We start from the raw sequence: 72,089 nt of genomic DNA, 5'->3' as shown, positions 1-72,089 counted from the left end.
AATACTAATAAAACCGATTTTAAAACTGATTATAGAGAAAATTGCAATTTCTTTAAATAATGTTAACTTTTTTTTCAAACAATCATATTCTGGCCAAATCTTTCACAGATTCACAGTTCACATAGTCCATACAACTAGTTCTAAACCAAAAATGCCGGAAAATAGCACTATATCACAATACGAATAAAGCCTATTTTAAAACTGATTATAGAGAAAATTGCAATTTCTTTAAATAATGTTAACTTTTTTTTTCAAACAATCATATTCTGGCCAAATCTTTCACAGATTCACAGTTCACATAGTCCATACAACTAGTTCTAAACCAAAAAAGCCGGAAAAAAGCACTATATCACAATACTAATAAAACCTTTTTTAAAAATGATTATAGAGAAAATTGCAATTTCTTTAAATAATGTTAACTTTTTTTTCAAACAATCATATTCTGGCCAAATCTTTCACAGATTCACAGTTCACATAGTCCATACAACTAGTTCTAAACCAAAAATGCCGGAAAATAGCACTATATCACAATACTAATGAAACCTTTTTTAAAACTGATTATAGAGAAAATTGCAACTTCTTTAAAAAATGTTAACTTTTATTCAAATAATCACATTTTGACCAAATCTTTTGCAGATATACAGTCCACATAGCCCATACAACTGGCTTAAAATCAAAAACGCCGGAAAAGTTCAATATTTCACGGTACCAATAAAACCTTTTTTTAAAATGATTATAGACAAAATGCAACTTCTTTAAATAATGACAACTTTTTTTCAAATAAACGTATTCTGGGCATTTCTTTTGCAGATTCACAGTTCACATAGTCCATAAAACTAGTTCGAAACCAAAACTGCCGGAAAAAAGCAATATTTCACAATACCACAGACTTTTTTTAAAACTGATTATAGAGAAAACTGCAACTTCTTTAAATAAAGACAACTTTTTTTTCTAATAAACGTATTCTGGCCTCTTCTTTTATAGATTCACAGTTCACATAGCCCACACAACAGGTTCTAAGCCATAAAACGCGAAAGTAAGCAATATTTCCCAATTTCAATAAAACCTAATTTTAAAAATGATTGGACTAAGGAGAAAATTGCAACTTCTTTAAATAATGACAATTTTTTTCAAACAATCATATTCTGGCCAAATCTTTCACAGATACACAGTTCACATAGTCCATACAACTAGTTCTAAACCAAAAATGCCGGAAAATAGCACTATATCACAATACTAATAAAACCGATTTTAAAACTGATTATAGAGAAAATTGCAATTTCTTTAAATAATGTTAACTTTTTTTTCAAACAATCATATTCTGGCCAAATCTTTCACAGATTCACAGTTCACATAGTCCATACAACTAGTTCTAAACCAAAAATGCCGGAAAATAGCACTATATCACAATACGAATAAAGCCTATTTTAAAACTGATTATAGAGAAAATTGCAATTTCTTTAAATAATGTTAACTTTTTTTTTCAAACAATCATATTCTGGCCAAATCTTTCACAGATTCACAGTTCACATAGTCCATACAACTAGTTCTAAACCAAAAATACCGGAAAATAGCACTATATCACAATAAGAATAAAGCCTATTTTAAAACTGATTATAGAGAAAATTGCAATTTCTTGAAGTAATGTTAACTTTTTTTCAAACAATCATATTCTGGCCAAATCTTTCACAGATTCACAGTTCACATAGTCCATACAACTAGTTCTAAACCAAAAAGGCCGGAAAATAGCACTATATCACAATACGAATAAAGCCTATTTTAAAACTGATTATAGAGAAAATTGTAACTTCTTTAAGTAATGACAACTTTTTTCAAATAATCATATTTTGTCCAAATCTTTTGCAGATTCACAGTTCACTTAGCCCATACAACTAATTCTTAACCAAAAATGCTGGAAAAAAGCAATATTTTACAATACCACTAAAACCTTATTTTAAAACTGATTATAGAAAAAATTGCAATTTCTTTAAATAATGTTAACTTTTTTTTCAAACAATCATATTCTGGCCAAATCTTTCACAGATTCACAGTCCACATAGCCCATACAATTGGCTTAAAATCAAAAACGCCGGAAAACTGCTATATTTCACGGTACCAATAAAACCTTTTTTTTAAATGATTATAGACAAAATGCAACTTCTTTAAATAATGACAACTTTTTTTCAAATAAACGTATTCTGGGCATTTCTTTTGCAGATTCACAGTTCACATAGTCCATACAATTAGTTCTCAACCAAAACTGCTGGAAAAAAGCAATATTTCAGAATACCACAGACTTATTTTAAAACTGATTATAGAGAAAATTGCAACTTCTTAAAATAAAGAAAACTTTTTTTTCAAATAAACGTATTCTGGCCATTTCTTATGCAGCTTCACAGTTCACACACCATGTGCGTTGGGCTTGGTCTGATCAGAAGTCACTTATAAAATACTAGTTTTACATGGGTTAATAAAAGTCCATTAATGCTACAGAGAAAATGCAGGGGTCTCCCGCGCTGTAACCCGGCAGCATTAGTGCATACATGCAAGTACATAAAAAGACACAAAAACTGACCTTTTCCAGAAGATCGTAGTCGAAGATCTCAATAGAATCTGACCGATAATAAGAGGGTCTTTCAATAATACGGGGAATTTTGAAGCCCTTTAACGAATCAGCCATAACTAAATGCCTATCTGTAAAGGATATCAATTATCAGTTTTTGAAGTCATGCCATTAATCCCAAAACGTCCGCACAGCAACTACATCCCCAACATGAGATGCACAAAAGCCCAGCGGGGGGGACCGACTAACCGGCGTCTCAACGGGACAGGGGGGGTGCACCTCATGGGGCGAAACGCCCTCACCTTAGAATAATAGTAATATATAATTATAACTATAACAATACAATAAGAATAACAAAAATAACGACGTCATGGACTAAAACAACCAGTTTAAAGAGCCCAAGTTATTGTCAAGGTGTCAACGGTGTCAACGGTGTCAAAACCGCTGGTGTCAACGGTGTCAAAACCGCTGGTGTCAACCGCCTCTGAGGCTAAAATCGAGGGAAGTTTAATGGCCAATTTCTAAAAAATGGCCGAACAAAAATAAACCCCCTCACTACACTTTGTAGCACTGCTTGAGATACGCATCATATTAAAAAATGAACCCAATCGGTGCACTCTTCGAGGAGTTATAGCACAAAATAGGTACCGTACCAAATGACCTTAGCAGACAGGTACACCATTTTCAGAGCTAAAATTGACCTTCTGAAATACGGAAAATGCCATATATAACATATATGAGGAGAGTCCTCATTATCAGGGGAGTCTAAAGAACCAATTCGCGGGGCTAGATTCGTCTTTTTTGTTGGTCTCACATGTACATACCCGAAAAGTACCGGACACGAATTGGTGAAAATGGGGGTATGTGTCCTGGCCAATTTCTCAAAAACGGCTGAAAGAAACAAAACGCCATTTACAGGGATTCATGTACGGCTCAAGCTGAGTTCAAATCAACAAACAAATCAAAAATCGGTTCACTCTTCGAGGAGATATTCCAACATAAATGTACCGTACCAAATGACCAATGAAGTAGAGTACTCGGGCTGCAGAGCCAAAATTGAACATCTAAACCTGAAAAAACGCTATATAAAGTATACATATTCAGAATCTACGTTAGACGGGCTATTCAAAACAATATAATTTATACCAGAAGTGACGAAATTCAAAGTGACCCGACCCGGACCCAGTCCTGTCAAACGCTTCTAGAGGTAAAATCAAGGGCAATTTTACTGGCCAATTTCTCTGAAACGGCCAAACAAAAATAAACCCCCTTAGTACAGTTGGTAGCACTGCTTGCAATACGCATCATATCAAAAAATGAGCACAATCGGTACATTCTTCGAGGAGTTATAGCAATTATAAGGTACCGTACCAAATGACCAAAAAGCGAGGTGACCTGACTGCAGAGCTAAAATTGACTGTCTCAATTCCGTAAAATGCTATGGAAAATTTATATGGGGATACTCCCCACTAACTGAGGATTCTAAAACACTAACATTTGTTGGGTGAATCCCGTTTTTTGTTGTACCGAAATTTGAGTCACCCAGAGTAGCCCGAAAATTCGACTTTTTTCAAATTTAATCATTAATAACTTTTTGATCAGGACGAGTTGAGAAACCAACTACACAGTGCAATCAAGAGGGGTTCAATGCCAACAAAATGCGACCACTCCCGTTTAATTTGGTTCAGTACTTAAGAAGACATTAACAAAATACTATTCTATACCCCATTATTTGGGCTAAAATCGAAGCCCAAGATCTCCGGAACCGACGTAAAACAACGTGAAACAGCGTTCCAGGCGTATTTGTGTGTGTAATTTTGGTCCATTTCGAAGTTCTAGGTCACGGCAAACCTTCATGGTGAGGTGGGAAAAAATTTCCCACCTCTCCATGAAGGCTATGATGTTACGTGTGTTTTGACATGAAACAACATCCACAGAAATTTGATGAAATCGAGAAAAAAGAAAAATTGTTGAGTTAACCCAATTATTTGATACAATTAGCTTCAAAAACTTAAATAATGTCTAGAAAACACAAAATGCACGCTGAAAAACTTGTTCAATTGCACAAAACACCACTCAGCCATAAAATTTGAGAAAAGATTTGTTTTTCTGCATTTATCATTGAAAAACAGTACTAAAGAACATTTTCAGGACTGTAAACTTTATAGAAAATATACATGCGGATAACCACCATTATCTGAGGAATCTAACGAACTTATATATGTAGGGTTACTGGGTATTTTGGGGTAACGAATTTAGATTGGGCCAACATGACCCAAAAACATCGAATTTTTGAAGATTTGAAAAAACAAAACATTTTTAACGCTCTGGCAACAAAGACCATGATCAGGAAAACCAAGAACAGTTTTTTGTCAACAAATTGCGACCATGTTCCTTCAATTTGGTCAAGTACTTAAAAAAATAAAAGAAAAAGACTGATTTAAACTCGAGAGTAGCCCGAAAAATCGACTTTTTTCAAATTTAATCATTAATAACTTTTTGATCAGGCCGATTTGAGAAACCGACTACACCGTGCAAGCAAGCGGAGTTTAATGCCAACAAAATGCGACCACTCCCGTTTAATTTGGTTGAGTATTGTAGAAGATATTAACAAAATACTATTCTATACCCCATTTTTTGTGCCATCAGCGAAGCACAAAATCTCGGGAACCGACGTAAGACAACGTGAAACAGCGTTCCCAGCGTACTTGTGGGTGTGATTCTAGTCGACTTCGACCTTCTGGGTAACGGAAAAACTTCATGGTGATGTGGGAAAAAATTTCCCACCTCTCCATGAAGGCTATGATGTTACGTGTGTTTTGACATGAAACAACATCCACAGAAATTTGATGAAATCGAGAAAAAAGAAAAATTGTTGAGTTAACCCAATTATTTGATACAATTAGCTTCAAAAACTTAAATAATGTCTAGAAAACACAAAATGCACGCTGAAAAACTTGTTCAATTGCACAAAACACCACTCAGCCATAAAATTTGAGAAAAGATTTGTTTTTCTGCATTTATCATTGAAAAACAGTACTAAAGAACATTTTCAGGACTGTAAACTTTATAGAAAATATACATGCGGATAACCACCATTATCTGAGGAATCTAACGAACTTATATATGTAGGGTTACTGGGTATTTTGGGGTAACGAATTTAGATTGGGCCAACATGACCCAAAAACATCGAATTTTTGAAGATTTGAAAAAACAAAACATTTTTAACGCTCTGGCAAAAAAGACCATGATCAGGAAAACCAAGAACAGTTTTTTGTCAACAAATTGCGACCATGTTCCTTCAATTTGGTCTAGTATTTAAAAAAATAAAAGAAAAAGACTGATTTAAACTCGAGAGTAGCCCCGAAAAAACGACTTTTTTCAAATTTAATCATTAATAACTTTTTGATCAGGCCGATTTGAGAAACCGACTACACAGTGCAAGCAAGCGGGGTTTAATGCCAACAAAATGCGACCATTCCCGTTTAATTTGGTTGAGTATTGTAGAAGATATTAACAAAATACTATTCTATACCCCATTTTTTGTGCCATCAGCGAAGCACAAAATCTCGGGAACCGACGTAAGACAACGTGAAACAGCGTTCCCAGCGTACTTGTGGGTGTGATTCTAGTCGACTTCGACCTTCTGGGTAACGGAAAAACTTCATGGTGAGGTGGGAAAAAATTTCCCACCTCGCCATGAAGGCTATGATGTTTTGTGTGTTTTGACATGAAACAACATCCACAGAAATCTGATGAAATCGTGAAAAAAGAAAAATTGATGAGTTAACCCAATTAATTGATACAATTAGCTTCAGAAACTTAAATCATGTCTAGAAAACACAAAATACACGCCGAAAAACTTGTTCAATTGCACAAAACTCCACTCAGCCATAAAATTTGAGAAAAGATTTGTTTTTCTGCATTTATCATTGAAAAACAGTACTAAAGAACATTTTCAGGACTGTAAACTTTATAGAAAATATACATGCGGATAACCACCATTATCTGAGGAATCTAACGAACTTATATATGTAGGGTTACTGGGTATTTTGGGGTAACGAATTTAGATTGGGCCAACATGACCCAAAAACATCGAATTTTTGAAGATTTGAAAAAACAAAACATTTTTAACGCTCTGGCAAAAAAGACCATGATCAGGAAAACCAAGAACAGTTTTTTGTCAACAAATTGCGACCATGTTCCTTCAATTTGGTCTAGTATTTAAAAAAATAAAAGAAAAAGACTGATTTAAACTCGAGAGTAGCCCGAAAAATCGACTTTTTTTCAAATTTAATCATTAATAACTTTTTGATCAGGCCGATTTGAGAAACCGACTACACCGTGCAAGCAAGCGGGGTTTAATGCCAACAAAATGCGACCATTCCCGTTTAATTTGGTTGAGTATTGTAGAAGATATTAACAAAATACTATTCTATACCCCATTTTTTGTGCCATCAGCGAAGCACAAAATCTCGGGAACCGACGTAAGACAACGTGAAACAGCGTTCCCAGCGTACTTGTGGGTGTGATTCTAGTCGACTTCGACCTTCTGGGTAACGGAAAAACTTCATGGTGAGGTGGGAAAAAATTTCCCACCTCGCCATGAAGGCTATGATGTTTTGTGTGTTTTGACATGAAACAACATCCACAGAAATCTGATGAAATCGTGAAAAAAGAAAAATTGATGAGTTAACCCAATTAATTGATACAATTAGCTTCAGAAACTTAAATCATGTCTAGAAAACACAAAATACACGCCGAAAAACTTGTTCAATTGCACAAAACTCCACTCAGCCATAAAATTTGAGAAAAGATTTGTTTTTCTGCATTCATCATTGAAAAACAGTTCTAAAGAACATTTTCAGGACTGTAAACTATATAGAAAATATATATGCGGATAACCACAATTATCTGAGGAACCTAACGAACCTATATATGTAGGGTTACTGGGTATTTTGGGGGAACCGAATTTAGATTGGGCCAACCTGACCCAAAAATTTCGAATTTTAGAAGATTTGAAAAAAAAACATTTTAAACCTTCTGGCTACAAAACCAAGAACAGTTTATTGTCAACAAATTGCGACCATGTTCCTTTAATTTGGTCTAGTACTTAAAAAAATAAAAGAAAAAGACTGATTTAAACTCCAATTTTTATGCTACAAGCGAAGCCCCAAAACAACAAAGCTGACGTGAAACAACGGGAAACAACGTTGTTAGTAAGTTTTTGGATGTAAATCGGGTGTCAATTTAGCTTTCTGGATAACATCCAACCTTATTGAAGAGGTGGGGAAAAATTCCCACCTTACCATGAAGGCTAAGCTGTTTTGTACAGTTTGGCAAAAAATGACACTCTTCAAACTTTGATGAAATCGTCAAATAGAAAAAATTGGCGACCAATTTTTAAACACGGGCGCGGTTAGCTAACGGGAACGAGCTATTTAGAGAGCGGAAACCACTAATTGCACAACAAAATCTAGGTCGAATGCGCCAAACGCTAATTTTTGTACCAAGGTTATTAAAAAACGATTTTTTTGCAGTTAACCGTTAAAAATATTATGTATAAGAATAAATTAAGCTAACAAATGGCTAGCACAAACTATAAGAGTTGTTTATCAACAAAACAAAACCAATATTGTAATATTGAAAACTTCTCTATTGCAACTGCAACTTCTTTAAATAATGACAAAATTGATAAACTTTTTCAAATAAATGTTTTCTGACATTTAATTTTGCAGATTCACAGTTCACAAAGCCCACACAACAGGTTCTAAGCCATAAAACGCGAAAGAAAGCAATATTTCCCAATTTCAATAAAACCTAATTTTAAAAATGATTGGATTAAGGAGAAAATTGCAACTTCTTTAAATAATGACAACTCTTTTTCAAATAAACGTATTCTGGCCTCTTCTTTTATAGATTCACAGTTCACATAGCCCACACAACAGGTTCTAAGCCATAAAACGCGAAAGAAAGCAATATTTCCTAATTTCAATAAAACCTAATTTTAAAAATGATTGGATTAAGGAGAAAATTGCAACTTCTTTAAATAATGACAATTTTTTTCAAATAAACGTATTCTGGCCCCTTCTTTTACAGATTCACAGTTCACATAGCCCATATAACTGGGTTTAAAACCTAAAACACCTAAAAAGTGAAAATTTCACAAAACCAATAAAACATTTTTGTTTAAAAATTACGAGTAAAACCTATTATTAAAAATGTTTATAGACAAAATGCATTTTTTAAATAATGACAACTTTTTTCGAATAAACTTAATCTGGGCCTTTCTTTTGCAAATTCACAGCTCACATAGCGCATACAACTGTCTTTAAACCTTAAATGGCTGAAAACTGCAATATTTCACAGTACCAATAACACCTATTTTAAAACCGATTATAGAGAAAATTGCAACTTCTTTAAATAATGTCAGCTTTTTTTCAAATAAACGTATTCTGTCCATTTCTTTTGCAGATTCACAGTTCACATAGCTCATACAACGAGTTCTAAACCAAAAATGCCCGAAAACTGCATTATTCCGCAATCCAATAAAACCTATTTTAAAAACGATTATAATTATAGAGAAAATTGCAACTTCTTTAAATAATGACAACTTTTTTCTCAAATAAACGTATTCTGACCATTTCTTTTGCAAATTCACAGTTCATATAGCCGATACAACTAATTCTAAACCAAAAATGCCGAAAAGTTCTTTATCTCACAATACTACTAAAGCCTTGTTTTAAAACGGATTATAGAGGAATTTGCAACTTCTTCAAATAATGAAAACTTTTTCTCAAATAAACACATTCTGATCAAATCTTTTGCAGATTCACAGTTCAAATAGCTCAAAGAACTTGTTGTAAACCAAAAATGCCTGAAAATTTTAATTTTTTACAGCACCAAAAAACCTATTTTAAAAATGATTATAGAATAAGTTGCAAATTCTTTAAATAAAGACAACTTCTTTTCAAAATTTAAATAAAGACTTTTCTGATCAAATGTTTTCTGAGCAAATTTTTGCAGACTCACAACTCAAAGCATCCGTACAGCTGCATTGAAATCGCTTGAAAGTACCCAAAGTTTTCTGAGTTTTAATATGTTTCCAAAAAAAAAAATCAAAAAGCCTTTGAATAACGGTTAAATAACCGACAATAAGTTTTTTTGTACTTTCCTGCAGTGTTGTCAATAGTTTCTGACTTTCATTTTGATCCAGAGCTAATTCAAAAATGCATTCTGAATTTTCTTCTGATTCAGAACTAATTCAGAATTGCACTCTGAATTTTCTTCTGATTCAGAGAAATTCAGAGGACATAGATTCTGAATTTTGCTCTGATTCAGAGAAGTTTCAGAATCAATACAGAAACTATTCTGAAAACGTTCTGAATCAGTACTGAAAGTTAATTTTATTCTGAAAACGTTCTGAATCAGTACTGAAAGTTAATTTTATTCTGAAAATGTTCTGATTCAGTTCTGATGCTGACTGAATGGAAGGTACCGGCACACCCATATGACAACTCGAATATTTGCGCCCACAAAACATAAAAGTTAGGCTTGCAACGGAAATTGGCACCTTTCCCAATTATAGGCATTCAGTTTAGACATAGTCTTTTGTAGACGCATTCAAATTGTAGGTATGTTCAGTTTTAGATAGACTAAAATAGATTTTTTATTTCTTAATTTAGATATGTTTGGTTTTAAACGTAAGATTAGGTTCAGATTTTTAGATTCGATTCGGTAAGTTTCCTTCTTTACGTTACGTTCGGTTTTAAACGAAAGAAACGGGATCGTCGAATTAAAGACAAACAAAATCATTATAGAGTTACTTAATTACTTGAATTCTGGTGATCATATCAAGACGCAGTCAGTTTGATTTAATGAAATGAATCCCCTGCCAACATTCAGGAAGCCTCTTAAACTTTCCACTTGAAAAACAAACGTAAATATCATATTTCTTCATTAGTTTTTCGTAAAATAGCTGCAGAAGACAGACATTCTATTTTCATTTTTTTAATCAAAAATTGTCGATAAAAGGTTGATTTGCAATTCCAGTGATTAGAAAGTTACCAAAAAAAATTGACTGGATTTTAAGCAAAAACCCTAACCTTTTTCAGACACACCACCAATCGCTTACGTTTGAAGCCAACGCAACCAATTCTAAAAGACAGAAAAAACCGACGGTTCTCTTACATTTGAAACCGAATATAACAAACAAACAAAACATGCCAAGAATTTCTTGCATGGAAAACCAATCATACCAAACATTTCTTGCGTCGTTTTATTTCTTTTTTTTCGGTCTTCTAGAAGAGAACATCCATGAAATTATAGCCCCGGTTAGGATACGTTAACTTTAATTGAGGATTTTATGCTATTAGACCAATAATCTGGGGGGTACAACGTGCATGAAAAAGAAAATTTGTATCAAAATCCTTCCATTCAATGTGTCGTAATACCAAGTTGAGGTAAGAGTGGTGGCAGAAACATGATGTAAACACTCAAACTTAAGTCCACGAAATTCAACAATTAATAATATCATCAAAAAGAAAAAACCTAATTGTGAAAAACAATTGCGTATTTTTGTGTAAATGAATGAGCTTTCTGCTACTCATTTTTCCATCTAAACAAAATTCCGGCTAAAACACTATAGTATGGAACCCTTTTTGTGATCCTTGTTGTTGCTACTGATCTTCACTCTAGAAACACTTTATTTGCTTGAAAAGTTACGGTCATTTTCTTTCTTTTCTTCTAACTTTTTTTTGTATAGAACGCCACGTGCTGTTGCAGTAAACATCAGCTGTCTGCTAAAAAAATTTTTAGTTTACATCGATCTTTCAGTGAAAACAGTTTTGTCACCGAAATACCATAAAAATTAGGATACAAGCCGATAAACACTTGAACACTACTTTTGTTTAACTTAGACATAGAATAATAAAAAACTAATTGGGCATAATCATTAAAATTTGTAATGCACCAACAAAGTACTATACAATCTATACAAGAGTAGCAGATTACTTTGATTAAGGACAGCTGTGTACTCTAATTGTGGTGCATTGTTCAATAGAACTTGGCAATGGCATTTTTGATTTTTTAAAAATAATTTTGTGATAGACACATTGTTTTTTACTTGTTTAATGTTTTGTTTGCTGGCTTTCACTTTTGACATGCCTTTTGGACGGCTAATTTATTTTTTCCTGCTGTTTAGAACTCCTTGCAAAGTTGGAGAACTCATGAATTTCGTGGCAACCAAGAGCAACACCCTATACATTTATGGATTTGGATATGGTTGCCAAGAAATCAAAAACGACCTGAATTTGCTTTTTCGAAGGCTTAATATTGTCAGAAGATGTTAGTTTAACTGTTCCCCGTAATTTTTTATACTTGTTGACTTAGACTTTTATGGTCTTATAAGGCCATATAAATGTTAATGGATATGGTTCCCAAGACACCATGAACTTCAATTTTTTTCAAGTTTTTTGTTGAATTTTTCTCCACTCAGAATGCAATGCATTGGTGTTTCAAGAGCTTTAAAAGGAAAGTAGCAAAACGTGTCTGTTCATCTATATAATAAATATTTGTTAGACATATCATTCACCCGCTATTCACAAAACAGAACCCTCAAATGTTAAATTTGCTATCCTTGATAGTCCTAAACTCTTATGTCAATTTTTTCCCTCTGTACAAATAATTACCATCTCAGTTTTACGTCACGTATGTGTGAGGTTATGGTTAAGTGACTCTGCTTGAAGTCACTGAGAACTTATGGCGTTTATCGAGAGCCGCGAAGAAGTTTGAGATATTAAGTCAGAATTTCTGACGAGTCACTTAACCTGCCTAAAACACGAAACCCGCACTTTTTAAAATGACAAAAGTCAACGAAATTCAACTTCTGACTAAGTAGCAACTTCTGGCATTTTAACTTCTGGCACTGCAGACTTTCGGCATTTTAATGTGCACGTGAATGTTTTAACAAGAGATAACACCCCAATCATACTCTCATTGCAGCTCACTCACTATTTAGACCATAATTTTGGTCACAGGGTAATTCCTCATAATTTCTCCAGAGCCAGCTCCACGCAACATTTACCCCCTTTCAATTCCCTCCTGCCCCTTTGCACAAAACACCCCCTACACATGCACACACACACACACACACACATACACACACACACACACACATACACACACACACACATACACACACATACATGCATAACAACACGCATGCACCCACACGCACCACTCTTACAATAAACTTAGCAAAATAAATGGAGAGTCGAGTCGAAAATGCAAAAGTTGGTTTATTGAAAACTTGCTTCATAGGGAAACTTTTTCATGCAGTCTCTGAAATAAAAAAGGGTTCTCCTGAAACAGTGTGCATTTTTTTTAGCTTTTATTTATTTTCAAATGAAATGTAATCGGATTTTTTTTCCGTTTGTGCTTCCCACTAGCGCATTGATTGGGTTCTAATTTACACCTCAAGTGTATTGCCAAATTTAAAATTTAACATTATGATTTACTATGTAATGACAGAGTGCTGCGTATTGGGATTTGCCTAACCTACTGGGTGGAGGGGTGGGGGCTGAAAAGGAAACATAGTTCTTTTTCAGGATAAAATTATCTTAAGCCACAAACGACACCTTCGTAATTGTGACGCACAAAACTATAAAAATATTTAGCTTAAAAGCCCTAATTGCGTCAAAAAGTGTTATAGAAAAATATCTTAATCAAAAAAGAGAGAATCGTTAACTAAACTTGACATGAAAGCAGAAAAAGTTGATCGAGTTTCCAATTGCCATTTTTTTGTTCTTTTTCTGGCTTCTCAAGTAAATTTAGTAGAGTCGATAAAGAAAAACACCAAAATACTTTAAAGTTGGAAACTGAAATATATTTTCGAAATTGGAAAGATAGAGTTTTCAAGTTTAGCTTCAAAATGCATGGCATCAAAATTGTACAAAAATTTCCTACACACGATAAACTAATGAAAAAAAGTAATTGAGTAGAAATTGGGTGATTTCAACAAATTGCAATTTTGCTTATCAAAAAAACTCGTAAGTGCAAAAAATAAATTAATAAACTTTTTAAACAGAAAATTGACTATATTGATTATAATTGAAAACTCTTCAACATGGCTTGCAGATTAAAGTTAGATTTGTTAGCTAAAATTTTCAAAGAACTCAATTGCTACAGACCCGCACCTTAAAACATGCAAAAATCAGTACCGGGCACGTCTTTACAAGTTCTATATCACAGCTGTTTCAGAGTTATGATCATGTCACTTATTACACTTAGCAATCTGGCTGCAAGTCTTAGTCACCACGTGCAGGTCTGAACAGAAAATTTGGCCTAGATGTGAAACCCGACATGCAATTCTTGGCTAAGACTTGGAAATCGAAATGCAAGCTTTGGCTGAGACCTGAATTTAAACTTTAATGTCCTGGCGAAGACTTCCACTTTGATCTACAAGCCTAGGACAAAACTTGACATTTCTAAAAAGAACTCAGATGTCTGGAAAACGTAAAAAAGCGCCCAAAATTTGTCAAACATGTTCGTTAAGAGCGAAAATTATCCAAACATCTTTTTCGGACTGAGGTCTGAAAACGCCAAAATAGCCAAAAAATAGGTCAAGAGAACGAGAAAATTAAATTGAAAATCATCAAAAGTAGGTTTCGAAACAGGCCCCAAGGGTCCATAATGAGGTTTCCGACTGGATCAGTCATTGTACTACGAATAATCTGTTCAGGGATTGTAACAGCAGCAGCTCGTTTCACAATTTTTTTTCGGTTGCAACTTGGCATTTCAACGATCCGAAAATCGCACCAAAATGATAGAGTTAAGTAAAATTGCGGCCAAAAAGGAGCATAAACGCAAAAAAGTTGCTTAACAAGTTCTAGGAACACCTGACCCATTTTGACCACTCGGGGTCCTCGAGTTTTCATTGATAAAAATTTTTGAGAAGTTGGTTTTTACTTGGAACTCAACTTACAACTGCTATCCAAATCTTGGCCCATAATTTGGATGACTTGCATTTGAACCCTCAATCTCGGTTGTTTGAAGTCTTTTTGTATTTATTTATGTGATTTAAAAACCCGATTTTGTGCATTACTCTTTAAATTAGTTGGCGACTTAAAAATTGACGAATGGCTAGTGCGTCCGAATTGGTGACTCCAGCGAAAAAGGAGAATTATTTTGGTTTATTGGACGTGAAGATTCCGCTGCCATTTTTATTGGTATTTCTGTCTCTTGTTTTACTTTTGTGTCTTTATTACGAAGGATTCCGCTATCCCAACGCCAGAACCTCTCCTTTCTACCTCAACCGGCAGGTTAGCAGTTTAATTCAAAATTGAGATTTTTGTTTTGTAGCACTCCCTCCCCCCAGCCACCCGCTTAATGGCCATATAACGTTTCGCCCCCTTCCACAATTACCTTAAAAATACATTAACACCGTAAGGAGGCTATAAGTTCGTTCGGGTGGGGCTATTATAACGCGAAAGAAGCCTGCTATGTTCCAAAAGTTGACCAAAAATTCTTACCAGAGCAGATTTTTCGACAATATGCACAAAGGACGTCCTGGATATCTGTCGCCCAAAAAGGTGACAGCTCTTCAAGATTAGTTTGTTTTAAACTCAATGAGAGAAGAAATCGAAAGGACAAAAATGAAGAAGATACAGAATTACTAGATACATGCAATGAACGAAAGAACCAATGACGATATGACTTCTGAACTCAATTTAAATGAAAAATTGGACTAATTGATTCAAATTGAACCACAGATTGTATAAGCCACGCGCATGATTACTAATATACAGTTATTGGTCTCCAAAGTTACAATGCCACTGAATTTATCACAAACTTTTATCATCAAACAATTTCCGACTTGATCAAATGCAATTTCGTTGTGCGTGCGTCTATAAACGATATTCTAACGTCTTTTTTAACTTTTCAAAAACACCTTATAGTGAAATTTTTAAAATAATGGATCTATTCTAGAAGTGAAAGCCCTCATTAGTTTTATGAGCGGAACCTAAAACTATAGATTGCTAAAATGGAACGTGCGCCTTGAGCTATGTTAACTTCGATCAAAATAGAGTTATTTTAATCAAAAAATTTTACTCCAAGTTTACTGTACTCTAAATTGTACTCTAAAAATCCGTTATAAGGTGAGCCAATTGAAAACGGATTTGTTTAAATATTCATTCTGTGTCTTTTTCATGCAAAGTTTCAGCCTTCACTTCTCTTCGCTGATGAGTTGTCCATAGAAAACAAAAGAGCGTCATCAGAAGCAGAGGATCAGAAGTGTGAACAAATATTCCCTCCCTTAAAAGACACCCAGTTGAAAGAGGAAAACTTTAGAAACTTGTCTCGTTTGGAGTTGTTTGATGAGAGAGAACGTAGAAATTGGAACATATCAATTGATCAAATTTACGAACAGAGAAGACGCTATCTACAACAGCAGTGCGCGCTCAACAGGTATTTATTTGATAGCTCCGCCATCGTCTTTTGCACCCCCCTCCCCACTATTGCAGCCGCCTAAATCTTAGGGGTCAAATAACACATAATTCCTTTCAACTTCAAACATGCCATAATTGCCCAAGCTGAGGTCCAAACCCAAATTTTCCTTCGGTCAGACTTTTCCAGAGCGAATTTACTTCTGATCCGGCTTTCCAGAGCAACCCACCTTGGAGTAATTCAATAAAAATTGATTTAATAGAGGTCTTCATTTAAAAATGTTCTTAACAAAATCCCTTCCGCGACATCAATCTGGCACAATTTTAACGATTTATATCCTCTTAAATCTACTTAATTCCGTTGAAAAAATGGATTATAATTGTTTAAAAAATCTCTGAAACGGATATAAAATAAAGCTACGAATATTCCATTAGAAAGATTATCTTTATTACTATCATTCCTCCGCTCAGTGAAATCAGTTAGATAGTTTTAAGTTTAAACTGACATTTCATGTAATTTGGAAGTTTAAATTAACCATTTCAAGTCCATCAGTTTTCCATCATTTTCAGTCCATCCGCTCTATGCAGCACCTTCGCAACAGCAATTATTTCGGCTCAACAGGTGCCAATGAAAAAAAAAAGAAAGAAAGAAGATCTTCATATAAAATAGAGAACAAAACGCTTCAAAACGCTTCAACGTAAAACATGCCATAATTGCCCATGCTGAGGTCCAGACCCAAATTTTCCTTCAGTCAGACTTTCCAGAGCGAATGTACCTCTGATCCGGGTTTCCAGAGCAACCCACATTGGAGTAATTGAATAAAAATTGATTTAATAGCGGTTTTCATTTAAAAATTGTTATTAACAAAATTCTTCTACGACATCAATCTGGGACCATTTTAACGATTTGTATCCTCTTAAACCTATTTAATTCCGTTGAAAAAATGGATTTTAATTGTTTAGAAAACGTTTGAAATGGATTTAAAAATAAGCTATGAAAACTCCATAAGAAAGAATAATACCTATTTGTACAATCGTTTCTCCGCTCAGTGAAAACCGTTAAATAGTTTTAAGTTTAAACTAACATTTCGTGTAATTTGAAAGTTTTAATTCAACATTTCAAGTCCATCAGGTTTCCATCAGTTTCAGTCCATCCGCTCTATGCAGTACCTTCGCAACAGCAAGTCTATCGGCTCAACTGGTGTCCTTGAAGAAAACGAAGATCTGCATCTAAAATAGAGAACAAAACGCTTCAAAACCTTAAAAAATTTCCAATAGGGTAAAATTAGCAAAATTTTTGAATAAAAGAATCGACTATTCCTGCATAGAAGATGTCAAAAGTAGATTGAATGTGCTCATTCTCTTTGAAATTGATTTTCAGTTCTAAACAAGGTTTCATATCAAAAATTGGCCAAATCAAATAAATATTCGAATTGAACATGAACTCACCGAGCTGCAGAAGAACTAGATAAACTCAAAAAATCACATTAAATGAAGTTTCATATATCACTCAAAATCATCATTGCTTGCAATTGCTCAGCTATGTCACTAGTTTAAACGAACAGAACGAGTAATAAAACAGTCTTTATAACATAACGCACTACAGGTCGCAAAGTCACTGTCTCCATAAACCTTTGTGACTTGGATTGAAACAAGGAGACTAGGTAAGGTGCGTACGCACATATTGTTTCGACCCCGATGATCCATAACTCTGGACCTAAATGGCGAGATGTAAAGACATAATCGAATGATGAAAAGATAATTATATTTCGAAAACATAATTGTCGTTCAATAAACCACTAATGGAATAAATATTGTATAAAAAAATTAAAATTTGGTACTTTTTTGTCCAATTTTTGTATATTTTTGAAGGTGTTGACTTAAAAATGTTTTGTTCTTGCTTTGGAACGCGATTTGGAATTAAATGGAACCTCTGAAACAAATCTCAATTTGAATCCGTAATGCCAGAAAATTGTAAAGCCAAATTTGTTGAATTGAAATTATACAAACCTCTGTAAATGACAAAATCATGCGCGCAGTTGTGATGTTTTAGCAGTTTTCGTTAAGCTAAATTTGTTCAATTTTGATTGGCTAAAATTCGGTCGCGAGAGAATAAGACAACTCTTAAATTGCTTTAAGTCCCTTTAAAAATAAGCTTGCTATCGTAGCTGTAAGCTTGTTTAAATATACCTCATATTTGCAAAATGTAGTCTTAGCCTAAGCAAACCTCCTTAAAATTGATTGTTTGCTCAAATTTTAGGACCCGGGAAAATTACCTCTGACCAGACTTTCCAGACCGAAGGAGTTCTGATCAGACCACCTCAAAACCATGGTCCAGACTCAAATCAAGACTATCGCTCAGGCCATAATCTGACTTTGATCAGACTTTTCTAACCCAAGTGACCTCTGATCAGAGACTTGAGATAAACAAGCATGAGAACATTAGTTTCGTTATAAAATTTTCATTTCATAAAAACTGATGTCTCTAGCTGAAAATGTAAATTCAAATCCAAATCTAAGTGTTTTGGTGAAATGAAGTTTTTCCGGGAGAAACAAAAACAAATTTGACACAATACCGTCCTTGTATGAGTAGACTACAGGTGCCATCATTGATCATCAGTACTCTGTTTTTATTGCATCCTATTTTTTCGTAACGCTTAATTTTTGGTTGACAGTTGAAGCCGGTACAAAAAAAGTGCTCAATCAATTATCACTGGTTCTTCATTTTCGAAATTGATAATAAAATTCTGACCAATCAGCAGAATATCGTTTTCCTTCTGGAGAACTCGTTTCATGGAAACCGCATGTCTCATCATCAGCTTTGTTTTTGTGCTTCTGACTATCGTTACCCAGGTTGAATTCCAAACCCAATTTTCCAGACCGCAATGATCTCTGATGAGATTTTCCAGACGGAAATTCATCCTGGTCAGACTTTCCAGATCCAAGTTACCTCTGATCAGACTTTCCAGACACAAAAGGTCTCTAATCAGGCTTTCAGACCGAAGGTGTTCTGATCATACCATCTTCAGACCATGGTGCAGACTCAAATTCAGAACATTGCCCAGACCTTAATCAGACTATGATCAGACTCAAGTTCGATCGAAATAGTCTGATCAGAAGAAGATTTTACTTATGAAAAGTCTTCTAATTTTGCTATATTATATTCTTTTCATAAAAATTGATGTTTGCAGTATTTAACTGATCTAAGGAAAAATCAATTGTAACAGTATTGCTAAAGTAAACGAAACCCAACTGTTGAGACCAAATTTCATTGAGAATACCGTTTAGTGTATATTTCTGACTCATTGGATGAGTTCAGACAGCTTTCCAAAAGAAACATCGTGGTCCCAAGTTGATCAAAATTTGAAGGGGACCGGCCTCTGCTATCAGCTGGACTCCTTTTTTATATTCACAGCTTTCAGACTTTAGATGAGTCTCTGATCAGAACGCTACTTTATGGCTGCCTCTTCAGAGCCAACATCTCTCAGTAAAAAAGCAAAAAAAAATTTAAAAAAATAATGCGCTCGAAATGGTCCCTGATCAGACCCAGTTGCGTTCAAAAACATTTCTGATCAGACAAAAGTGCGCTCGAAGAGGTTATGATCAGACCCAATTGCGTTCAAAAACATTTCTGATCAGACAAAAGTGCGCTCGAAGAGGTTATGATCAGACCCAAGTGCGCTCGAATCCGCCTATGATCAGACTTTTCAAACCAAATTGACCTCTGATCAGACCATCTACAGACCATCGTTCAGACTGTAGTGCGCTCGGAGTTCCTTCCAGACCCTGTAATTTCGGTCTGGGAACAAACGGGAGTGCGCTCAACTGGCTCTGGTCATAAACCAAATTGAGTCTGGACCTCAGCCTGGGTAGTCTGTGCTTGTTAAAGCCATCCGGAACGGGTAACACTGTCTACGTGTTGGTTAAAGAGGTCCTTATACAAACCAGACCATCATTTTTCTAAACCTTGAAATTGTATCCTGGATAAAATATTTCCCTCGGCTTTTCTGTTTACATAAAGTTTCCATATGTTTTTCTTGATGAGCAGGGAATACATTTTTTTTCAAATTGAAAATTGATTTTTTTTTTATAAACAAACGTTTAAATTGACACCAGTTTTATCTTCCGAATGACACCAGTTTAAATTGCTAAAATTAATCTGTCCGATTTAAGAGCGGTATTAAAAATTAAAATATTTACAAGTATGAAATCTATTTGGAAATAATTTCTATATGAAATCTATTTGAAGGTACGCCAACTATTTGGAATTAAAACAAGGTCAAAATTTAAAGTTCAAAGCTCTCTGCGGCTCTTCAATTTTATATCAAGCGAGCGTCTCATTTAAGTTGAGGGGACGTCTTTTTTTACTGCCGCGAGTGAATAGAAGCTATGATGGTGAAATCATCGAAAACTTTTTTTGAAAATATATCACGCCCAATTTAGGGTTGAAAAAATTACGTGCTTTTAAGAAGGCTTCCTTGATGAGCTGCTAGAGGTCTGCAGTTTTTGAGATTGATTTCGAGGTGCGGGTCCTTCTTACTCCCCGGGTCGAGGTTTTTGGGTAAATTTTCGTAAGAAATGCGGTGAATGCGGTGAATTTTCGTAAGAAATGCGGTGATTGCGGTGAATGCGGTGAAAAAAAATAATTCACCGCTTTTCACCGCATTTCTTACAAAAATTCACCACCAAATTCACCGCATTTCTTACGAAAATTCACCGCATAGACTATTATGGCAAATTAATGTAAGAAATGCGGTGAATGCGGTGAAAAAAAATAATTCACCGCATTAAGCGGTGAAAAAAAATAATTCACCGCCACCGAGAACGCGGTGAAAAAAAATAATTCACCGCGATTCACCGCATTCACCGCAAAAAGATGTAAGAAATACGCGGTGAAAATTCTTTTTTGTCACCGCATTTCACCGCATTTCTTACGAAAATTCACCGCCAAACCTCGACCCGGGTCCTGAGTATCCAAATTCCTTCCGTTCCCATGCTGATAAATAGGATTGATACTATTTTTCAATTCACCTGGTTCCGGACTTATTCGCCACGCATTACTTCAATCTTCTGGCATCAATTTTGCACAATCAAATTCTGCTGAGCGTTACTCGCCTTCCTCATTCCGATTATGCAGATGAATCTTATATTCTTTATCACGGATTAATTCCAGAGGAACCTGAACGGTTTCTAGTTGTCCGGGTTGTGCGTTAAAAATGATGTTCAGTTTTGCTAATAGGGCAAATTTCTAACAGCAGAGGGCATCAATTGTAAGTTTGATGGGGAGTTGGAATGATCAAACACTTGAACAAAAAAACATAAAGGAAATGAAACAAACAAATGATTTTAATCCTGCAATTACTTAGATACAAACCAGCTGCATTTTTCGCTTTACTGTACCAACTGGATTTCACTTAAACAAGATATAGCTTTGGTATCACAATTCTCCTGATACCGACAACTTTTAAAAGGTAAACAGTTAAAAAAAAACTTCACAATAAAGTATTTTAAACGAGATTGAAATTGTTCACCGGTTCAGCAACAAATTAGAAATATGTGATTAAAATATGCAAAAATATGCAACAAAAGTTCTATATAGTTCCAATATCAAGGACACCACAGGACCACTGAGATGGCTTCCGAGACGGTATCAATGGCATACAAACTTTTAGCATCTATTGATACTATTTGCTAAATCGCCTCAAATTCAAGAGCTTCAAATTTTTGTTTAGCTATCCGATTCCAAATTCAATTTTAGCTCCCGGCACCTTTTCAAAAAAGGAGTAAAAATAGTTTAATTTGTGATGAGGACAACCTGGAACAGTTAAAACGAGAAAAATTTGATTAATCTTTTGTGAACTTTTGCAGGGCCATAAAAACGCGCTGGTTGTGCCTTTGATTATTTTAGTTTTTGGTAATTTTTATTTGTAATGAGAACTAACTTTTTCAATGAAAATCTATCTTTTTGCACTTTGCTATTTTTGATATTATTTATTGTCTCCAACCGCGAAAATTGGAGGCAGTCCAGTAGTTTGTGCATTCTCAATTGATATGTTGTTCAATTCATATTTCAAAATCCAATACTTTTATTAAAAAAAACAGGTAAAAGTTCATTTTTTTAGGAAATTTTGTCACTTTTGATAATATTCGGTCAGCTGGCGTTTACCTTAAAATTTTAGCTTACCGGTTTGCAGATGCCTCTACATCACAAGGATTTTTACCATACACACTATTTTCTTGCGTACTTACTATTTTGTTAATGTTTGCTAGAAAATGGGTCTCAATTAAGTAGACTTTTATAGTATGTTTTCGACCGTAAGGTAGAAGTTCTTTGACCAAAACTGGTTATTCTATTCTTTCTAAAGCTTTGACTTCGCCTTTATTTTCTCACAAAAATCTATCTTGACGGTGCGACAATTTTTCAAGCTATTAGTTCCTTCTTCTTAAACTTTTTTCTATCAATGGGGAAATCTCTGGAGCACGAAAATAACCATGAGGCCATAAATTGTTCCTCAATGAAGCTTCTTATTTATAGTCTCCGCTGTTTCCCGCAGGTCAACAAAAATACTTTTATCTTTTCTCAGCTCGTCCTTTTTTTAAACTACGCTGAAAAGTATGTACTTCCTGCTCAGAGAATATGCCGTTGTTCGGAACATTACTTTTCAGAAAATTGTGAAATATATCAAAATATGAACGATTCTCTCGGAACTATACTCTTGAGCTACAATTTTCGACGTGTTTTAAAATCATTTCCATTTACCCCGACTCAACGCGTGGCGTAGCCAAATGGGGGGTAAAAAATTGCTGTGCATGAGCGCCATGATCGGGAAGTACATTCGAAGTACGGACAACTAAAAGTCTGCTTTCCTCGCAAGACGCTTCTGTCTCGCTCTACGTTGTTTCCCAATTTGGGTTGTCCTCTCCATTGAATAGCAAGTTCTTCAAATTGTCCTTGTGCCGGAAAAATTACATCCAGTCTGTGCAGCGCTCGATTGGCGTCCTGATAGAGCTGGCGGTACTATTTCAGGACAAAAGAACGCTTCCTTCCAGAGATTATGTCTTTTGTCACATGGAGAACTAATGTACTAGACTTGAGGAGATCCTTGAAAAAATTGGGTGTGTTTCCCCTCCTCTGACAGTACAAAATCGCTCGAAAGAGGAAAGTATCTTCTGTCTAATACTCAAACAGGTTAATGGTAGTGCAGAGTTTTTAAGTTTTGTTACATTTTTGTTGATTGCATCTTGCCAGAGTACAAATTAGAAATATGTGATTAAAATATGCAACAATATTTAAAAAAAGTTTGAATTGGTTCCAATATCAAGAACAACGCTGGGCCACTTCGATTGCTTCCGAGACGGGAACATTAGCATTTAAAATTTTAGTATCTATTAAAGCTATTTGCTCAATCGCTTCAAACTCAAGAGTTTTAAATTTTTGATTAGCTATCCGGTTCTAAATTTCAATTTTAGCTCCCGTAATCTTTTCAAAAATTGGAGTTAAAAAGTTTAAGTTGTGATGAGAACTTCCTGGAATAAATAAAACGGGACGCATTTCAGTGTTTTTTTGTGAACTTTTGCATGGCTATAAATTCGTGCTGATTGTGCCCCTGTTGTTTGTAGTTTTCGGTCATTTTTATCTGTAATGAGAACTATTTTTTTTTTCATTTCAATCTAGTTCTATTTTTTTGTACTTTGAAATTTTTGTCGTTATTTGTTGTCTCTAATCGCGAAAATTGGACGCAGTCTAGTTGTTTATGCATTCTTAATTGATATGTTTTTCTCGTCATAACGCAAAATCCAATACCTTTATAAAGGAAACAGGTATAAATTTACCCTCTTTGGGAAATTATGTCGTTTTTGTTATTTTTCTATCAGCTTGTGTTTACCTTAAAATGTGAGTGTACAAATTTGCAGATGCCTCTACATTGCAATGATTTTTACAAAAAACACTGTTTTCTTTCATACTACTTGCTATTCTGTTCTTGCTGGCTAGAAAATGGTTTCAATTAAGTAGAATTTTATAGGATGTTTTGGACCGTAAGTTAGAAGTTCTTTGACCACAACTGGTTATTCTATTCTTTCCAAAGCTTTGACTGCGCCGTCGTTTTCTCCTGACGTTGAGACAATTTTTCAAGGTTTTAATTCCTTCTTCTGAAATTTTTACCATCAATGTGCAACTTTCTTGAGCGCGAAAAAAACCAATTAGGCCATAAATTGTTCCGCTATGAAGCTTCTTATTTCTGATCTACTAGTCTCCGCTTTTTCCGACAGTTCAAAAAAAATTACTTTAGCTTTTCCTAACTCGTCGTTTTATTAAACTACGCTGGAAAGTATGTACTTCCTGCTCAGAGAATACGGCATTGTTCGCAACACGACTTTTCAGAAAATTGGGAAATATATCATTATATGCTCACTTTTCTTGGAACTGTACTCTTGAATTACAATTTTGCGCTTTTTTTCAAACATTTGACATGTTTTAAAATCGCTTTCCATTCATAATCACCCCTACCCATCATGCGGTGTAGCCAACTGAGGGCAAATATGCTGGGCATCAGCGCCATGACTGGAAAAAACATTCGAAGTACGGACAACTACAAGTCTGCTTTCCTCGGAAGACTCTTCTGTCTTGCTCTACAATCGTTCCTACACAATTTCGGTTCTCCTCAATTTGTCCTTGTGTCACCAAATTACATCCAATCTGTGCAGCGCTCGATCGGCGTCCCGATAGAGCTGTCGGTACTGCTTCAGGACAAACGAATACATCTGCCTTCATCCAGAAATTATGTCTTTCGTCACAAGAAGGACTCATGTACTAGACTTGAGGAGAACCCTGAATACATTGGGTGTGTTTTCACTCCTCTGGCTTTACAAAATCGCTCAAAACTGGAAACTATCTTCTGTCAACTATTCACACAGATTAATGGCGGTTCAAGGATTTGATTTCGACATGTGCTTTGTTAAATTTTTGCAGATTGCATTATGCCCGAGAACTGGATCTCTTCTTCTGTTTAGTGTTCTGCTTGATTACACCAAAGGTTGGATGTTTTTCAATCATTTTGCGCAAACGGGTTTAAAATTAGTACCAGCAGCGCTATAATATGGGGTAGCAGATCCCGCTTAAGGTCATAAGTGATGTTATTAATATTGCAAAAAAGTGAACTGGCCGCCAAATTTTCCAAAATTTTTTAGATGTTTCAATTTTAAAGAACATCATGGTTATGTGCCTCTCTTGGGCCTGTTCTAATCTATTTACCGGAATAGTTATTTGTTAAATGAATAGGTCAATTATTAAACTATAATTACGATAGTTTTCCCTATATCCAGCTGGATAAGGTAAAACGCAAACTTACGTCGATATTAATTGATTTCAATTCAATTGAGAAATAAAACAGTAAGCCAAGAGCTTCTCGGAAGAAGGTTGCTTGTTTAGACAATTATTTGTGAAATTTCGTTTTCGTTTAAATCTTAAAATTGGATTCATGATCCTGTCTTCACTCCTTTAAAAAATTTTCACTGCTTCCTACCGTTTCGACAAAGGTTTGGAACATTTCAATGTTTTCGTTCGCTAAACTTAAATTTTGGAATAAAGCGACACGACCACAGTTTGAAAAATGTTTCAACAAACTAGTGAAAAATAAATAGAATTTATTATTTGTTTTTCCATCCAAAAGATGAAATGCCAAAACTTCACCTGAGCAATTGGTTAAGCATTTTTTGGTTTCGAATATTGAAATGTATTGCAAATATTAAACTTTTTGAGTTCTTAAAACTCAACCGTTCGTTTAAACGAACTGTTTAAATTTTCGAAAAGTTTGTTACTCAGCTTTTAAATGTGGCTAACTTATTTCATAACTAAAGTTTTGAGGGACTACTTTTCAACGGAGGCTTAATTTTCGCTTTTTTGCTTATACTGTCTCTCAAAATTTTTTTTCGATCTAGCCGACTCACATGGCAGACTAAAAGTTGAGTAACAGCTCCCGCCCCCGGTATTTTTTTTTGCTCTTGTTAAATCTAATTGGTTTGATATTTACACTGGTTTTGCCTACCTTCTCAGCCTTGGTTGAGGTACTCTGTGTCACCAACAGCAATATTTTCTTTTCTCCCGGTTTTTGCAGTCGTGGCCTGTGATTTAAGCCGGTTGTTGTGCAAGGCGTCAATCGGTATCAAATTTACTGCTTCAATGCAATTGTCTGTCTTTTTTATCGTGAGATTTCAAGGACACAGAAGACTCAGCAACGAGCAAACCTCCTGGGAAAATTTGCAGCTCTTTACCCAAGAAAAAGCAAATAAGGAATACAAAAAATCAAAAACAAAAAAACATTTATGGCTTCAAAATTTCAAGATAGTCTAAGGCATCAAAATAATCAATATTATATGCCAATAATTAGGACAAAATTAGAAATCTAATATAAATAAAGGTAAAATCTGCTGAAATTTTGGCTGTGTTTTTTAGAATGGGAAACATTTGGACAAACACAATTTAGGTTCAATTTAGATAACGAAATTTAATTTTTGTTTACGCTCCGATCTCCACTCAACCGTTTCTTCCGTCTCAAACTTTTAACCGACACAACATTTGGTTCAACCGTTTTCATGATCGAAGTGAATTGAGTCATTGTAAAAGTGTTCTAAGGAGCGCAACGGTTTGCTGCAATGCTTGCGGCTGGCTTCACGTAAGGTAAGGTGCATTGGCTTGAAACGGTCCACTGACTGCCCTTCGCGTTTCTATGTCTGCGATGTATTTCAAAAGCTGCACCTGGTTATTGTAACGTCGCCATCACATCCCTTTCCACTGAAACCCAAACCAAAAACCAAGACCATACAACTCCTTTACCGCCACAAGAAGCCCAGGTTGTTGCTGATGATGCCAATGATGGACCTAGAGTCGCAACGGCCCCCAATAACGTAGCGTAAAAAAAGGAAAAAAAATGAAACATTAATGGCGGTACAAGGATTTGATTTCGACAGGTTCTTCGTTAATTTTTTGCAGATTGCATCATGCCCGGGAACCAGATCTCTCCTTCTGTTTAGTGTTCTGCTTGATTACACCAAAGGTTGGATATTTTTTGTATTTTTCGGATATTTATCATATTTGCGCAAACGGGTTTAAAATTAGTGCCAGTAGCGCTATAATAGGGGGTAGCAGATCCCGCTTCATGTCATAAGTGATGTTATTAATATCGCAAAAAAGTGAACTGGCAAAATTTTCCGAAATCTTTTAAAAGTGTTTCAATATTGAAGAATATCATGGTTATGTGCCTTTCTTGGGCCTGTTCTAATCTATTTACCGGAATAGTTATTTGTTAAATGAATAGGTCAATTATTAAACTATAATTACGATAGTTTTCCCTATATCCAGCTGGATAAGGTAAAACGCAAACTTACGTCGATATTAATTGATTTCAATTCAATTGAGAAATGAAACAGTAAACGAAGAGCTTCTCGGAAGAAGGTTGTTTGTTTAGACAATTATTTTTGAAATTTCGTTTTTGTTTAGATCTTAAAATTGGATTCCTGATCTTGTCTTCAATCCTTTACAAAATTTTAATGGCTTCCTACCGTTTCGGCAGGGGTTTGGAACATTTCATTGTTTTAATTTTCTCAACTTGAATTTTGGAATAAAACAACATGACTACTGTTTGAATAATATTTTAATAAACTATTGAAAAATATATAGAATTTTTTGAGTTATTGAAATTCATCCGTTTGTTTAAATCGAATTTTTGAACATTCGATATTGTTTTTTATTCAACTTTTAAATGTGGCTAATTTTTTTTCATATCTGAAGTTTTGAGGGACTACTTTCCAACAGAAGCATAATTTTTGCTTTTTTGCATATGGTGCCACAGATACGGTGCCAAGGCCGCCTCGACGAGCTTTTTCTGAAATTGTAGAGCAGTTCATACTTTGTAAGACTCTTAAAGTCGGCAAAATTGATAAATTGAAACAGTTGTATAATTTCATGGGACCGGAAAAATTTCTAACGCCATCAAGTGTCTCACTCTCACTGGCGAACAATTGTCCAGGATATTATCACCAAACGATACAATTAACGTAAAAACTGTATATGAGTTGGTCAAAGAGAAACATCTGACTCTTTCCCAAACAAACCTCAATTACATAGCTAAAGAAAACACGTTTGAGTCAATCCCGTACCAACCCGCAATCGTATCAACGCATGCAGGCTAATCCAGTCAAACATGAAACCTTGTTGTTCGACCTAATGGCGTAGGAGAAGTTCTCCGCATCATAGGCAAATGCATCATCAAGCGTATCGAAAACCACCTACGCTTATTGGGTGCAAACATACAATTTTGCCTGGGCCAAAAGTGAAGGATTGAACGGTCAAATCACTCTACGCTCGATATATGAAAAACCTGAAAATAAGGACGTTCTACTAATAGAAGCAAAAAACGCCTTCAACTGCCTCAACCGTAACTCGGCCGTTGAAAAAATCAAGAGAGTTTGTCCTGCCTTTACGTTTTGTTATTCAAAACTCGTATTCAACCCCGTCAGATATATTTGATGCAGGTAAAACACTGCACTCCCTAAAAGGCGCAATTGATAGGGACCCCATTATTATGGCTAATAATGGAGTCGCCGACCTTCCCTTGCTAAAAATGGTACAGACAACGGTAGCGCAGTAGGACGTTTGTTAACGTAAGTAGGACTTAAATAGTACTTACTCTTGTTCTTCAAACGACTCACTGAACATGGTAGCTATTTTAGCCAAACCGTGAATGCCCCGATATGATGATTAATAATAAAAGAGGCCTCAAAGATCAAAGTGTTCAGGTTGTTGGAGGGGACGGCAGTTGAAAATGTTGACAACTGCCGCTTTCTAGAATCTGTAATAGGCAATTAGAAAACCTATGTGATCATCTTCGAAACAACACCTGGAAGGTATTAAAATTTGTTCAAGAATTAGGGCTAGTAGCAAAATCATCAACTCAAATCGCTTGCGCATGCCTCAAAAGAGGTTTGCAACAAAAATTAAATTTCGTGTCTAGGACAACAACAAACTCACGGAATATCTTCAAAGAAGCGGAGGCCAGCATGCAAACGCACGTCCTACTGCCGTTCTTTGCCTCTCCAGTGTCTCACTCCGCAAATGATCGAGCAAATGCTCATCTCACTCTAGAACGCTTAGCGCACGACGAACGAACCGCACACCTGAATAAAATTTGACCGCGTAAGAAGGATCTTATGGAAATCCTTTAGACCGAACAGCACCACGTAATAGAAATGGTTTTGGAAAAAGAAGCCTCAATTTGGCTCAGAGTTATACCATTTAAATGTTATGGTTTCACACTAACGAAGTCCGCACTTAGCAAAGTGCTTTGTATTAGATATATCATCGAGGCCAAATTTAGGCCCCTTATTTGTCAATGTTATGAAAATTTTACCCTATCACATGCTCTCAACTGTGCCAAGGGTGGATAAACACACATGAGAGACAACGAAATCCGAGACACCTTCGCTAAAATCTTGCATGACGTTTGCTATGATGTGAAGATTAAGTCCACTCTAAGTTTGCTTCAAGGGGAGTCCTTTATCCACAAAACTACTAGCATTGATGAAAACGCGCGACTAGACATTAAAACACGTGGTCTATGAGGGTCCAGGACCAGCCGCTATTTATTCGACGTGAACACCTTTAACCCATTGGCCAAGTCATGCACGAAAAATTCCATAGAAGCGTACAAATATCACCAGCCGTTGAAGTGCCTCAAGTATGAGCAACGATTATCTGACGTCGAGCAAACTTAACTTCGTTCCGCTCGTTTTTTTTCTGCAGGGCGGGGGCGCAGAATCTCCCGCAACGAGCTCTATAAAACACCCAGCAAGCAAAATTGCGGAAAAGAAAGACGAATCATACTCCGACGAAGTAACGTACATACGCACGAGAACAAATTTACTCTTCATATACTTCAAAGGGTGCCGTGGTTCCAACGGCCGACTAACATTGATAGTACCTGCTTTGCCATAGTGCGGAAGGGGCGACTAGATTCATAACAGATTAATTTAATTAGAAATTCTCTTCTCATGGCGCAGCTCTAAGAGAGTTTTTGTTTATTGTCTTTAAAATTATATACGATGAAGTGATGTTTAAGTTTATATAGAATTTTAATCCCCATGACGCAGCTCTGAAATAACTATAGTGTTTTGTCTTTAATATTGTTTACGATGCAGTGATGTCTCATAGTAGGAGATCAGTACTCATCCATTGGATTTTCCTACGCGGCTTAAGAGTTTACCCTGATTGTAAAAGCGTATACCAAATCCTTCGCTTCGATAAATGAAACGTCCATGTTGAAAATGATCCCTCCTTTGCATCGTATGTAAACATTTTTCCAGGTTTTTAAACTTCTAGAGGACACAATTTGCTCAGCAAACGGTTCAATATTTTAAGGAAAAAACCATGAACTTACTCAATAAGTGCCAAATGAAAAAAAATGTGATGATATTGAGTACCTGAGTTTTGTCCTCAACAATGACACAAGGGAGTACAATAATTGCAACTTTTGAGAAGCTAGAGATTGCTTACTTTCTGGTACAATAAATTTTTCATAAATCCTACGAACACAATCAAACTAATTGGGATGATCGCAGTTAATTTTATATGAAGATGCAGATAGGTTTCAGAAATAGGCGCATAGTATATTATGATTAGAATCGATAAAGTTGTTATATTGGGCAGGCAGTTTAATTAAAGCCAGTATTTTATTTTGAAATTGAACTTTTCAGAATGTTGAGGACTTTGTCAGGAATACTTTATTAAACTTTTCTATTGATTGTTCACAAGCATTCAAAAATTTAAAATTTTCAAGTTTTTTTCTATTGTACGAAATCGTCTTTGTTTATCTTTGACATATTACCTTTTTTCGTTTTAGTTCACACTTAAGTATTATTCAACTAGAGTGAAATGGATGATTGAGCAGGTGGATTGCTTAGCAATGGGAGCATCACTTGCAGTAACTCCGGAAAACATTTGGGTGAAACCATATCAACATCAGATCAAGTAAACGAATGAGATGGTCAGTGATTATAAGATTTTAAGAATAACAGAATAGATCAGTGCCAAGATACCCAAAAACTTATGACCATAGAAGCACTACACATTAGTAGAGGCAAGGCACAACTGAATACGATTACAACAGCAGTGAAGTGACACTGAAATATTAAGTGCAGAAAGTATGTTCTGCCTGAAAAATTTTTTGAATTCTCATGTTAGCAACGTTAAATCATGAAAACGGAAAACTCCCAAAACTTATAAAGAGAAAAATTCATCTTAACAGATTTAAAGTTCTTTTAACAATTTAACAATCTTTAGGGTGGAAACCTAATGAAAGTTCAGAAAAATGCGGAAATTTCAATAATATAATCAAGACTCGTTACATTTTTTATGAATATTTGTAATTATTTAACTTTACTAGATTTTAACTCCTGACGATGCAATATAGAAAAACATTTAAGTAATCTAACAGATTTCCATCGAATTTTAACTCTTTTTTAGCTAAAGTTAAATCCTCAATCATGACATTCAGACTTTCTAAGGTCTGAATAAACTATGTCAGTTTTCCAAAGTTACCAAACCATTTGGGTCATGCATTAAAGTTGTTTGCCGGTTGAGGAATGTAGCGTCAGTAGATAATTCAGCTTTAGAGCTGTGGTCTAAAATTTTCAAAAAAATTTAAAAAATTGCAGCACTCGGCAAACACAAATTTGGGAAACGTGAACCTCTCGATAAAAAAAATTGACAAAGAAATGAACGTTCGGAAAACACCGCTGGAATTCTAATGTTTTGAACTAATTGTAATTATAATGGGATAAATTTTTCATAAATCTAAATTTAAAATGTAATTTGTTGATTCAATATCTAAAATTAGACACAATTAGTCAAAGACAATGTAACTCATATCAGATCTCGTTAAAAAATCTTAAGGAGTTTGAAATTAGCCTGACATTAAACGCGTATATCGAAGACAATTTTTGAATAAACGAAAAGGTCCTTTTGCCAAAAAAAATTTTATTGCTCATCTTTCCTGCTTTTATTTCATAGAGCTTCTTAAATCTGAATACTATGTAAGATTGGCGTTGAATGGGTTGAATTTATGTAAGATCGACGCTTGAGCAAAAAATCTTACATAAAATCAACGCATTCAACGCCAATCTTACATACATTCCGTTGAATTTGGCGTCAATCTTATATATTTTGAGTTGAATTTAGCGTAGATCTTACGTATTTTGCGTTGAATTTAGCGTATATCTTACGTATTTTGCGTTGAATTTAGCGTATATCTTACATATTTTGCGTTGAATTTAACGTTGACCTTACATAATTTTGATTTTTAATTTTTCTGTGTGGGGGGCATCGTACGTGGGGGGAGGGGGAGGGGGGAAGGGGTTACGTGGGGGTACGTGAGGGGGGGATAGGTTGGTTGGGGGTTCCTGAGTGAGGGGGTACGAGGGGGTGGTGTTGGGGGGGGGGGGGGGTTCCAGGGAAGGGGGGGGGGTGGTGGTGGGGGGATGCTGGGGGGGGGGGGTACGTCGCGGGGGGGCGGGGGTGTTGCGTTGGGTTGGTTATATGGGGTGGAGGTACGCTGGGGTACGTGTGGTGGCGGGGGGGGGGGGGGTTACGTGGGGGAGGGGGGATTTTTGCGGTTTTTTGAAAAATTTGAATCCGGTTACGTGCAAGAAAAACTGGAAAGATTTGAAAAGACAGAAAAATAGAGCGAAAATTGAACAAATATCGAATAAGATCTAAGCTGAATTCAACGCAAAATTTCTTAAGATCTACGCATAGAAACGCCAAAATTACGGGAAACGTGATGTTAAAATTAGATTTGTAAAGAGTGCGGTACCTAAGAAAAGTAAGGTTCTGTGGCACAGTGGTACAAGAGGCGACAAGTAAGAAGAAGATCAGTGGTTCGTGTCCCACACCCAGAAATTTCCGTGTTGGGTTTTATCAAAATCAACGCTAAGTTCAACGCAAAACATGTAAGATCTACGCTAAATTCAACGCAAATTAGGTAAGATCTACGCTAAATTCAACGCAAAATATGTGAGATCTACCCTAAATTCAAAGCATTCAACACAAAATTTTGTAAGAAAATTGCGGTTAATTTTCTGACATGTCAAAGCTATTTACCGATGATCTTTCATAAAATTGGCAAAATTTCTCGGCCCGGGTATGAAAAGACTGTCCTTGACAGATATTCGGCATGAAAAGATTTTGTCTGGACCTAATGTGGTGTCTTGGACTTTGGCTGGAACAAAAACAACCGTCCTAGAATTTGGCTGGAATTAAAACATACGTCCTGGAAACTGGCTGGTCGATAAAGGTGTTCTGGATTTTGGCTGGACAATAAAGGTGTTCTGGAGTTTGGCTGGACAATAAAAGATGTTTTGAAATTACGATAGCGACTTGTTTTCAATTTGCTTCAAAGTTAAGGACTTGTAGCGCAATTAGTTAAGCATTGGGTAAGGTTGGAGAAGGTCTCGAGATAAAACCCAGATGTTGTCAAAACTTTTTAATTTGACTTATTTTTGTATCTGAATGAATTTTGGCTGGACTTATGGAAAGAATTAGCCTCGAATTTAACTGGGGTCCTCGACCGTGTAATATAAGTCAATATTTACCCACCCCCCCCCCCACCTGGAATTAAAAGGTCTTTTCATAAATTCCAGCTATCGACTAGGGTTCGCTCATTGAAAACTTCTTTCTTTTTTTAAATGTTTTAATTTTTTCTGCGTGCTTGCGTCTCTAAGGAAAAAATTTTTGGTATTGATAAGTAACTGAAAGTTAGTTAAAAAATTAAAAAGGTAGGAATTGATTCCTTGAAGGAAATGATTTAAGGTAGAGATTGTGTAAAACTATTTGAAAGAAAAAGGTAGTTTAAAATTTCGTAAATTAGTATTGTTCGCATGATCGCAGATCAGTTTATACTTTAGAATAGGCGGCATTTTCGCTTCATGCAAAAGAGCATCGTATATATAAAATAGAAAGTCAAACGAAGAAGAAGAAGAAGAAGAAGAAGAAGAAGAAGAAGAAGAAGAAGAACACACTTTTTTGTTTAGCACTGTAATTGTTGAAGCGGGACGCTAAATTTGAATGCTAAAGTGTACAAATACAGTACAATACACAACAAGATTACGTAAAAACAAATTTGTTGCAAAATTCTACAGTGAGCTTTTTAAAGATTTTGAAACAAGTTTTTGAACGCGCTGTTGCTAGTTTTGAAATCTCTGAGTTGATTTGGTAGTGAATTCCATCTTTTTGAGGTAGCATGGAACCAAGCCTTGTCTAGAAAATAATTTAATCTGTTGTCATGGCAAAACTATTTTTTGAGTACGTTCGTTATTGGAGTTTTTTGCACTTTGTAAAATCAGTGTCGAATTGATTGCATTTTTGCTCGCCTCATATATTTTCTGAGATAAAAAAGAGAAAGTTGATCAATTCTCTGTTCAATCGCGATCGCCTGTTTTTTAATTCTTAAGCGCCCTGACGATTTGCAATTTGAGCGGAAAAACAACTTTTTAAGATCCCAATTCAACTGCTTTTCTAGGGATGTCATTAAAGGTTTTATAATGTGCTGAATAAATAAAAAGGAATTATTGAGATGTGACAAAACATTGAATTAATTAAAATTTCGATGATTGATACAAGAAGTTGAGTTCCAATTGAGTCTATAGTTTTTATCCCCTGAGCCATCTTCTTTAACGTTTGGTTAACATGATTCATGAAACTGAGACTGCTATCTATTGTTAGTCCTAAAAATATACATTCATCAGACTTTTTGATAACTTTGTTATCTACTAATATTGTGTCCTGGTTTCTTTGGTCAAAATGTAATCAATATGTGATTCTGAGTTTTGGGCTAGTCTTGTGGGTTGATATACGTCAACAATTTGTAGACCATAAGGTGTTATGATGCTTTCCAATTTGTTTTTCTCACTTTCGTTGAAAAAATTAAGGTTCAAGTCGCCCAGTACTTGTACAGTGTTGCATTGTCCAAAAGCGTAGTCTAAGTTGTATGACAGTTTGTCTAAAGTTTTTTTTTGATGTTGTTTTGAGGAACTGTACATGAGGTTGATAAGCATCTTTTCGAAATTTCTTGAAAATGTTTTTTGCATTCAACCCAAACTCACCCAAACGCATTTTTGTCAAACATCATCAAATAAGGTCTTTCTTTTGGTGTTAGTATCTTTGGAACAAATAGGACCACACCTTTTAATCCTTTCGAAATCGGTTTTTTTCGGTATAGCGCATGAGTATTGTTTAAAACGTTCAAAGCTTAGAGCAATCATTTCCAGTTAGCCAATTTTCCCTTCGTCCAATAGTCGTGTTTTCCCCAAAATCCTGGAGAGACATTTCAATGAGATTTTTTTTTCGCGCATTGAAGCGGAAAATTTTTATGTTTTAGAACATTCCTAAGAAACTTTGGGTCCTAGATTTGACTCCACGTCGCAAAAGAGTAAGCGCAAAAAATTTTGCCTGAGTCAACTTGGGTTGATTCCAGATAACCCGTGACACTACATTCACAAATAACTTTTTTTTGCATTGCAGTTATGGTAATATACAAGAACACCCAGCATTCTGATGAGAACAGGAAGACCTTATCCAAAAGGTACGTTATAAGACATAAAATTTTCAAAAAAAATACATCCTTTCGACCAGGTCTTGGTGTTTGTCTACTAGGTTTCGGTCTAATTGATATAGCAAAGTTGCTTATTTCAACATTTAAGTTTATCAGGTTGTTGCGAAGAGACTTCACAATAGACTTAACACCGTTTTCAGAGGGATGGAAGCTATGTGGGTGAATATAGTCATGAATATGTTGAAACTCGGCAATCAAGTCAATTAGGTTAAGTTTGGCGTGGGATAGGTCCTCAACTTTTGAAACCTATTTGCATAGTTGCTTATTGAAATTATTGACACTAACGTTACACTCTTTTCTAAAGGCACCAAGCTGTAATGGAGAGCAGTTTGATATTGTCTCTGGTGTGATTTCGTGAGCACGTTTATATATAAGATTTTCGTATGCCGTAATTGATTCTTCAATGTCGAAATCAGCCGAGAGGCAATCATTGTTTCCGATTAGAATTGTTACCTGTTTCACTTATTCTGTTCTGCTGTTTGCAGTTCTCTCAAGCAGTCCTGAGCTCCCATGACCCCCGAAGCCTCTTGCTAACACAATTTTTGTAAGAAAATTGCGGTTAATTTTCTGACTTGTCAAAGCTATACCGATGATCTTTCATAAAATTGGCAAAATTTCTCGGCTCGGGTATGAAAAGACTGTCCTTGACAGATATTCGGCATGAAAAGATTCTGTCTGGACCTAATGTGGTGTCTTGGACTTTGGCTGGAACAAAAACAACCGTCCTAGAATTTGGCTGGAATTAAAACATATGTCCTGGAAACTGGCTGGTCAATAAAGGTGTTCTGGATTTTGGCTGGACAATAAAGGTGTTCTGGAATTTGGCTGGACAATAAAAGATGTTTTGAAATTACGATATCAACTTGTTTTCAATTTGCTTCAAAATTAAGGACTTGTAGCGCAATTAGTTAAGCATTGGGTAAGGTTGGAGAAGGTCTCGAGATAAAACCCAGATGTTGTCAAAACTTTTTAATTTGCCTCATTTTTGTATCTGAATGGATTTTGACTGGACTTATGGAAAGAAATAGCCTCGATATTAACTGGGGTCCTCGACCGTGTAATTTAAGTCAATATTTGCCCACCCCCCCCCCCCACCTGGAATTAATAGGTCTTTTCATAAATTCCAGCTATCGACTACGGTTCGCTCATTGAAAACTTCTTGCTTTTTTTAAATGTATTAATTTTGTCTGCGTGCTTGCGTCTCTAAGGAAAAAATTTTTTGTATTGATAAGTAACTGAAAGTTAGTTAAAAAATTAAAAAGGTAGGAATGAATTCCTTGAAGGAAATGGTTTAAGGTAGAGATTGTGTAAAACTATTTGAAAGAAAAAGGTAGTTTAAAATTTCGTAAATTAGTCTTTTTCGCATGATCGCAGATCAATTTATACTTTAGAATAGGCGGCATTTTCGCTTCATGCAAAAGAGCATCGTATATATAAAATAGAAAGTCAAACGAAGAAGAAGAAGAAGAAGAAGAAGAAGAAGAAGAAGAACACACTTTTTTGTTTAGCACTGTAATTGTTGAAGCGGGACGCTAAATTTGAATGCTAAAGTGTACAAATACAGTACAATACACAACAAGATTACGTAAAAACAAATTTGTTGCAAAATTCCACAGTGAGCTTTTTAAAGATTTTGAAACAAGTTTTTGAACGCGCTGTTGCTAGTTTTGAAATCTCTGAGTTGATTTGGTAGTGAATTCCATTTTTTTGAGGTAGCATGGAACCAAGCCTTGTCTAGAAAATAATTTAATCTGTTGTCAAGGCAAAACTATTTTTTGAGTACGTTCGTTATTGGAGTTTTTTGCACTTTGTAAAATCAATGTCGAATTGATTGCATTTTTGCTCGCCTCATATATTTTCTGAGATAAAAAAGAGAAAGTTGATCAATTCTCTGTTCAATCGCGATCACCTGTTTTTTAACTCTTAAGCGCCCTGACGATTTGCAATTTGAGCGGAAAAAAACTTTTTAAGATCCCAATTCAACTGCTTTTCTAGGGATGTCAGCAAAGGTTTTATAATGTGCTGAATAAATAAAAAGGAATTATTGAGATGTGACAAAACATTGAATTAATTAAAATTTCGATGCTTGATACAAGAAGTTGAGTTCCAATTGAGTCTATAGTTTTTATCCCCTGAGCCATCTTCTTTAACGTTTGGTTAACATGATTCATGAAACTGAGACTGCTATCTATTGTTAGTCCTAAAAATTTACATTCATCAGACTTTTTGATAACTTTTTTATCTACTAATATTGTGTCCTGGTTTCTTTGGTCAAAATGTAATCAATATGTGATTCTGAGTTTTGGGCTAGTCTTGTGGGTTGATATACGTCAACAATTTGTAGACAATAAGTAAGGTGTTATGATGCTTTCCAATTTGTTTTTCTCACTTTCGTTGAAAAAATTAAGGTTCAAGTCGCCCAGTACTTGTACAGTGTTGCATTGTCCAAAAGCGTAGTCTAAGTTGTATGACAGTTTGACTAAATTTTTTTTTGATGTTGTTTTGAGGAACTGTCCATGAGGTTGATAAGCATCTTTTCGAAATTTCTTGAAAATGTTTTTTGCATTCAACCCAAACTCACCCAAACGCATTTTTGTCAAACATCATCAAATAAGGTCTTTCTTTTGGTGTTAGTATCTTTGGAACAAATAGGACCACACCTTTTAATCATTTCGAAATCGTTTTTTTTTTCGGTATAGCGCATGAGTATTGTTTAAAACGTTCAAAGCTTAGAGCAATCATTTCCAGTTAGCCAATTTTCCCTTCGTCCAATAATCGTGTTTTCCCAAAATCCTGGAGAGACATTTCAATGAGATTTTTTTTCGCGCGTTTAAGCGGAAAATTTTTATGTTTTAGAACATTCCTAGGAAACTTTGGGTCCTAGATTTGACTCCACGTCGCAAAAGAGTAATCGCAAAAAATTTTGCCTGAGTCAACTTGGGTTGATTCCAGATAACCCGTGACACTACATTCACAAATAACTTTTTTTGCATTGCAGTTATGGTAATATACAAGAGCACCGAGCATTCTGATGAGAACAGGAAGACCTTATCCAAAAGGTACGTTATAAGACATAAAATTTTCAAAAAAATACATCCTTTTGACCAGGTCTTGGTGTTTGTCTACTAGGTTTCGGTCTAATTGATATAGCAAAGTTGCTTATTTCAAATTTTAAGTTTATCGGGTTGTTGCGAAGAGACTTCACAATAGGTTTAACACCGTTTTCAGACGGATAGAAGCTGTGTGGGTGAATATAGTCATGAAAATTTTGAAACTCGGCAATCAAGTCAATTAGGTTAAGTTTGGCGTGGGATAGGTCCTTAACTTTTGAAACCTATTTGCATAGTTGCTTGTTGAAATTATTGACAATAAGGTTACACTCTTTTCTAAAGGCACCAAGCTGTAATGGAGAGCAGTTTGATATTGTCTCTGGTATGATTTAGTGAGCACGTTTATATATAAGATTTTCGTATGCCGTAATTGATTCTTCAATGTCGAAATCAGCCGAGAGGCAATCATTGTTTCCGATTAGAATTGTTACCTGTCACTTATTCTATTCTGCTGTTTGCAGTTCTCTCAAGCAGTCCTGAGCTCCCATGACCCCCGAAGCCTCTTGCTAACACAAGTGATCCACCTTGTGTTCCGTCAATTCTGATAGTAATTAAATCTCCGTTTACAATTGCTTCGGTAGTGCCGTCATCTATAGGCATCGATTGAGCTTGAATTTTGTGTAGGGTCAACTTTGTTTGACGAGTTTTTGAATTGATCTGCGTATGTTGTCGGTTGTCCGCTGGAGGTTCCATTTGATCCACTTGATGTTGCAGTTCTGGTCTGAATTGGATATCTGACGAAGGGTTTTCTGAAATTACCTGAAAAAATGTCACCTGAAAAATTCGAAGCACTATCAATTCTTAAAATTTCACTCGGGGAGTTCATTTTTTCAAACGTCTGTCAGATCCATAACAGTTCATTGTAGAGAGTAAGTTTCTTCTTGCTAAGATTGAAGGAGACAATTTGTTTTGGATTTGTTTTCATCAGACAGAGTGGTCCAAACTTAGCAACGAGCTCGAAAGTTTAAAGGGGTCTTTCAAATTCTAGCCCCCCAGCTTAGTAATTAGATAACCTATAGCCCTCCCCCCAATCTTGGTAAATATACGATAATGGGGGCTATATTCATGGGGGCTATAATGCGAAAGACCCGTTTGAAGGTTAATGTAACATCAAAATGAACCGACCGATCTCTAGACTGTTTGTTTTAAAACCTAGCCATGTAGTAATCCATGTACTAATTGCTTTCATCATTAGGATTGCTCAATTAAAAGTTCATAAACAAGTTTTCGAAAAAAACAACAAATCATCAAAAAATTTGCTATTCCGCAATATCGTCAATATCGATTGGTTTGTTACTTAAAACTTATTGGGAATGGTTTAAAATTAAACTTCTATCAGATGAAGTGTAAATGTCAAGCATAACTATTTAATCATCAGCTTTGTGAATGTGATTACTTATTTTGGGTCACCCATGCTAATTTTTCAGTGTCATTTCACGGTATTAGTACTTCGCGCCTTTTTTTGCGGCGCGCTCTTATGCCGGCTGCTGCACAAGGATTCAGTCGCCATTAGTTTTTCTAATCCAATAAATTTATATTGCGAAGTTTTCAAGGACACCAAAGACACTTAGCAACAAGCTCAAGTGTCTCGGAGTTAGTCAATCAGACGCAAAGAATTGTCATGTCTATGCTTCAAAAAATAAGAGAGGAATTTGGGAACAGAAAACGCTAAATACAAAAAAGCTTTACTACAAAAATTTCCGTATAATTTAAGGTTTTAAGGTAATCGATGTTAGCTGTAAAGATCGATTCCAAAGTCGAGATCTAAAGTGTAATGGTGGTAGTTGTAGTAGTAGAGAGGGCTTCTGGAATTCATCCACGGGTAGTCCAATCCCTTCTTTGTCAGTTAGATGACCTTTTTGTGGATGTTACAGTTTGTACTTAAGCAGCAAACTCTCCAGTACAGGGTTCGTTCCTCGCAAATCGTTTCCTAAAGAATTGTGGGTATTGGTTGTCATTTCTTTTTTTTTGCTCCTTAGATCTGTTGTTTTACAAAAAATGTTGTATAAGATTGCTGTTCTTATCGAAAAATTTTCATCGTTTTGACTTAGTCTTGTTTTCGCAACAATAACTTTATGTGTGCCTTGTCTTGTTCTTTGATTTGTTTTGTACTTAATAAACCGATTTAAATTTATGTTGTTTTCGCCGTCGACAAAATTACAGTAAAGTAAGAGACTGTGGAGTTTTAGGTACATTGCAAGAGGTGGAATATTCAGAGTTCCTCTAGCAAGACTAGATCTCTCTTGTTAGGGTGGCATACCTCGCTCGCTTATGATATAATGGGGACAACGTAGCCTTTTTACGCGTTTAGATGGTAATAACTGACGTTTTGTTTGATATATTTCTTTTTATTTACCAGAGTGCTCGCATTGCTTGGGAAAGACCTCTATTCGCGTTCGTTGTCCAGGTGAGATTTTCCGTGACTACGACACCTAAATCTTTTTGACTGTTCATGAGTTTAACGATTTGGTCACACATTTTACCTGGTCAGTTTTTCTAGGTAAAAAGTATGCTACGTTTGTCTTCGTGATAGAACATTTCGTTTTCTAGGCATCAGAAAACTATTTTATCCAAATCCTTTTCGAGCAAATTATAGTTGTTATTGATCAGTTTGTAGTCGTCGACCTATATATATATATATATATATATATATATATATATATATATATATATATATATATATATATGTATGTATATATATATATGTGTGAAATACTAATACCTATCAATTCTGGGAGGTCATTTTTATAGGCAAGAAACAGTAGTGGCACAATGAGAGCCCCTCTGGGGGACTCCTTTTGTAACGATTAAAAACTATAAAAATTTAGTTAATCTGTACTTGTTGTTTTCTGTCAGTAAGATAGTATGCAATGATGTCTAACGCTTTGCCGCCAACTCCCTGGGTAAATAGTCTGTCCAAAAGTTTACTGTGGGGTACTTTGTTGAACGCCTTTTGAAAATCTAGATAGAAGACCGCTAACTCTTCTGTCAGTTTTGGTCATTGAAAGTGTTTATTTTATTAAGAAAACACAGAAACTGGCAGTGGTTGAGCGTTTCGCCGGCAAACCGTATTGTGAGTCGTGAATCTGATCGTTATTACAATTGAAAAGGCCACCAAAAATTGTATTTTCAAAAACATTTGATTGGCAAGAGAGACAATTTATAGGTCTCTAGTCATGGATGGCAGTATTGTTCTCGTCCTTATAAATTGATTCAACAACATATTCCTTCCATTGGGAGGGATATTTTCCTTTGTTAAGGCAGGTTTTCAAAATACAATGTAATGAGACACTCAGACTAGTTGAAAGTTGTTTTAGGATTCCGTTTCCTATTCCATCCAGAACTTTGCTTTTACTAATGTCTATTTTCTTTAAAATTGGGCTAATCTGAACTCTTGTGCAAGGATTTATGTTAGGAATCATTTTAGAGAAATTTTGTTTGGTAGTTTTGGTTTTCGAGCTGCATACATAATGAAAAAACTAGTTGAAAAGTTTGGCTTTGTTCAAGTTGTCTGTAGCTCTGTTTTGACCGTGAAACATTTCGTTCGGATACGGTGGTGGTGCTTCAGCTGTTCTTAGGAAACCTTGCGTTTCGTTGAATTTTTTGGAGGTGAAACCTCCAGTTTCATACTCTAGTTGATCTTCTGTCGTTGTTTTAGATATTTCATTATTCATTTGAATGTTTTTGGATAGTGTTCCTTGGTTGTTGTTTTTTCGTATTTTTTTGTTGCAGTGTGTCTAATTTTTTGATGAGATGTGGTGACCTTTCCTTAGAGATCCAGGGAGGCAGGATTGCTCTGTGAGTTTTCACTTGTTGGACGCTTTCATTCAATAGTTTTTTGAACCAGCGGTACCACTGATTCGAGAATTCGTCAATATTACTGTAGCAATACAATTGAATTGGTCTCTCTAAGACCATCTCGTTTTGTTTTTGCCAATGGAATGTGTTTAGAGCAAATTTCGTCAATCGACTTGTTTCCAATTTGTCGATATAGGAAAAGAATTTTTTGAAATGGGTAATTGTCTGAGCACCTAGCGTTGCCTATTTTGTATTGGCTGCCTAGAGTGTTATCAATTTTAGACTCTATCCAGAACTGGGGCTCGTTTACCAAATACACAGCTAGTTGTTTAATATTAGCCGTTAGGTCTCTGAAGTCGAATACTTCTTCAAAGTAAAAGTTAAGTTCAGTCAAGAAGTTTAGAGAGTCATTTTCATACTTATCGCTTGAATTCATTGTTCTCCAGTCGGAGTTTACAAAAACAATATCACCTGTAATATTTTTTGAATTGCATTCCCTAAATTTTTCTTTATTTGTCAATTGATTGAAAAAAAAGCTGGAATGTGTCGAGATTCCATCTGTAGCGGCTGCTTTTTGGTGGATTATAAATACATGCAATTATAAAGTAAGAGTTACTTGTAGATATATTTAATATATCGGTGTCTACAAGTTTGGGTCTTGGAGAGATGTCTATTGCCTTCAGAGATTATTTGACTGCAACAAGGACGCCTTCGTGTTTTGTTTTCCTAACATCAGATAATCGATCTTGGCAGAAAAATTACGTAACCTTTAAAAAAACAGCTTCGTTTGGGACTGCGTCACTGGGCCAGGTTTCCATGAGGCATATAATGTCATAAATTTGAAATAGTAAAGAGTTCGCAAGACGAAATCTTCGCTTGAGCTCCAGAATGCTTCCGACATTGAAAGTAACAAATGTAATCTCAGCTTTGTTCAGGTGATTTAGTCAATCCTCCCAATCTTCAAATCAGTCATTGTTGAATTTCTCAAGGAGCTTTTGATTTTGGATCTTTATTTAGTTTCTGTTGATATTCGCCGTTTGGAGCAGCTTGAGTCTTCTTTTCAGTAGTTTGTTCTCATCTTGTACTTCTTGTGTTGTGAATAATTTGCTTATGTACACTTTAATTTTTTAGTTCCGCAGTTTTGATAGAGACATTGTTAAGATACGTTTGTCCCAGCTGTTAGCGAGTTTCATACAGATTTGTCTGAATTTGTTTTCTCATTGTATGTACTGGGTTGACGGCAGTTGTTGATTTAGGTGTTAATGTTCAGGAAGTTCATTATTGCATTTACTTCTGATCTGTATGACTCAGCCCTTTTTCTCTGGTCCTCAATTTTGCTCTATTCAATTCCTCGGATCCATACATAGTTGTCTTCAACTAATCGCTTGTTTGAGACCTCTTTATTCTTGGTTAGAGATTCCTGTGGTCCTCTCGTTGGTGTGGGTGATATTTTAAACTTTTCATTTATTTTTCTCTCAATGTTTTGGGGGGGGGGGGCACACTTGTGAGAACTTCTTGATTGTCTGCGCTGGTTTTGTTGTTTTGATGACTTTTCACGGCATCAATAACATTATCTCCTTTGTTCAAGGACACGCAGAGGAGAAGGATGTCAACATTTACTTCATGTAGAGCAGCTACGACTTGTTCACTCATTTTTGTACATTTCAATGTCATATGCATAGTCTTATCAAAAGATATGCACCTACAAACGGCCTGATTTTTATTTATATTGTATGCGCATGTTTCGCATTTGGTTGTGAGTGTTTCTGATTGCTCGTTCTGCGATCTTCCAGTAGGTGGGCTCATCGTTTATATTTAAGCTTTTCCCCAAATTTAATACAAAAAAAATGAATAATGTCCAGTAGGACCCAAATGGGCACTGTCGGACTTCGCGCTGCAACTCAAAGACTGAATCAGATTGTTTGTAGCAACTGAACGCTTTGTCGGTTCTCCTCGTGATGGTACTCCAATAACAAAAACTTCTTCTGCTACTAGCACTACTTCGTTTGCAAGCTTTCCGAGTTCTTCGACACTTTGACAGTAAGTCGCTCGCCGTAGAATAAATAGGTACCACGGATGAATAAAACGATTGTATTGTTAAAGTCTTTTTGAGGAAAATATTGGGACGTGTGTGGTAGTTGCGCTCGGCGGAGTGATAAACAGTTTAAATTTATGAAAGATTAGGTTTTTTTGTGGGTCTGCAATCAATAAATTCATTTGGAATGATGTTTTGAATGTGTGGAATCTCATCGGATATCATCCGTCCAAGCTAGGAACGGACGGGACTTGGATTATATCGGAATGCTTAGGAATGTCCGGTAGAACCCAATCGGGCACTCTTGGACAGGAAAAATGAACTTGATTTGTGTTCCTATCTACCGTTAATCTATTTAATGAGTTTTTCACAAAAATTAGGCTAATACAAGTGTGCAATTTGTATAAATCTAAAAATTGGACACTCGTATTTGGTCAGTATGTGATTGGAAACATTTGGACAAAGAGATTCTTAAATTTATTGTGGGCAGTTTTTAAACGTCCGAGAGGTAAAAATAAAGGAATCACAGGAATTTGTAACTTCTTTCCGAATTTCAAAGTTGAAGCAGGAGTTTGTTAATTCAACTTCTAAAACGAATTGTTTCGAAATTAATTTTCTTCGTCTTATTAAAACAGTTTCGCAATTTGTGAACAGAAAAATGAACAGTTGTACATTTCTAGGAAAAAAAATTAAAAAAACTTTGACCAGGTTTTTTGTATTCCTGGGTAAAACACTAAACATACGGCTAAGGAGGGTTTTGCATATTTCGCATTTGTCATGCACAAAATATATTTTCCTTTGTTTTAGTCAAATTATGATTTTAACTAATATTTTAGTGTGAGTTCCAGCTCCCGATATTTGCGTGTGTCTAGCCCGGCTTCAACTTGCTGATGTATGTAGTTTTTTGTCATTATTTTTTTTCTACTGAGCGACAGACATCCAGAATTTTCTATTCAATTGTACTCGTGGAGCCTCAACATTCAGCAAGGTGTTGACCCATCTGTGAAAACTTCTTTTGATTTTCTGATATTGAAAGTATCTTTTATTACTTCTATTATTTTCTTGAGTCTTTTACTACAACTATCCTTGTGGTAACAGTTAGGATTGTCTGCTCAACATAGATGGATCAACATCTATTAATTTTTTTTCATATACCACTTGAGATTCCAGGTTCTTATCGAAAGATGATTTCAGGGTGGGGAAGCATGATTTTCAATTTCGCGTTGTGAACACGATGTGCAGGTCACGTATTTTTGGTGAAAAATTTAGTGTTGCTTGACTAAAGATTTTATCAAAACCCGACATAAGTTCAGGTAAACAACGCTGGTTGTTTAGAGATGTGAAAATAAAAAATTTTTCCCACCACTTTAGTTATGTTTCCTCTGTAATGTAAAAATCCGTATTTATCATATTAATCTGTATTAATCTCTTTTCCTCTGTATTAATCATTATGTTCCACAAAGAACTGTGTTAGGACCTCTTATTTTTCTGTTATATGCCAACGATTTTTCTGAAAAACTTGAAGGTGAAAATGATGTGGTTCAACTTGCGGATGACACTTGTATTATATGAAATTTTGAACGTAATTAAAATATTCCACAAAAAATTGAAAAAATATTAGAACAAACAGACAAATACCTGACAGAGAACCAACTCACTTTAAATGCCGATAAAAGAGATGTTATTCTTTACAAATAATACTAATTGGGATCCAGAGTTTTCTTTCAAAGGCGAGGTTATCAAACCAGCTCGTGCATGTCGTTATCTGGGAGTACAAATTGATTCAAACCTAGCCTTTGAAAATCACCTGAACTCGGTTTTAAGCAAAATAGCTGATGCAATTCGTTCTTTGTATCTTGTAAGAAATCAAATTCCTTTGAAAGTGAGAATTGACGTCTTCAAGTCAGTTGTACTCACTCATCTTTCTTTCAGTGGAGCATTCCTTCAGACTCTTACAGCGAAAAAACAAACCGCATAAACAGGCAAATTGACTGGGGAATAAAAATTTGACAACTCCATTGGTCTTCTCGTTAAGGATCGTGTCCTGCCAGCCGAATTGTTTATCTCAAAAGTTAGCCTAATGAAGCTGTAAACAGATATAAGACACTAGGAAACATCCGCAAATTTTAAAATGTTTACTAGTCGCTATGACGCTGGACAGAACAAGAGAACAAATCAAATTATTATAGAAGACGAAAACAAAGTGGAGTAACAAATCTTGGATCTTTTCCGTTTGTGCCCCCCCAGTACGTTATGCTCCCCCCAGTTACAGAGCACGTGCCATTACATAGTAAATCACTATGTGAAAATATGGCACGTGCGTCAAGGGGATGCAAATAATATGCGCCCACTAAGCTGGGGGGGGGGGGCACAAACGGAAAAGATCCCAAATCTTTAATCTTGAAAAGCGTTCAAAAATGGAACAAATTGCCCTCTTCAATAAGAACTTTTAACAGTAAAACTCTTTAAAAAAATTTCAACCGAGTTTTTGCTCGATCAACACAAGAAAGTACCCGTTAATAGACAAATAGGAGCCTTCAAATCCTATTTTTACCTATGAGAACGAACAGCCACAATTTGAAGATTATTATATTAATGACAATGATAATTAATTTATTTAACATCTCAAAGCATGTATATATCTAACCGTAGGGTTATATTCCGAGTAATTTACATGTTTCAATTTAAAAAAACCCTGGGTTTATTACAATTCAGATGACGCGTTTTGCGCTGTTGCCGTCGTTCAGATATGTGAAAATGTTTATAAATCTCCCGTATTTTTCCATTGCTATAGATATTGAAATGACCCTGAATAGCCTGCTAAAACTGCATAGAAGTTGCAAGTGCTGTCGTGGAGATATTCAGACTCAATCTCCACATAGTAAAGATTTACGTTTTACTTTTTTCTCCGCTGATGTTTGTATAATATTAACAATTTATTGATAGATTTGAATAATACGAAATGCTTTATCAAGACGTAGCGCTGGGACCAGCCAATATTCACCCAGTGTTGGGAGGGGCCTTTCTTAAATTCGCTTTTGTTCTAAGTGAAGGATTAACTTCAATGCCTTCATTTGCGTCTTTTAATGGCTAAAAGTTTACGGATCTTTTCCGTTTGTACTCCCCAGCCTACTGGGTTCATTTTATTTGCACCCCCCAGACGCTCATGCAATATTTTTTACATCATTAATTATTATGCAATGACACGTGCTCTGTAACTGGGATCCATAACGTACTGGGGGGGGGGGGGGACAAACTAAAAAAATCCAAATTTTCAGTTGACCAAATTCTTTTGATTGTGGGTTTTTCGCATAATTTGCCCCCACCAACTCAGCGATAACGCTTGACATTCGGATACTGATTAACTCATTGTATCGTTGAAATGTTCAATCAGAAATATGCGGAAACTGTTTTAAAGTTAGTAGCTCTTATGTATTTAGTGAATTTGCAACCGATTCCATGAATGGAGCAACAGTTCTGCCAGATAGATTCGCTTATTTCCCCAGACAAAGTCTTTTATACTGTGCAATAGCCAAGTGTGCAAACACAGCCTGGACTGCCTTGTTGGATGGATTAGAGAGAGATCAAGTTCCCAAAATGCCAACTGGTGCTCCCGGTCTCTGTAAGTAAAATATTATGACTAAACCTCGGAGTTCTACTCAGCTTTTCAAGTTGTTTATTTTTGAAAAGCTGAGTAGAACTTTATTAGAAGGGGAGCTGTTGTCTTAGTAGTAAAGAATTGATTGTTGAAACAATTGCCCAGTTTTACTGCTCGGTACCAAAAGTTCTCCGGAACTCAATTTTTTTCAAACATAATTTTACGTAGCAGAAGGGGTAGCTTTTAGGTAGCTCCACACTCTGCCTCCGGCAACATACGGTAGAAGAGTCAATAGGAACAATTGTAGATTTATGAAAACGTAGTGTTGAGACGGCACCGAACCAGCCAATGTTAACCCAGTGTTTGCGTGGGGCCTTTCCAAAGAATAAGTGCCAATCCAAAAGAATAAGTGCCAAAGAATAGTTTTTTTCCAAAGAATAAGTGCCAATCCAAATGGAGTGACAGGTCACTGATGAGAAATTTTTATTGGAATTGGAACAATTTGCTAATTGAAATCCGAAAAGAGAAAACAAAAAACAAATTTAAGGAAAAACTAAGCAGCGAAATGGTCAAACTGCATGAACTTGTTCCAATAGATAGACAAGTAAGAGGCTTTAGGAATTTTTTCCACTGAAGTATAAAGACCAAACTATTCATATATTTATTTGGCAATTTTTAAAAAGTAAATATTTAATCAAACGTTTTTGTTGTGGTTATAACTTTAAATTTACATTTTTGAAGATTAAAAAAAAATTTAATTTAGTTTTTGTCCCAAAAATATGTAAAGTGAGACTAACTGCTCTATGGTGTTAAGAGCTTGAGCAGCGTTAAAGGATTCTTGACATGCACGGTTAAAGACAAGTTTCCTTTCTCCCTAAATGCTTCTATAGTTTTGTAATTCGTATTTAAAATTACTACCTATTATATTTTGATTACTATTTATTATATCTGTTGATTAATAGCCGCGTCAGCAATTCCAGGCGGCTATTATTGAGCTCCTAATTTTTTACAATTCAAAGAATTTGAATTGTATTGGGGCGCTTCGTTTTTTTTAAAGATGTGTTCACACATTTTTCAATGATTTTGATCATTCAAAACAGGATAAACAGGAAAAGCCCAGCGGGAATTAAGTTTCTTTAGAGGCCCAAAGTGGGCTTTAGTAGTCCTTCAAGTGCTTAGAGTGGTGCAGCTGCTGGGATGGCCCTAATTTAAGGTTAAAAGGTCATTTTTAGGGCTCAAAATGGTGCATTTTTTCATATTTTTCGTAATATTTTTGCAGTTTTTTGTTCAATTAGTCAATCATTTTATGAGCTATGTGTTTTGCTACTACAAACACGCAAAATGATACCAATTTTTTTCAAGTTTTTTGAATTTTTTTTCCTTTTTTAAGTTTCCAGCTTCAGGGAACAGGAAATATCCTTTAAGGTTGAACAATAGGGCACTGCATAGTTTTTAGTTACAATGGATTGGTTTTAAACTTTTAAATGTCTCGAGTTTTAGCATTTTTTTGATAAAATCTGCGACTTTTTTTAAAATTTCCTAAAATTTTTGTCAGTTTTTGATAATTGCCCATTCTCAAGTGCCAGAAAACCTATTCCACGGTCTGATGAAAAGTTACTGCATGGTTGTTAAGTTCAATGGATTTTTTTTTCAACAATTTAACCTTTCGAGTTTAAAAAAATTGCTTAATAAAGTTTGCAATTTTTTTTGTTGTTTTTTAAAAACATTTGTTTTAAAAACAAATGTTTTAAAAAACAAAAGTTGTTTTTTAAAACATTTGTCTTTTATTCAGTTTTTCTTGCTTCAGTGCCTTAGTGGTATAAAAGCTTCAAGAGTTTTAGCAATGAGTATATATTTATTTAATTTGTTTAGATTGTTTGTTTCTCAATTTTTCGAGATGATTTCGTTTGTGTTTTGGCTGGCGTTTTTCAATTGATCTGCTGGTCAGGTGGAGTACTTCTAGGTTTGTCATTCTTTTCTTTCAATTGTATTTCAGGACTTGTCCTGCTATGTTTTTTACTTCGTCTAACAGATTTTTGTTTCGTCTTACCCTGACTTCTTGGAATTGACTTTTTCAATAACGTAAGTGACTTCTACTGCTTTGCAGTTAAAATTTGTGTTCCTGACGTCATTTCTAATTTTAGGTCAATTGCGTGACTTGCCTCGTTAAAAAAATGACTTCTGAACTCACTTATGGAACTTTTTATGAACATTTACTAATTAAAGGCCGATAGTGTGCATCTAAGTAGTGCCACACTTATCTGCCCTAATTCTTGATTATTAGAGTCTGGTCAATCTTCATCTTATTTCTTTAGTTGTTTCAATTCATTATAGGCCACAAGCGTCTATCGCGGCTTTTTTCCGGCAATCTGCCGGCTATGTTTATAATTGTGATGCTTGTCATTTTCTCTATCTTTCGTTTCTGATTCTTTTTAATTTTTGACTACTGTCAGGATTAATAATTATACATAGGAGTTGACTTGCTGCCCCCGAGTTAACCGACTGCCCTTTTAGGGGAGGGCCCTTCTTTTAATTGATCTTTTGGATCTATTCTGTTTCGCCAATGTGTTTTTTATGACCCCCCAGTTACAAATTATATGTTGTCCTATAGCACGTTACTCTGTAAGAAAATTGCAACGTGCGCATGGGTCGTAAAAAATTTATGCTCACTAAGCTGGGGGCAAAACAGAATAGATCAGACCTTTTTTAAAATAAAGACACCTAATTTTTGTAAATTTAATTCGGGATTTGTACTGAATATGAATACGCTGTATAGCAGGTAGAAATCAGGTAATTTAAAAGAGAGCCCCTCCCCAAAAAGGGTCGTCAGTCAACTCGGAGGCGGCCAGAAAACTATGTGAAAATATAAATTTTGACAGTGATCAGCAATAGTATCGAACGCAATTAATTTGAAAAGAGAACGAGTAGGAATGAATATGCAATCAAAAGAAACATTGCAAGCACGGGTCTTTCCCATTATAGCCCCCCTCCAGCTTAGTGGTCAGATAACCTAAAGCCCCCCCCCCCATCATGGTAATTATACCATAATGGGGGGCTATAATTTCATGGGGGGGGGGCTATAATGGGAAAGACCCGCAAGCACCACACAGCACTGTTATCTTATTCTATTTAAGTATTATTACCCTCTAAACGACTGCTTCTGTCGAGCGTTGACAGTCAACAGGGGGCCGGTATCCGCAAATACATATGAGCTTCGTAACAGCGAATTTCTTATTAGATCTCGATGAAAGCGAGTAAGAATCGTCAGATTTTTTGCCCAGTTTAGTCGCTATTCTCTTGATGGCTTTCGCGGTAGAAAATCAGCAAAAGAATTGCAGGTGCCTGGAAACGACAATCGGGTTACAGTTTGTGTTTTCGACACCACGATGTTCCTCGTGCTTTTTGAACTGTTCGTGGTACTTGTAGGTTTCTTAAATCGACATGGGGGCAATTTTGTTGTGGAGCCATTGATGAGTCTCTTATCGGAGAAGTTTTTTGAAATAGGTTTTACCTTCCGTTTGCTCCGAGAATCATCTGTTTTGACTCAAACTTCGTTAGACCCCCCAAAACTGATGAAGTGAAACAGTTCAACAACTTCATGGAGACCGGAAAAATTTCGAACGCCATTAAGTGCCTCACTAGTGAACAATCATCCGGGATATTATCAAACGATACAATTAACGGAAAAACTGTATATGAGTTGTTCAAAGAGAACATAGGTGCATCTTCGAAAAGATAGGTGCATCTTCGAAAACATAGGTGCATCGTTAGTTAAAAAGGCAGCCTTGAAAATACATGGCATCCACGGACCGCCTGGTTTAGACGCAAACGAGTGGAGACGAATTTTCACTTGTTTCAAAGGAGTTTCAGCAAACATAGCGAAAACGGCAGCCAAAATTGCTATTTGTCTGGCAGCTGAAAAAGTATCTGCATGTATCTCATGAAGCTTTCAACGCATGCAGACTAATCCCCTTAAGCAAAAACCGCGTTGTTCGACCTATTGGCGTAGGAGAGGCTCTTCGTCTCATCATAGGCAAATGCATCATAAAGCTTATCGAAAACCACCTACGCTTCTTGGGCAGAAAATGAAGCTGAAAATGAGTCTGTTCTCCTGATAGACGCAACAAATGCCTTCAACTGCCTCAACCGTAACTTGGCAGTTGAAAATATCAAGAGAATTTTTCCCGTCGTTCGTTTTGTTGTTCAAAACTCATATTCAGCCCCGTCAGATTTATATGTCTTAGGTAAAGCACTGCAGACCCTAGAGGGCACAATTCAAGGGGAACCCATTATTATGGCTATGTATGGAGTAACCACCCTTCCCTTGCTCAGGTTTGTCCAGAATATGCTCGTGTTGCAAAAATGGTACGCAGCGACGGCAGCGCAGTACGACGTTTGGAGACAGACTTATTCTTGTTCTTTTTACAACTCAATGAACATGGTAGCTGTTTTGGCTACACCGTGAATGCCCCGAAGTGTCAAGTAATAGTAGAAGAGGCTTCAAGCTCAAAGCTTCCAAGTTCTTTGAGGGCACGGCAGTTGAATTTGTTGACGGCTGTCTCGTTCTAGGATGTGTAATAGGCAATGAGAACGCTTATGAGACCTTTAAGGTAAACACAGCTGGAAAGTATGGAAATTCGTTGAAAAAAGGGCAATTCGTAAAAAAATCCCGTCAAAACGCTTAAGTATGCCTCACAAGAGGCGTGAAACAAAAATTCAATTTCGTGTCTGGGACAACGCCAAACTCACGGAAGATCCAATATCCATGCGCACGTCCTTACGTTGTTCTTTGACAATCTGGTGTCTCAATCCGCACGGCGACTGTATTCGCTACCAACCCGGGATAGCCGACTTAACATCAAGAAGCCCATGATTACGAAACGGAGTACGCCGCTGACCGCATGCGCTCCTCTTGAAGATGAGGATCGAGCAAATGCTCATCTCAACCATGAACGCATATTGCACGGCCAATGAACCGCTCGCCTTAATTTTTGATCGCGTAAGAAGGATCTTATTGAAAGGAGCCTCGAACTGCCTCACAGCTCTACCGTTTAAGCGTTACCTTTTCACTCTAACGAAGTCAGATTGTTGAGACGTGCTTTGCATTACATATAACATTGAGGCCAAAAATACGATCATTAATTGTCCATGTGGTGCAATGTTCACCCTATTAATGCTCTCCACTGTGCGAAGGGTGTGTATACACACATGAGGCAGATCCGAGACACCTTTAAGATCATGCAAGCCGTTTGCTGTGATGTCGAAGCTGAGCCGACTCTTCAGTTGCTTCAAGAGAAGTCCTTTACACAAAACTACTAGCATGATGAAAACGCGCGACTAGACATTAAAGCTAATGACCTATGGGGGTCCAGGTTCAGTCGTTACTTCTTCGACGTGATGATCGCTAACCCACTTGCCATGTCATGACCGAAAAACTTTGTAGAAGCGTACAAATATCATGTCTTTGAAGTGCCTCAAGTATGAGCAACGAATATTTGACGTCGAGAAGAGTAACTTCGTTCCGATCGTGCTTTCCTGCATGCGGCGCAAGACCGTCCGCAATGCGCACTATAAAACAACTGGCTAGCAAAAATGCCGAAAAAACGAATCATACTCGGACGCAATAACCTACATACGCACGAGAAAAAGTTTACTGTGCAGCGCTATCATATGCCTCAGAGGGTGCCGTGGCTCCAAACGACCGAATGAGATTGTTAGTTCTTGCAGTGCCATAGAGCGTGAGGGGAGACTAGATTCATAACAAATTAACTTGTTTAGAAATTCAGTTCTCATTGAGCAGCTCTAAGAGGGTCATAGTTTATTGTCTTAAAATCATATACGATGCAGTGATGTTTAAGTTTATATAGAAAATTAATTCTCATGACGCAGCTCTAAGAGAGCTATAGTGCCTTGTCTTAAAAGTTATATACGATGCAGTGATGTCTCATAGTGGGGGATCACTACTCATCCATCTGATTGTCCTAGTCGGCGTAAGAGCAAAACCCCCTTTCTTTATTAGCTGTCGAACGGTTATTGAAGCTTTTAACGTTAACAAGTTTTTTTAAATGCAAAATTTGTTGTCGACGGATTTTGCGCTTTTGTTTCACAACATCCTTGACTTCAGGAGTGAATGTTTCGGTCTTGATTTCGTGAATATTGATCTAAGTCGCTGTCATTGCGACATAGTGACCTAAATTTTGTGTCTAATGGAAAAGCTATTATGACCAAAGGAAAATAAAAGCCTCTGTAGCCTATTGGGTAAGATGTCAGACTTAGGTTCTGAAGGTCCGGGGTTCGAACCCCCCACGAGCTGTTTTTTGCACGCAAAAAACTTTTCCAAGCTGTGCCCTTAAATCAAATGGCCCCTCCTATCGTTCATGAGCAATCCATCCGACGGTTTACGTGTACCTTGGTTCGTACAGGTTTAACCTTTGAAGTTTGAATTTTCAGTTCGATATATATATATATATATATATATATATATATATATATATATATATATATTATACATCGTACATTGTCCAGCAGTATACCAATCAAGCTACGGAAGGTATTATACCAAGCAAGTCACGGACGCCCAGTCGGAAGGTAATAATCGTTTTAATAAATAATCAAACTAATAATCTAACTTTTGCTCTATTTTCATCCAACCATTCAAATTTGTCTCCATACTCAATTCTCCCTTTTAATCACTTCTGTATACAACTTTCTTTCTAAGGCAACCGTATGTTTACTTGTTTTTAACCTGATTTTTGTATTCATCACTCATTAATTAATCATATTTTGTCAGACTACTAAAAGCCGACAATATTTATATCCCACCGACTAATGTGCGAGCAGTCAGACTACTCGAATTGTTCAAACCATCTCTGGTGGCATTATTTGGTGTAGCGGAGAACCTTAAGTGTAGCGGAGTCAGAGCTAGGTGAGAACATCATAAACTTTCGCTGCGTTAGCTGCGAAACGAAAGCAACTGGCAACAACTCTAAGCAATCCAGTAGTCAATAGTGAGAAATCCCAAGCTGCTAGGGAAGCCTGTTCTAAACCCGCGGAAATTTAAAGAGCTCATGAACATCTACAAACAAATTATTCCTTGAAAAGCATTTTTACGCTGCCAAAAAACAAGACAGGCTTTAAATTCAACGTTACCTGTAATGAAATCATGTCTGCCGCTCTGAAAAGTCTTTACGCGGACTTGGCAATGTACTGCGCAACAATTTTGCCTCATCTCATGCCTATAAGAACAAGAACAAAGGCTTACTTCTCAAATATTGAAACTATTGCAAGAGAAAAGGATAAAGTGGGACATAGACTTCGTGTCTTGAAGTCAAAGCTAAGGAGGAAAACTTGAGCACAATTTAAGCAAAACGATCTTTTGACGAATACAAAGATTTTCATAAATACATGCCAACATCCGAAGTCTTACTGAAGAAGCGAAGGGCGGTGTCTCTCATGAAGGTACAACCCAAGGTGACCCTCATGCAATGTCGATGTTTGGAATTGTCATTATCCCACAGTTTAACTTCTTGACGATCGTCTCACAATTCAAAATTGGTATGCAGAGGATGGTAACAAAACATACTTGATTTGATGTCAAAACTTCCAACGCACCAGCAAAAACTTGCGCTGAAAGCAGTGGCGAAGCCTGCAAGTATCATAAATCTACAAAAAAGAACAAATCTCTTAAAAAAACACCGGTGAAGCTGGCCCATCAGCTTAAAAACGCGAAAGCAACTGGCATCGAAGCTCTGAGCAAAAAGAGGACAGCTAAGCTGACGTGATATCAAATATTAGGATAAAAATTAGCTTCGCTTTCCTAAGCAGCTCCCTCCTCTGCATTCGAGGCCCAAGTACACTTAGGCGGCGCTCAATAGTTGCTGCTTCAATAGAAGCTGTTGTTAAAGAAGGGAGGCCCCTCCATCTACTTTTGCAATTAGTTGTCTGTCTGTCTTTTGTTTTACCTTTTTCTCAGCTAATGTTTGTTTATAGCATTTTCATTTTATTGATATATTTGAACAATACGAAATTCTTCATGAAGACGTAGTGCTGGGAGGGCCCCGAACCAGCCAATATTCACTGTGTTGGTGAGGGGCATTTTTAAAATTAGTTTTTTTTCCAATTAATTTCAAAAGTTAGAATAACTGCTCTATGGTCTGTTAAGAGCCTGAGCAGCGTTAAAGGATTCTCGACATGCACAGTTAGTGGCAAATTCAATGGGTTCCCGTTCAGACTTCACGGCATTTTGATCTTGAAATTCTAGTTCTGTTAAACTGATGTGGTACCCTTTGTTGAGTGTAATTCAGCCAGTAAGGTTTTTTTGTGTGGCTAAATCAATTGCTTAAATCTGTTTACTATTCTTTTACTATTCTTTCGCCTCAAATTTTTTAAATTTTCGAATGCCATTTTTCAAGTTTCATGGTGTTAGTTATCTGATCTCTTTCAAAATTTTTTAAGCCATGCTTTCACACTGTCGTACACAAACTGAATTGTGTACCTGATTTCGCGATACGAGTACATCGATTAATAGAGATAGGTTTTTATGAGGCAAGTTGACTTTCCAAATATGCAGCTAAATTTTTGCTTAGCGAATTCACTGACACCATTTGGTTCGCTCAAGTTATATCTGAAAGTGCGATGCAAGAAGATTGATTGAAGTAGGCAACTTCTTGCGAAGTGCAAAATGAAGAAGTTGAATAAGCAGTTACTAAAGTTATGAACAGATAGTTTTCCCCATGGCGGGATACTAGGCTCAAGACAAGTATGTGATTGAACGGTAAGTACTAGGGGACATTATGTCATAAGTTTCACTTCTACAAATTTACACTTCAAATAAAATTAAATACATCGTGTGAATTTATGCCATTGAATATAATGATGATATTTGACATTTTCCTTTTTTAAAATGTAATTTAAAACGAAATTTGAAATGTATAATTTTGTATTTGTATAGAATGACAGTGTTTATAACATATTTTTATTTATTCACCTGTTATATAATAACTAATATATTATTGCTTGTTATGATTAGCTACCCAGTGAAATTAAACTTGAAACATCTTGATAAGAAGCATATTAAAACTTGACAAATCTTGATAAGAACTTGGTAAGATTCTTGATAAGAAAACGTCAAGATATGTACGGACATGCAAGATCTTTGCAAGAAATTCAAGAAATAAGATCTTGATAAGACAAACAAGAAAGAATCTTCAAGATCTTAGCAAGATTTGTCAAGTTTAGCGGATTTGAAAGCAAGAATTATTAAGATTATGCAAGAACTGTCGGAAATTTTTCTCTAGCCGATTTAAAAAAATCGACATTGAGATTTTCCAGTATGATCTGTGTGGTTCTTCCCTCCTCCTTTTTCATTCCGGGCTGGGGACCGGCAGTGGCGGAGTTACTGAAATAAACTATAGGAGTACTGATGAACTGCGGTAAAAAAAACCGCACTTACACAGTTCTCCAAAACAAGCAAAACGACAAACACCAGATAAAATAAATCACTAAATATAAAATAGCAAACAGGTTGAAATACTTACTTTTTTTCTGGGAAAGCTTTAGCAAAAATTATTTTCGTGTTACACTCAGCCTACACATGGGATACTCCATACATAGTTTGGTTTGAATTGGACAACTCCTTGACCCGATGAAAAAGACCTATTTTTAAAATTCGCTAATCGCGAAATTCGCAAACTTCCGTATGAAAAACTAACTTTTTTCCTGCACAAGTTATAGCAAAAAATCTTTTTCGCCAACACCCTACCTACACAGGGGATACTCCACACCAAGTTTGGATTGATTTGAACAATTTCTTGATCCGATGAAAAAGACCTATTTTTAAAATTCGCTAATCGCGAAATTCGCAAATTTCCGTATGAAAAACTAACTTTTTCCTACACAAGTTATAGCAAAAAATCTTTTTCGCCAACACCCTACCTACACAGGGGATACTCCACACCAAGTTTGGATTGATTTGAACAATTTCTTGATCCGATGAAAAAGACCTATTTATAAAATTCGCTAATCGCGAAATTCGCAAATTTCCGTATGAAAAACTAACTTTTTTCCTACACAAGTTATAGCAAAAAATCTTTTTCGACAACACCCTACCTACACAGGGGATACTCCACACCAAGTTTGGATTGATTTGAACAATTTCTTGACCCGATGAAAAAGACCTATTTTTAAAATTCGCTAATCGGGAAATTCGCAAATCTCCGTATGAAAAACTTACTTTTTTCCAAAACAAGTCATAGCTAAAAATCTTTTTTTTTGCTACACTCTACCTACAGAGGAGATAATGCACGCCAAGTTTGGATTGATTTGAACAACTCTATGACTCAATGAAAAGGAACTATATTTAAAATTCGTTATTCGCGAAATTCAAAAAAGTTCCGTATGAAATGCGTATGAAAAACTTACTTTTTTCCTAGGCAGGCTATAGCAAAATTTTTTTGTTATACACTCTAGATACACATGGGATACTTCATATCGAGTTTGGTTCAATTTTAAGAAGTTTTTGAACCTACGAAAAAGACCTATTTTCAAAATTCGTTATTCGCAAAATTCGCAAATTTCCGTATGCAAAGCCAACTTTTTTCCTAGGCAAGCTATAAAAAAAATTCTTTTTGCTATAGATTTTAGGTACCCATGGTATACTCCACACCCAGTTTGGTTTGATTTGAACAACTCCTTCTCCCGATGAAAAATACTATATTTAAAAATTAAGTATTGGAAATAATCGCAAATTTCCTTATGAAAAGCTAACTTTTTTCCTAGGCAAACTATACCAAAAGCTTTTTGTTTTACACTCCACCTACACAGAAAACAGTCCATACCAAAATTTGGACAACTCCTTGACCCGATGAAAAAAATATTTTTAAAATTCGCTAATCGCGAAATTCGCAAACTTCCGTATGAAATACTAACTTTTTTCCGAGGAAAGCTATAGCAAAAAGTCTTTTTGTTTTACACTCCACATACACACAAAATTTTTGGTATAGGGGAACTCCATATTGAGTTTGGTTCAATTTCAACAACTTTTTGACCCAATGAAAAAGACCTATTTTTAAAAATACTTATACAAAAATATTCGGAAATAAAAGGAAATTTCCGTATGAAAACCAAACTTTTTTCGTACGCAAGCTATAGCAAAAAATTCTTTTTATCCTACACTCTACCTACACAGGGGATACTCTATACCAAGTTTGGTTGAATTTGAACAACTTTCTGACCCAATGAAAAAGACCTATTTTTAAAATTCGTTATTCGCGAAATTCGCAAATTTCCGTATGAAAACCAAACTTTTTTCGTACGCAAGCTATAGCAAAAAATTCTTTTTATCCTACACTCTACGTACACAGGGGATACTCCACACCGAGTTTGGATTGATTTGAACAATTTCTTGACCCGATGAAAAAGACCTATTTTTAAAATTCGCTAATCACGAAATTCGCAAATCTCCGTATGAAAAACTTACTATTTTGCTACACGAGTTATAGCAAAAATTCTTTTTTTGCTACACATTACCTACACAGGAGATACTCCCCGCCAAGTTTGGATTGATTTGAACAACTCTATGACTCAATGAAAAAGAACTATATTTAAAATTCGATATTCGCGAAATTCATAAAGTTCCGTATGAAATGCGTACAAAAACTTACTTTTTTCCTAGGCAAGCTTTAGCAAACATTTTTTTTGTTTTACACTTTAAATACACATGGGATACTCCATATCGAGTTTGGTTCAATTTTAAGAAGTTTTTGGCCCTATGGAAAAGACCTATTTTCAAAATTCGTTCTTCGCAAAATTCGCAAATTTCCGTATGCAAAGCCAACTTTTTTCCTAGGCAAGCTATAGCAAAAATTCTTTTTGATATAGATTCTAAGTACCCATGGTATACACCATACCCAGTTTGGTTCGATTTGAACAACTCCTTCTCCCGATGAAAAATAATATATTTAAAATTTAAGTATTGGAAATAATCGCAAATTTCCGTATGAAATACTAACTTTTTTCCGAGGAAAGCTATAGCAAAAAGTCTTTTTGTTTTACACTCCACATATACAGAGGAAACTCCATACTGAGTTTGGTTCCATTTCAACAACTTTTTGACCCAATGAAAAAGACCTATTTTTAAAAATACTTATACAAAAATATTCGGAAATAAAAGGAAACTTCCGTATGAAAACCAAACTTTTTTCGTACGCAAGCTATAGCAAAAAATTCTTTTTATCCTACACTCTACCTACACAGGGGATACTCTATACCAAGTTTGGTTGAATTTGAACAACTTTCTGACCCAATGAAAAAGACCTATTTTTAAAATTCGTTATTCGCGAAATTCGCAAATTTCCGTATGAAAACCAAACTTTTTTCGTACGCAAGCTATAGCAAAAAATTCTTTTTATCCTACACTCTACGTACACAGGGGATACTCCACACCGAGTTTGGATTGATTTGAACAATTTCTTGACCCGATGAAAAAGACCTATTTTTAAAATTCGCTAATCACGAAATTCGCAAATCTCCGTATGAAAAACTTACTATTTTGCTACACGAGTTATAGCAAAAATTCTTTTTTTGCTACACATTACCTACACAGGAGATACTCCCCGCCAAGTTTGGATTGATTTGAACAACTCTATGACTCAATGAAAAAGAACTATATTTAAAATTCGATATTCGCGAAATTCATAAAGTTCCGTATGAAATGCGTACAAAAACTTACTTTTTTCCTAGGCAAGCTTTAGCAAACATTTTTTTTGTTTTACACTTTAAATACACATGGGATACTCCATATCGAGTTTGGTTCAATTTTAAGAAGTTTTTGGCCCTATGGAAAAGACCTATTTTCAAAATTCGTTCTTCGCAAAATTCGCAAATTTCCGTATGCAAAGCCAACTTTTTTCCTAGGCAAGCTATAGCAAAAATTCTTTTTGATATAGATTCTAAGTACCCATGGTATACACCATACCCAGTTTGGTTCGATTTGAACAACTCCTTCTCCCGATGAAAAATAATATATTTAAAATTTAAGTATTGGAAATAATCGCAAATTTCCGTATGAAATACTAACTTTTTTCCGAGGAAAGCTATAGCAAAAAGTCTTTTTGTTTTACACTCCACATATACAGAGGAAACTCCATACTGAGTTTGGTTCCATTTCAACAACTTTTTGACCCAATGAAAAAGACCTATTTTTAAAAATACTTATACAAAATTATTCGGAAATAACAGGAAATTTCCGTATGAAAACCTAACTTTTTTCGTACGCAAGCTATAGCAAAAAATTCTTTTTATCCTATACTCTAACTACACAGGGGATACTCTATACCAAGTTTGGTTGAATTTGAACAACTTTCTCACCCAGTGAAAAAGACCTATTTTTAAAATTCGTTATTCGCGAAATTCGCAAATTTCCGTATGAAATACTAACTTTTTTCCTAGGCCAGCCATAGCAAAAAAACTTTGTTTTAAACTCCATAATCAGAGGGGATACTCCATACCGAGTTTGGTTCTTCTTGAACAATTTTTTGGCCCAATAAGCCGGAATTCGAGTTCTAAGATAACACTGACTTGATCTTTATGAAAATGAGAACCGATTGAAACTTTCAAAAAGAACCGTACTTTAGAGCTCTCTTAAAAAGTTTCAATGATTTTATAAAGGCGGAGCAAACACCAACAAAAACAGACTCCACGATCGGCTCTCTGTTTTTAGAATTTGAACGTTAGAGAATTCAGACAGCATGGCCTATTTTTATCAATTTTTACTTAAAGAATCGAAAATCCCGACACATTGGGGATATAATTCAAACATTTAATAGCTCAAATAAAACTTGAGAAAACAATCAATTAAACCAAGATCAACTGCCTGTTGGAAAGACACTTTATATTCACAGAAATGGCATCAATTCAGACAAACTTGCAAAATTAAAGGATAAATAGTCTGGCAGAAAATTAACAATCAGATCATATTATTTTTCAATCAAGATTCATAGAAAATGAGAACACACAAACAACTGAAAACAGATACCACAATCGGTTCTCTGTGCTCAGAAGTTTAGCACAAGAAAATTCAATGAGCGAAAGCGAAAAGAATGTAATCCTCCTTAGGTTCTCTGATAAAGGCATTTTGTGTTCTCAGTTTAAAACAATTTACATTGGAACTGGCTGTAGCAAAAGCACCTGCTAGAATTATCTTGATTAGATGCAAAAACGGAAAATAAATCAACAAAACAATAGAACTATTTATCAACATGTCCAGCATCAGTAAACAAAACTTCAACAGTTTAATAGTACTGTAAACGTAAAACAAAATTTTCAGCATTGATCAGAAACACACAACTGAAAACAGATACCACAATCGGTTCTCTGTAATCATTTTCTCAATTAGTTTTTGCCAAAGTCATATTGAATAAGTAGAGTGACTCGTCTCTATCAGTGTGTATTAGTGCGTTCGCAGTAGTCTTCGAGTACTAAAATCAGTGGATATAAAGCCTCCTCTTGCTCAACACTCATTCCAACTTCAGACATCCATGTCAGAAGATACTCAAACTCCGGTGTATTTGGGGTCAAAGGTATTCGAAGCTCCACTCCGTCATTCAAAAGGAAAACTTGAATTATCTTGATTGGCTGCGCCCATGTCAAACTTGCGCTCTCAAAAACTACAACAAACCTGAGAACTTGAAATGATCCCATCGCTAATTTGCCCGGTACACTGATCAATAGCTGTGAACTCATTGTCAAACGAAAAATCGCCACGAAAGTCAGAAAAGAAACAACGTTAAAGCAACCTCACAAGATTAGCAATACACAAACTAGTCATCAATTCAGTCTTAAAGTTAGGCAACGTTAGGCAACACACCGTCTTTTTAATGTCAAGACAAAGGCGGGAGAGCCATCTCAATTTTTTTGTTTTACAATCTAACAACCCGGGGAATACTTCATGCCAAGTTTGGATCAATCTGGACAACATCTTGACCTAATGAAAAAGACTTATTTTTAAAAATCGTTAATCCCGAAATTCAAAAAATTCAGTATGAAATACTTACTTTTTTCCTAGGCAAGCTATAGCAAAAAATCTGTTTGTTTTCCACTCCACTTACACAGGGGATACTCCGTACCGAGTTTGGTTCCATTTTAACAAATGTTTGACTCAATGAAAAAGACCTATTTTTAAAGTTCGTTATTCGCGAAATTAACACACTTCCGTATGAAATACTAACTTTTTTCCTAGCCAAGCTATAGCAAAAAGCCTTTTGTTTTACACATTTTTTTAGGAAAAGCGTAGGAGGCAGCAACAATAATTTTTGATTTTCTTATCACTTACAAAACAATAAAAAACTAACAACATTTATGAGAAAATTAATCATGTTCAATTGTTTTGCACAGTTTGAAGCAGTACTTATTTTGATTTTGAGTGTTCAACACACACGGGCCAACTAACTGTGTTAGAGATATATAAACAATATCTAGCTTAGCACCAATTTTTGAGACAAAAGAAGTGACACCCAAACTATTGAGGCAGTTTTTAAAAGCACTGTCAGATGAACCACTCGCAAAATCACAGTAGTTGAATGCAAACTCTTCAACACCAATAACAGCACTTTGATTGGTCATATCAAACAAAATACTTTGGAGCATACCATACTTCAGATTCTCTCCTTCTAGATAGCACACAAAATGACAACAGTTTCCACTTATCAAATAATTGCAATTTTCATCATGACAATGGTAATTTTTTGAATCAAAAACAAAATGTTTGCAAGATTTTACAATACTGTCTCCAAGTGGATAAAATGGATGGTTGGGTTGAACAAAGGGAATGTTTTGACAGTTTTTAAGGAGGAGCCCGTTGAATGTGAAGTCATTTACATTCATTCTTGGAACACGTTTCCGGTAGAAATCTCGTAGAAAACGTTTTCCAATCACCTCAGTCAGTTGCTTAGGAGAGACAGATCGTGAACATTTCCTCAGCAAATTGTGATGCGCCGCTTCGAAAGGAAAAGCAGAGAATGAAGCCAGAGAGCCGAAAGAATTAACCTGAAAACGATGAAACAACTTACAAAAGCAGATTGAAATCTAAAATTTTGATATTTCTGAACAAAACATTTCAGAACATTTCGGAAAGGATAGTATATTTCAATCAAAAGTACTATTTGTAAGGATAGTACCTGATCAAATTGTTATAATTATAATAGAATATTGAACAAAAAGTGTTTAGATCACCAAAATTAAACAGTTTTAGGTGTAATAGAATCAGATAAAACTTACATCGTCGGCTAAGTGAGACAACGCGTGCATGTTGAAAGTTTGAGAGCTTTCACCATATATTTCAGGAAGACGTTGCCGAAATGTATGCAACAAAACTTTTGCTCTTTGCACCATTGAGGGGTCGTCATGCTCCTCCAGAAGAATTCGAACAGCGAAGGACAATAAAACGAAATGAACAAACACTTCGTAATGGACGCAACCAGTCAAAGTCATGAAACCATATAAAAGAAATGACTTAAACTCTGACGCCTTCCAGTATTTAAGCGTTTGGAGACTTCTAAACTGCCTAGAAAAATCCTGATAGGGCAGTCGGAAACTCAGCAGACGTTTATTAACTATTTCTCTGGTTCTATTCGACATCAGTCCTTTACTCATATTATGTAGAATCGTCCGCACAACACCAAGCAACACCTGATGCATGTAGTCGAAAGGTAAGCAATCAGGTAAATGTACCACATTCTCAACGCAAGATTTCCCTGCAACAAAAAAGAATTTTGAGCAAGCAAGAAAATAACTCACAATGTTTCACAATGCTTCTAAGGAATTTATTTGCATCGAAAACCAAAACAAAAAAAATCAAAAACGCATATTATTGAAGAAATTTGAATATAAGAAACCAACCCAGAAAAGAAGATGAATTAATGCTATGGCAAGATTTTACTTACAATGTTTAGCAAACATATTGCTAAATGAACTTTGCAAATCGTCTAAAGGAATAAAGCAGACCTTTCACGCCAAAAACTGCACGACCAGTGAGCATTGCAACCTCTAAACTCCTTGATCGCTCCGCTGAATTCCTCATCTCTGCAACTGAATCCCACTTATATATCCAAACTTTTCGGGAATGAGCAGTTTCTCCTGCTACTAGACAACGAGGACAACCATACTTTCCGTTAAATTGAGTATGATTTATAATTGCAGCTTTAGCAACCATGTCTAAGACCAGCAAGCTAATCGATGCGTTGTACTTGTACTCAATCTTATCAATTGTTACGTAAGAATTCTGCATTTGAGCCATCGATAGTTCCAAAAACGAGAAAAAATCATCAAAGCAAGGTTTTTGTGAACCACCATACAATCCACCGAGCATCATGTTTTTGTATTTGACTCTTCTTGAGACTGGTAAATTAGCTACCATTAACCAAACTGGATGCAGTTCAAACCTAGTTGAATTGAAAGGCGAGACACCATCGCAATTTAAAATGAGATGAACAGTTTTTGGATGAGACGTGCGACAGAACTTAAAATCGCTATGCGGAAACCAATATACGGATTGTCTGAGAACATCAAAATTTTGTTCTAAAACATGCTCAAGTTGATGCTTGATATCAAAGAAGAAGGCAACTCCATTTGGGAACTCCTTTTTACGCATTTCGTAAGAACTACTATTTGAAAATTTTTGGACGTAGTGAAAACTAGGGACGTTATTTGGCTGTGGCAGCGCTTCCTGGAACAATTTTATAACATCGCGTAGAGCACGATCTGAGAAACTATGCGTTGAAGCAATTTCGATTAGACGATTTGAAAAACTGGACACAGATAAACGACTATCAACGCAAATTTTATCACTTTCTGATCCGTTGCTGCCGGCAGATTCCGAATCAAATTCATTACTAAAATCAGGAGCATTCTCAACCTCTTCAAAATCAGAATAAGTTTTATTGTGTTCTGGCGTTGAAGTTAAAAAGTTTTTCATTTCACCTATCTCGTCGCTTTGGCCTTCATTTGCGTCAAAAACGGGTGCTTTAGTTCCGCAAGCATGTGAAAACAATGGAAACAAATCTACAGGAGAATTCTCCGTAGTTGCATCGTCACACGAGGTTGACGAACTCGCACAATCCGATGAACTATCTGGAGCTAATTTTCGGCTTCTTCTGAATTTTTTAAAAACTCTACCCTTGACTGCTTTTGTGACTGCTCTTCTGCGTTTCGACAGCAATTCAGGCTTGACAGGTTCGTCGTTTGTCAGCGGAAAATTACATTCAGCGCTGGCAGATGAATTTGTAAGGGGCGGCAAAGTAGTGGTTTTGCGCTTTTTTCCAGACCTAGTCCAGAAATCATACACACGTACATTTGAACCGTGATATTCTGTATGAGCACACTGGCAAGAAATACGGTTATCGCCAAAATACATTCCTCCGTAGAATACAGTTACTTCTTCGCCTGCCTTTACACCTTTCTTGGATATCACAGACAATTCCATGATTTTGCGCTTCACATCAGGAACAAAAGCGGAATTGGGAACGCAAGATGAATTCACAAAAGATAACGGACCTAGCATAATTTGAGAGGCTTTTTTATGCCATACAACGGAAAAATCGTTAACCTTTTCAACAACTTCTTCTTTTGGTAGATGAGCTAGATAACCTAGGACGCCAGGTACAACGTGACCAAATTCAAGGTTAGTTTTCGCGAACACGCCAAAACTATCAAAATCGGAATTGTTATCGCGAACAAAACTGGAGTTGAGCGGTTTATACTCAACAAATTCCAGTGATTGTTGTAGGTCTTTTTCCATCTGCTGAGCCATTGCTACTGACCGCTCGTTTTTCTCCCACATTGAACTAGGTATTTTTCGCATATTACGTCCACTAGAGCTCAGAGAATTTGTGAAAACGGAGTCCGCGAAAGCAAGCTCCCGCCAACTCGTGCAAAAATTTTTCTTAGATTTCGGCATCTGAAAGAGGCAATTTATAGCTTGTTAAAAAACTGTATGACAATTTAAAACTATTGAAGCAATCTATTTAAAAACGACTATTTAGTCCGAGAAGTTGATTGCAACAGGATTAACTTGCCGCCCAAAAAGATAGAACAAAGCTAGGAAGGCAAAATTCGAGTTCCAAGGTAACACTGATTTGAGCTTTTTGAAAATGAGAACCGATTGAAACTTTCAAAAAGAACCGTACTTCACGGCTTTTAAAATTTTTCAATGATTTTATGAAGGCGGACCAAACACAAACAAAAACAGACTCCACGATCGGCTCTCTGTTTTTAGAAACTGAACGTTAGAGAATTAAGACAGCCTAGCCTATTTTTTATCAATTTTTACCTAAAGTATCGAAACTCCCGACACATTGGGGATATAATTGAAACATTTAATAGCTGAAATAAAACTTGAGAAAACCATCAATTAAACCAAGAGCAACTGCCTGTTGGAAAGAACACATTATATTCACAGAAATGGCATCAATTCAGACAAACTTGCAAAATTAAAGGATAAATGGTCTGGCAGAAAATCTAACAATCAGATCATATTATTTTTCAATCAAGATTCATAGAAAATGAGCACACACAAAAAACTGAAAACAGATACCACAATCGGTTCTCTGTGTTCTGAAGTTAAGCACAAGAAAAATCAATGAGCGAAAGCGAAAAGAATGTAATCATCCTTAGGTTCTCTGATAAAGGCTTTTTGTGTTCTCAGATTTAAACAATTTAAATTGGAAACGGCTGTAGCAAAAGCACCTGCTAGAATTATCTTGATTAGATGCAAAAGAACGGAAATAAAATCAACAAAACAATGGAACTAAATATCAACAGGTCCAGCATTAGTAGACCAAAACTTCAAGAGTTTAATAGTACTGTAAACATAAAACAAAATTTTCAGCATTGATCAGAAAATGCATTTGACTTTTCAGATCAGCTTAAAACCAATTGAGCGCTCCCTTTTACTTGAAGCTTATATAATTCCGAAACTGTCATCAGAAGCGGAATCATGCTCGTGGGTGCAATCCACACAAACCGACCACCAGCATTGGCAGCACACATTAGAGATAATTTTTCTGGGTACAATGAGATGCAACCTACACATCTGCTTTTGTTTGTGTAGAAGTGTTTCCTCTTTCTGATATATAAACCTGCCACAGGGTTCCTCTTCAGGAAAGAACGAAGCCAATCACTTCCTGCAGCCTTGTTTCTTTTCCAATTGGGAAGCACGGCAACTCGCCAAGTTTGACTATGTTCGTAAACAGTTCGTAGAACTTATTTCAGAGATCGAGTGGTAAGACAAATAACCATCAGCAGATCAGTTTCCTGCGCCCGACTGAAAACGGATGCTCTCCCCGGTTTCCTGATAGAAGTATCAAAACTGATAGTTTCTGATCTTTGACAACAACGCCTTAAAGTCGAGTAGGGAACGCAGTACAATTTACTGGCTTCACGAATGGAACAGTTCCATAACTTTGTATGCTTTGCTGCCATCAGCAGATGAGGGAGACAATATTTTCGGAATGTTTTACGTCTACAACCGTTTACCATCTTACTGAAATAAAACTTTTTAAGAAACGCAAATCAATCAATGTAGAAAACTGGCTGCTAGTATGCATTTCTAATTTATATAACATTTATCATACAACTCTTGAATGCAGATTCCACAATCGGATCCCTACGTTCAGCTATCTGATATTTCAGTCTACCACTACGAAGTTTTGCAATGCGTTCAATTGCGTTCATGCAAACAATTGCCTCTGTGTTCAAAGAAGAACCATTGAAAACAGACTCCACGATCGGATCTCTGGTTTCAAGAAATTCAGGCTTCATGAAAATCTCCAATGGTCTTACTTCGAAAAACAAAATCGCCATTTTTATTGCCTAAATGAAACGATGGCTGTTTCCGCGTTTTGAATTCCTTTCAGCGTATCACAAATTGACGACCAACGTTTTTAAATCTAAGACTAAAGAAAGCCACCATTCAGTTAGGCTTCTGAGACCTTAAATCACACGTAGACTGCGACGGTAATTGGTTGCTTGAGAAAAAATAATTGGAGCAACGGCTAGAGGCCATCAAAAAGTAAATTGGAACACATTTGATAATTTATTATCAAGCATTTTATTGTGAGCAAAGCAACAGAAAATATTGTAGAGCAAAAACTATATCAGATGCTAAAAGCCAGTGAAGGGAGATGATAGACAAACAACGATAATAAATTTGATTTCACTTCGTGATTCAGCAGCATCGACTATAAATTCAAGGCCAATATCAATTTTATACAAAAAGAAGCGCATATACATACTGATGAAATGAACAATAATAATAGCATAAGAAAAACAAGGGTATTAATAACAAGGGATTAATGATGAGCAGCAAACGAACAAGAACAAAAACCTAAACTCCACAAAGTTTGATATCTTTCAGTACAAGCAAAATTTATCAACATGAAAACAGAGTGGAATGGCAAAATGAAAGAAACATTCTGCTAATCAAAGTATTTATATACATCGCAGAAAAGAAAGTTAACAATAAGACGGTAGAGGGCGCTTTGCCTCTCTTAGACGAATGTAAGAGCCTTAAGTTAAGATTTCAGTTACAAGCTGTTTTACAAAGTTATCTCAACAATGAATCTTCAGTCGAAGTTCTACTTTAATTGCCCCCTGAGTTTTTAGGTTCCATAGATGGTCGTTTATTTTGATCCCGTTCGGTTAAGGGAGACGGAGTGGCGCCCAGTCGTCTCTTTCTTTTAATATCTCGGCCAAGTTGATTGACCGATTCACGCACAACAGTCCAGTCTTCGCCAGGAAAACGCAAAAGAACACAAGATTTGATCAAGTCAACTCTCGATTTTTCAAGCTGCACTCGAGTGGAATCTCTTTGAGGTTCAAGCATCCCATTAATGAGCTCTTCCTCGGAAAAAATTTTCCGAGCTATGTTACATGCAAATTTACTCGAAGAGCTGCCCACAATATCCATAAGATTTTCATTTGTTCGAGGACATAGAAGCTGTTCCCTGTGAACATTAGGCGTTAGTTGCGGAGTGGAAGTTGACGATTGCGCAGCTCCGGTTAGATGCTTTGCCAGAAGAAGTCTCATTCTTCTATCTTCCCGACGTCGTCGTTCCAGACTCGCATTGAGTTTTTTCAGCACTGACAAGGTTTCCTTTTGGAGATTAACAACATCGCTATTAGTTTGAGTTTCTGTAGTCGGAGGGAGAGTATCATTCTCTTCCTCGCTGTCTCCACTTCCGTCCGATACCGATTCTGAACGTCGATCTTTTTGAGACTCAGTAGCGTTAGCAGCTTCGTACACGGGAGTACTTTCGTCATTCACCACCTCTGGTGGAATGGAAGGGTTAGTGGGCGTTACGTCACTCACAATCGAATCCTTGCTGTGATTTATTTCCGCCAGAAATGACCTGGAAGGATCGAATCTGCCCTGGTCCATCTTCTTAAGCAGTGTTGCTTTTCTCTCATATAAAACCTCCAGCGAGTCCGACTTCGATATCAGAACGGCAGCGCAGTCCTTGTTTTCGTATCGAAGAATCACTTCATCGCCAACTGCTACGAAGCACCTCTCGCATTTCGGAAAATTTCCCCAAGATGAGTGTTTCATGTCAAGGATACTCCAAGTGTTCTCCAAGGTGAAGTAGAACAAAAAATGCAACTTTGGTGGCTCAAAAGACTTTCCACATACCCTTTTTGACACTGATTGAGACATGATAGACCCTGAAGAAGTTTTAACGGCGTTCAGTGATAAAAAATTTACAATTTTTATTTCTTGAAAGAGGCGAGGGTTAATGTTCAAGCTAAAACTCAAATCGTTCCCTTTTTCAACAAATGAGCATTATAAGTTTCATTGTACAACGTAACATTGTTGAAAGCAGATTCCACGATCGGATCTCGGCTTTCAACAGATGAGCGCTATATTTTAGCCTAGTCAATGCTGCTTTTGTTGGACAACCTAGTTTTTGTGGGTCTACAACTAATTGACGTTAAGTCGAAGCATTAGATTCATGAAACACGGGTACTCAGAAAATTGTTCTAATTAAAAGTTATCAAAAAAGACAGTTGAAAGCTGATTCCACGATCGGATCTCGGCTTTCAACAGATGAGCGCCATATTTTAGCCTAGTCAATACTGTTTTTGTTGGGAAACCTAACTTTTGTGGGTCTACAACTAATTGACGTTAAGTAGAAGCATATAAACTCTTGAAACACGGGTTCTCAGAAAATTGTTCTATTTAAAAGTTATCAAAAAAGACACAGTTGAAAGCTGATTCCACGATCGGATCTCGGCTTTCAACAGAAAAAACAACCTGTTATTTAGAAACAACCTAATTTTTGAGTTTCTAACTGAGTGACGCAAATTTGAAGAATCAGACTCTTAAAACACGAATACTAGGAAAAGTTTTGAAAGTCAAAGTTAAATTTACATGGTTTTGCCAAAATAAACTTGGACACAATCAAGACTATATCAAGCTTCAATCTCAAAGCATAAATTCAATTCTTGTAGCGTCAGAACAAACATATGAAGTAAGCCGGCTCATGGTGCTTGTGGGGGCATGGTGGATAGCGAACAACTAATGAAATCAATAACATCAAAATTCACAACTTTAATGAAAAATGCGCAGTTTTAAGACAAGCTGTATACCAAAGCAAAACTATCAAAATAACAATACAAAACATCATTCAAGAATGCGATATCGCTGAGCACTATGACTCCTTTTTCAAGAACTCTTGTGCGAATTTTTCAACAAACTTTCCCAAAGTATCGTATCCCCCTGCCGTCAGATGAACGTTGTCGTTCGCCAAATTGGATGGGGGTAGGTCAGGGAGGATAAAATGTTTGAACGTCCTTTTCAAACGCTTGTTTAGCATCGAAATAGCTGTTTCAGC

The 72,089-nt window shown here is 36.0% G+C and overlaps 1 protein-coding gene across 1 annotated transcript; it reads left to right on the top strand.

The window, feature by feature from the left end:
- The first annotated feature begins 14,691 nt into the window (after nt 1-14,691).
- On the top strand, nt 14,692-48,242 carry LOC142348518 (uncharacterized). The gene is made up of 3 exons (XM_075399892.1): nt 14,692-14,883; nt 15,786-16,030; nt 48,053-48,242. The coding sequence occupies exons 1-3, from the start codon at nt 14,701-14,703 to the stop codon at nt 48,240-48,242; spliced, it is 618 nt and encodes a 205-aa protein (XP_075256007.1). The 5' UTR covers nt 14,692-14,700.
- Nucleotides 48,243-72,089: the final 23,847 nt, after the last annotated feature.

The sequence above is a fragment of the Convolutriloba macropyga genome, chromosome 10, assembly GCF_964194025.1.
Source record: "Convolutriloba macropyga chromosome 10, txConMacr16.3, whole genome shotgun sequence".
Lineage (NCBI taxonomy): Eukaryota > Metazoa > Xenacoelomorpha > Acoela > Convolutidae > Convolutriloba > Convolutriloba macropyga.
The sequence above is the reverse complement of the archived record's forward strand: the minus strand, read 5'-3'. Positions and strand labels throughout refer to the sequence as shown.

Coding starts and splice junctions, on each gene's coding strand:
- LOC142348518 (XM_075399892.1), top strand. CDS start 14,701: ATGGCTAGTGCGTCCGAATTGGTGACTCCAGCGAAAAAGGAGAATTAT. Junction 14,884..15,785: donor CTTTCTACCTCAACCGGCAG/GTTAGCAGTTTA, acceptor GCAAAGTTTCAG/CCTTCACTTCTCTTCGCTGA. Junction 16,031..48,052: donor CAGCAGTGCGCGCTCAACAG/GTATTTATTTGA, acceptor TTATGTATTTAG/TGAATTTGCAACCGATTCCA.